This window comes from Mus caroli, unplaced genomic scaffold, assembly GCF_978045245.1.
Source record: "Mus caroli unplaced genomic scaffold, Mus_caroli_1 scaffold_8, whole genome shotgun sequence".
In the NCBI taxonomy this organism is placed as follows: domain Eukaryota; kingdom Metazoa; phylum Chordata; class Mammalia; order Rodentia; family Muridae; genus Mus; species Mus caroli.
The window spans coordinates 53,593-123,842 of NW_028227263.1; the positions used below are offsets into that span (position 1 = coordinate 53,593).

The window sequence follows — 70,250 nt, forward strand, 5'->3', positions numbered from 1 at the left end:
TCTCCTCATGCCTTAGCTATGACCCGGCCTGGGCACTGGCCAGTCTGCTGCTGTCCGGGTTACACAGAAAGCCTGTGTTTCTGCCTAAGACTCAAGCCTCTGCTCACAATTTGACAGAAGACTTTCTCTGAGGGGGAACAGAATTCTCTGGCAAACAGCTTCATGTGAAGCCTACACCAGCACCAGGCCTGGCTGGAGAGGAAGAAGCTGAGACTATCAGTTGTCTTACCTTGTGTTGCTAATCCCCAAATGCCCCCAACAGAGTTGCCCACTGCTGTCCTCATGGCCAGCGGCATCCCTGAGCAATGAGAACCAGAACTCTGCACTTGGACCATCGCCCACTGGGTGTTCCCTTCAAACTCTTCCAGAAACCCGGCTTGGATGTAAGGTTGAAGGAAGGATAGGGAGCCCCCACCCTCAGAAGGACAAGATGGGGGCTGGAATTGGAGGATGTCTTGGGGCTAGGGGTAGAGGTAGGGTGTCACCTGAGTAGGGTATCAGGGGATGCAACACAAGAGGGGGACTCTTAAAGCCTCCTTATCCCTGGGATACTCAGACCTGTGGGAGGAGTGGAACAGGTCTTCTAGATGGGAACAGCTTTACTCTAGGGTTTCATAGCTCTGTTCTCAGAGAGGTGGGACTTCTGCAAGCTGCCTGTCATGGCAGTGGCCATTTCCCTGCCTTGAGGCTGCCAATCTCAATTGCTTGCCCTGTCCAGCCTTCACCCTACAGCCCCTGATCCTGATCCTGCAGCCCCTGTCCCTGGTCTCCCTCCCCTAGTCCCTGGGTCCCAGAGTGCTACCTGTGGCTGTCCTGATCCTCCGAGTTCCCTTCGTAGAGATCTTCTCCTGGGACTCGAGTTTGCTGACCCACGGGCAGCAGGCTAGCCAAGTACTGCCTGGAGCCTCGGAAAATTCAGGCTCAGGGTGGAGGGAGGACGAGCCCTCACCCGCCTTGCCTGTTGGAGATGGCTTTGGAAACAGAACCCGCCCCAAACCCAATTCCAGGCCCGGCAGAAGTGGGAGGGGAGAGCTAGGGGAGGAGAAAAAAGAGGAGGAGGAGGAGGAGGAAGAGGAGGAGGAGGAGCTGAACAGTGATGAGGCTTGGGGAAGGAATGCCCAGTTCAGGAGCCTTCCTCCCAACCCCACTGGGAACTCATCTCTCTGCCTGATGACGTCACTTTGGCCTGAGCACTGAGGCAGGAGTCCAGATGTTAGTATCTAGTATCCTGCAGCTCCAGAGGGCTGCCCCAGTAGAGGGAGCTCCCGGTTGTTCACTTGCTTGGTGCCTTCAGCCTGTTTCCAGTGGGCATTTCAGGGCATGTGGTGATCGTGGGGAGGTGATAGGGGAATGTCTTCTCCGTTATTTGAATTGACTGAGGGACTGGCACAGAGAAGCCAAGAAGCAGCAGGTGAGGGAACCCTATGGAGAGTGGGGGAGAAGTGTCAGAGAGAAGGCCACATGACCCAGATGGCACCAACCCATCCCCCTTGCCACCCCAGAACCTTCCTGGGGGCCCCCTGGGGCCTATGGAACCAGGAATTCCCTTCTCTCTAGCCCTAATAACAATCAGATGTCGCAAATGGAAAATTACAGCCCTTGCTCACTTGGGCTGAGCAGGGAAGTTGGCGAGCAACCATGCCTGGTGCGTGCGCTCCTCAGTGAAGATGAGTCACACACACCCCCCCTCGACGAGAAGGGGTCCTGGAAAAAGTTAGTGGCCAGGGCATGGAGCCCAAGCCTGGGTGGGTATGGAGGGAGCAGAGGGTTGGCCATGAGGGTGGGGTGCTGAGGCCTTTTTCTGCCCTGGGCCAACTTTCTCATGACCCAAGAAGCCTGAGGGAATGCCACACTTTCCTATGGGAGTGAACAGTGCCCAGATTGGAGGAGGTGTGCCTTGTGGGCATCTTACAGGGAGCCCAGAAATAGACCTCTTCCTGCACCTGCGCTGGAGCCTCCTCCTTCTGCCCATGAAGAAACCTCTCTGTCCCTTGCACCAAACTAACCTGAGAGCAGGGAGCCTTGGATGGTTGCCTGTTTGAGGCCAGCTGGCTTCCTGGGACTTGGGGGTGGGGCGGGGGGGTGGGGATAGGGATTTTTCTGAGATTCTAGAGGCTGAGAGAGGCTAGGCAGGCAGGAGGGAAGGATGGTGACCCAGCCTCCTCCACCAGAGCAGTCAGCTGTGTCCCAGCTGGGCCACTTGTTTACACTGGGAGGCCGGGGGAGGCCTAAGCCCAGCACTGGCCAAGTATAATTGCGCTTGGACACTTAAAAGGAATTGTGTGAAGTGGGCAGAGGCTATTGAATCCTCAGCCTTATTTGGTATGGAAATATGTTTCTTTGACAAAACAAGAGAGAGGTGCTTATTAAAGGGAGCTTGTCTTCGGGTCCCTGAGTTTGCAGGGTCTCTGAAGCTGCTGACCTGTCCACTGGGGGTGCTGTGGACCCACAGAAGGCCACGGCCCATGTTCATGAGCACTGGAGATTCTTTCTCTGAGCTCTGCAGACTGGACAGCCTGGCAGAAGCACCATCACCATCCTCTGAATCACAGACACACCTGCTGGCCAAGTCCTCAGGGCAAGGGACCATGAACTCTCTGAGGTCCTTTTCATGAGTACATTCATCCCCCTCAGGAAGGTTCTGTGTCTATAACCTAGTCACTAACCCCTTGAGGTGACCATTTTAGCATGAGTTCTGAGGAAAACACAGATGAGTAGTCTACAGCAATCACTTGTGTCATCCTGCAGAAATGGGTCTGAGGCTGTGTGGGGAGGAGGCCCAGAAGTTAGGTTCCCACAGGGACAGTAGAGAGGATCTTGCCCCATGTGTGTGTGTGTGTGGGGGGGGGGCTGTGTCCTATGGCTGCCTCCAGGCATTAAAGACCCTGGAAAATCACATCTTACTTTGGGAGGTTTCTTTTGGGGGTGGCAACAGGGGCTTGGGTGCCTGGGAGAACTACCCTTACTGGACCTCTAAAATTCATGTCTGGGCTTGAGTGGCATCAAGCCAATCACTGTTGCCAAGTGACTGGCATCATTCATTCACTCAATCAGGACTCTGAGGATAAACTTGAGGTGAACAGATGGGGCCTGGGGGACATGACTTTTGTTCTTTCTAAAAATATATTGTATTTTTATTAATATAATTAATATATTATATTGCTGCAACACACCTGTGGAGGTCAGAAGACAACTTGAGGAAGTCAGCCCTTTCCTTCTACCATATGGGTCCAAGTGACTGAGCTCAGGTCATCAGACTTGGTGGCAAGCACCTTTACCCACTGAGCCTCCTTGTTCTTAATGTTCTGTCCACATGGCTTGGAAAGCTATCTCCTGTCACAGGTGTCTCCTGACCCTTTCCAATGAAGAGGGAAATTTTTTAATCAGCTAATTTTTAGATAGAGTTTTATGTAGTCCAGGCTGTCCTCAACTGTGTGTGTAGTCAAGACTAGCCTTGAATTCTTGATATTTTTATCTATACCACTAGGTGCTTGGATTATAGGTGAGCAACACCACACCTAGTGGGAAATTTATTTTTAATTGTCCTGCTTGGTCAAAGTGTTCATGCAGATGGATTTAGCTGTCTATTTCCCTCTCAAGGGTTAAGGATGGGCCCCTCCTTCGCTGAGGGGTCCTGGGGCAGGAGTCCAGTTCAGGCACAGGCATGTCGCAGTGTGCTTCTGTGGTTATGACTGGCCCTGCTTTCCGGCTGCTAGGATGGGTGTGATCGGCTATCCCAAGCACTTCTGCAGCTGGCAGCCCAGCAGAGCACTCCACACTGCCTTCACACTCTGCGTGCTTATGGAGTACCTCCTGGGTACCAGAACTGGGTGGATGAACAAGATAGCTAAGGCCTCTGTCCTTGGAGTGTGTTGAATGGGCAAGGGGGGCAGCCATAGTCAGGCAGATAGATACCCAGGAACATGAACCTGCTATAAAGAAGCAGGGTTCTTCTTTCCCAGGTCACTGGCTTTCCTGGGTTTGAGAGGGTGTGGCATGTCCTTCTGCAGCAAGGCTGGCTGTGGAGAGTGAAGAGAAGTGCAGCTCAGGAAATCCAGAAGCTTCTCTTCCCTCCTGTTTTCCATGTGGGAGACCATTCTTTTACTTGTTCATTTGTATGTCTGTGTGTCTGTCTGTCTGTCCATCCACCCACCCACCTGTCCATTCATTTATACATCCATTTTCCCATCCATTCATTCACTAACATTTCATTTATCTGTTCTTCTACTCGTCCATCTATCCACCCTGGTATCATGGACTTACCCACCCATCTACCCATACATTTGTCTCTCATCCTTCTGTCTATTTGTATACTACTGCATTTCTTAATTTTCTGTTGTTGTGATAGGACACCACGGCCAAGGCAACTTACAGCAGAGGAGTTTATTTGGCCTTACAGTTCCCAAAGCTAATGCTAGGTCCATCATGGTGGAAAGGGAAGGCATGGTAGCAAGCAGAAGGCATGGTGGTAGGAGCAGGAAGCTTTAAAACAAGCTTTTAATACAATTTAATACCTTTAAATACAAGCACAAAGCAGAAAATGCAACTGGACATGAAAGGAAGCCTTAAACCATGCATCTCCTAACCCTCCCCAAACAGTGCTACCAACTGAGGTCCAAGTGTTCAAATAACTGAGCCTACAGGGGCATTTCTTATTCAACCCACCAAACCTATCATCTGTCCACACACACACATCTCTTTTCAGTCCACCCACCCACTCATCCACTTATCCTCTGTCTATCTACCTATCTATCATCCACCTGTCTACTGACCCATGCATACATCCATGCATCCATCCATCCACACATGAACACACTCACCCCTCACCCGTCCATCTCTTCACAGCCCATCCATGGATAAATCCTCTCATTGATGCATTAATCCACTTACTTGTACACAAATCCATCCATCCATCTTCCCATCCACCTATGAATTCATTATCATTTCCATTTGGCTTAGTAAACCCCAACAGTGTTGGCTCTGGGGACAGAACTGTGGAGAACCCAGAAATGGAGGAATGTAAGTGGAAGGTTGAACAAAAAGCAAATGTATATAATTCTAACCTGGGTCTCTGCTTAATGACTCAAACTAATGCCTGGATTGTGTGTCAGCTACGGGCCAGCTAGAAATTTTAATTCATTTTATACCTTGTGTGAGAATTGGAGTCCAGACAGGTCTACTGGTGGAAACACTCATTTCCACTACAAACTGGGGACTATGTATGTGTGCAAATACCCAAGGGCATAAGGGGACATTTCTCATTCAAGCCACTACAACAGCTGAGCACCAACATTTATATCCCCTTCTTGATCCACCCAGATATGAGCCAACAGCCTCAGGCTCCATACTTTGGCAGCAAGCATTCCACTCACGGAGCCCTCTCTCTAGCACTGTGTTTATCCTCCTAGGACAATTGTTTGAATGACAGACTTGCCCGCTCTCATGCTGTAAGATAAACCAGTCCTCCCCTAAGCTTTGTCTCAGTAGTGTAAATATATGGTGTTAATATATTCATGTCAGATGAAAGGATGGAACCACAGCAGCGTTGGTCCTATATCCCAAGAACATACATGTCTGTCTCCTTCCCAGATTCCCTGGCTCCCTACAGTCTTCCCATGTCAGAGGAGAGCTGGATCTTTCTGTCTGCAGAGCCATGACACCACTGGCCTGCCACCTGCTTCATTTTTTTTTATTGTGACCCTAGACTGGGATGGAACTCAGGGCTTTGGACATGCCAGACAAGCACCTAACCACTGAGCTATATCCCCATCCAAAGGGCGCTAGGGCCTTGTGGCAGCTTTGTGTTTCATGGTCACATTGGGTCCCACATGAGACCCAACAGAAAAGCGAAAGCTGGTCTCAGATTATCATGCTCAGTGTGTAACATGTTTGCTGCCAAGGCTGGCTGCCCGGGTTCAATCCCTGGGACGACATGGTGGAAGGAGAGAATGACTCCCGAAAGCTGTCCTCTGACTTCGCCAAGCACAGGGACATGCATATACCCTGCCCCTAAGCACAGAATTAATGAGTGTAAAAGCATTCATGGTCAGCTATCAAAGACCAGCTCAGGATCCCCAGATACCCAGACCCTCCAAGGCCTGTGGGATCTGTGCGATCAGAGAACCTATACATACATACATACATACATACATACATACATACATACATACATAGCATACAGAGGCTGTGGTCTGGGGCCAAAGAGGGTTTATTATTCTAATACCTGCTCGGCACTGACAGCCTTACAGGTTACCAGAACACGGCTGTGGAAGAGCACCCCCTGTCGAGGTTCATGCAACATTTGGGTCTGAGGAGGCTTGGTGCAGCCCCTGCAGCTTCCTCTTGGGACAGCTGCCTCAGCCTGTTCCTGACCATGGTATCCCTGCATCACTGCACATGTCACTAAGGACCAGGCATGGTGCTCATCCTCTGCCATGCCCACGTCTTAACAAGGTTTCAAAAAGGGTTGCTTTAGCCGGGCGTGGTGGCACACGCCTTTAATCCCAGCACTCGGGAGGCAAAGGCAGGCGGATTTCTGAGTTCAAGGCCAGCCTGGTCTACAGAGTGAGTTCCAGGACATCCAGGGCTATACAGAGAAACCCTGTCTCGAAAAACCTAAAAAACCACCACCACCACCACCACCACCAAGAAAGAAAGAAAGAAAGAAAGAAAGAAAGAAAGAAAGAAAGAAAGAAAGAAAGAAAGAAAGAGGTTGCTTTGGTTATTGCCTTTTAAAATTTAGTGTGTGTGTGTGTGTTTCTGGAGCTTGGACCTAGGCTCTCTGTATTTATTGCTCTCTCCTTGCTGTGAGGGAGGACCTGAGAGAAGAACCTGAGGTTATTTAAGCTCATGAGCAGAGTGTCCAAGCTTCCATGTTGCTATCTGATGTCTAGGAGGTTCACGATGGAGAACCACACAACTGAGTTAGTGTCAACATATTGTAGTGTTGTAGGTAAGTTTACCATTTTGTCCTGGACTGCAGCCATAGCTCTGTGGGTTGCACACCTCTGACAGACGGTACCATTCATCGAAGAAGGGCAGGCATGGCAGCTGGAGCAGTGGCTTTACTTGTAGGGCAGGAGCCTGCAGCAACAGCTTCCATCATGACTGTGGACAGGAAGCAAAGAGTTAGGGCTGAAGGTGGTGACCAAAGGTCTGCCCCTCACAACCCCTATCTCAGATGTTCAAATTACCTCCCCAAACAGCGCCACCTGCTGGAGGCAGAAGGTTGAAACGTGATCATTTTACATTTACACTCAAAACCCACCCCTGCCAACTTTGGAGAAGGATTATCCCAGGCATTTAGTTGGGCAGGAGCGAGTCAACATAGTAATCCACTTCTTTCCCTCTCTTGTGGTCTGTGGGCACCTTTTCCTTCAACTTTCTCTCTTACAGACATCTTTAGTTGCTACAGGTATGAGGGATGATTTCTGTGCTGGGCCATTTTTATAAAGTTGACATAAACAAGAGTCACTGGGGAAGTGCGATCCTCCACCGAGGAACTGCCTCCACTGGGTTGGCCTGTGGTAAGTCTGTGGGGCATTTTCTTGATTAATGATTGATGTGGGAGGACCCAGCCCACTGTGGGTGGCATCATCCCTAGGTAAGTGGGCCTGGGGTGTGTAAGAAAGCTAGCCGAGCAAGCCAGAGGGAGCAAGCTGGTAAGACAGTGTTCCTCCATTGTCTGCTTCAGTTCCTACCTTGACTTCTCTGCACAACAGACTGATTGGGATATGTGAGTTGAGTGAAACCTTTTCTTCCCCAAATTGCTTTTGGTTAGTGTTTATCTCAGCAGAAAGAAAACAAGCTAGGAAGAGGTCCCAGTCTGAAGGGGGAACTGTGTAGGAGCTTCCCTTACATAGTAATATTCTCAAGGTCAGCTGGCTGGTGGTGGCACTTTCCTTTAACTCCAGCGCTCAGGAAGCAGAGGCAGTTGGATTTCTGTAAGTGTGAGACCAATCTGGTCTACAGAGCTAGTTTTAGAACAGTCAGGGTCAGGGCTGCACAGAGAACCCTCTCCTTCTCTATCTATCTATCTATCTATCTATCTATCTATCTATCTATCTCTATCTATCTATCTATCTCTATCTATCTATCTATCTATCTATCATCTATCTATCTATCTATCTATCTATCTATCTATCTATCTATCTATCTATTCTCAAATTCATCCATTTGTCCAGCATGGTCTGACCTTCCCTTCATTCCTGTGTTTGACTCAGTGAGGTGTGCTGTGGGCTTCTGCAGTGTTGATGGGGCCTCAGTACCTTGTGATACCATCCATGTGTGCTTTGGATCTCCTTAGGCCCCAGATGAGATGAGGCCCTCTGAGGGAGGAGTCTGAGCTCTGCATTCCTGACTGCTCCTGGGAAGTGTGATACACATTGCTCACATCAGGAGCTCAGAGAACAAGGAAACTGAGGGGAATACGGGTTTGCCCTGGACCCCTGAAGGCAGAAGCCACTGATTGGTGCCTCTGTGAGCATAGTGCTGTCCATAGCTGGGGGACAAGCTGGTGTAACCATCGTAGCAGGAATAAAGATACCCAACAATTGCTTTTTGTTTTGTTTTGTGTAAACAGGGTCTCACTATGTAGCCATGGATGTCCTGGAACTCACTATGTAGACCAGGCTACCCTCTGTCTTCTGAGTGCTAGGACTTAAGGTATGTGCTGAATGAAGATGTGTTAGAGACATCTGTGCCCCATCCTTTGACCATTAGACTATTGTGACTTCTCGGGGAGTTTCATGCTGGGAAATGGAATGGCTGAGGCCTGGTGCAGCCAGGAGGACAACAGGAAGAGCTTGTACAGTCTGAAGACTTGTTAGTCTCACAACAGAGACTGGAGCAAGATGACGATAATGGTCAGGACCATAGCTCGACCAGGACAGTCCAGCTATGCACTCCTCCTGCCCTCTACGTAAGCCTGAACCTCACACCACAAAGATGGACCACAAGGGGCCGCCGGACTCTCCGTTCCTCTTCCCAGTGTGGCCACATCCAATGAGTTTCCTTTCTCTGCTTTTCACTGGGACTTGCTTGGAGGGGCTGAGCCTGACTGTGAGGCCCAGGCTCTGACTCTAACAAACCCACTAACATTGATGATGCTTCCCCACCTGCTCAGGGATAGCCTGCACTGCATGGCAGTGGTAACAATACCCATAGGTGGGCCACCTCTAAAGCTATTTCCAAGACAATATTCTTCCAATCTGTCCCTCAGCTGGACAGCACACACTCAGACAGATACCAGTGACCTCTCCCTAAGGGACAGTGATTCTCAACCCTCCTTATGCTGCCACCTTTTGATACAGCTCCTCAGGTTGTGGTGACCCCCGACCATACAATTATTTTGTTGCTACTTCATCACTGTGATTTTGCTACTGTTTTGATCTATAATATAAATATCTGATATGCGGGATATCTGATATGCAACCCTGTACAGGTCTCAACTTGCAGATTGAGAGCCACTACTCTAGGAGTTCGTGTTAAGCTCAGACCTTTCTTGGAATCTCTGTCCCCACAGCTTCTGGCACGTTCAGTATCCCTCGGGCACAGAAAGGAATGCACAGCTCTGAGACTGACCCAGCTGCCCATCCTGGCTCCCCTCTGCCCCTAACTACCAGCATTCCTGCTGTGTGAAGCCTTCTGAGCTGGGCATGTCCTTGTGTGGAGGAAGAGGAGACTTGATGATGTTGATCCTCTCCTGTCAGCTTCCATGCCAGCTTCCCACACCCCCTCAGTGTCCCCTCAGTGCTTTCCTGTGATCCTGGCACTCCTGCCCGACCCTTGAGATGCCTGTCCCTTCCTTTTTCCCTTGACTGCTACCACATCAGCTAGTTCCCAATGAAATAAGCCATTTGGGTGTCTCCCCAGATTCCCATTGCTAGTGTCATGGGTAAAAGAACCCAAAAATAGCAAGCACAGCCAAGGCCTGGACTGGGAAGGGTTTAGTTTTCCCAGGGGTCAGTCCCCAGGGGCAAGGGTCAGTCCTTGGGTCAGAGATGTATGAATTTGTTCACCAACTCCAATCTGGGTTCTGTGCCCAGCTTAAGTGCTCTTCCCATAGGCATAGGCTAGACTGAATGCCTGCAGACCCATCACTCTCTATATGAAACACAGGGACATTTGTGTTTCAGTTTCTCCAAATGTGGCAGAGGGTTCATCTCTGACTGATTCTGGGGATAGTTGAAAGGCCAAAGTGAGACAGGGCCTTAGAGAAGGGTATGGATTTTTTTTTTTTCTTGAGGCAGGGTCTCATGTAGTCCAGCCTAGCTTTAGCTCTCTGTGTAGCTGAAGATGACCTAGGACTCCTGATCCCTCTGCCTCCACCTCCTAGCACAGGCAGTACAGGAGTCTGATCCTGTAACTGGTTATAGCCATAGAACCACATCTTGAGATGCCAGGGCATCATGCATGCGAGCCAGGACTCTGCCAAACATATCCCTAGCCCCTGTTGTATTTCTTCGTATAACAAGCCTGGAACTCATGGAAATACTCCCGTTTCAGCCTCCAGAATGCTGGGATTACAGGCATACTCTACAATGCTCGAGATTATGATTTTAGAACTCTGCATTACTGTTTGCCCTGAGATGGGTGTGAAGGGAAGGAGGCCTGGAGAATGGGCTTAGAGACTGCTATCCGAGTAGGTGTGCCTCCTTTCTGTAAAACAGCAGTCCTCCATCACTGTGACCCCTAGTTTATGAATGTGGAGTTCTGGGCCTACAAGCTATCAGGCTGTGGATAATAAAGGCCCACACCTCATCCACATGACAAGGCTGGTGACGTGTGCTTTCTCCTAGGTGATTGTAGAACAACTTGATGCTGTTCTGCTTGAAGCATTATCCAACAGTGTGTAGGATAGTTCCTGGTGTGCAGTAGGTGCTCAATAAATACACGTGTAAATGAGTGAATGAATGTAATGGGTTTCTCCGCTGACATAATAAACCAATTCAAGCCTAATTAAAAGTATAAAAGCAGATTTATTTGGGAACAATTCTCAGGTGAGTTCACCAGTCCCAGGGGACAAGGAGAGAGAGAGAGAGAGAGAGAGAGAGAGAGAGAGAGAGAGAGAGAGAGAGAGAGAGAGAACAGAGAAAGGGGCAGGGGGGATAAGTAATCTAAACCGTCTGGATCAAATAGGGAAGAACCTCCTGAGAAGGGCTGCCAAGTCCCTGGAAAATTCAGAGTCAAGGGCGGGGCATGCCAGCCATATCCTGTAACAGGTAGTGACTGAGGAATGTTGGGAGAACCTGGATGCCAGGCGCACTTTGTTATGTTAAATAGGCACCTCAGCTGCTTGTTTGAAAGTTAACATCATCAACAAAATCCATAAAACTACCTCTTCAAATCCACGTAGGTACAGGCTTGTTATCCAGGCCAAGCATGAAACTGGGCTCCACAGTGTGCAGGAGGCCCTGGTGTGCCTGAGTCAGAAGCACCTGGAGCAGTGCTTTCTTTGGACCTATGCCTGTCAGGCCAGGCCATGAGGATGCTTAGGTCCCGTTGGAAGGTCCCTGCAGAGTCCAGCCTCCCTGGGTCCCTAAAGCTTTCTATCTCCAGGAACACTTGCCAAGCTGGGTGGGGGTGGGCGGGAGTTCAGGGTTTGGTTCTATATTTGGAGGGTTCCTTAAAACCAGGGGCACTGTGGGAGGCACACTCCAAGTGACATCCCAGGCGGTGTCGGGAAGCCGAGGCGGTGTTTCTGACTTCCAGCCACAGTTGGCACAGACTCTTGGGAACTGCAGTGATTCTGAGCAGGTCTGGGTTCAAGCCAGTGTCTCCACCAAGAGGCCGTTACTCTTCACTGCAGGATCCAAGGCCCCAGACCACAGATGCAAGGCTGGGAAATGCAGTGAGTGAGACAGGTTCAGCATGTGGTGCCCACTGGCTCTTGTTGCTTTCTGGGAGGGAGGAGAGGGCTGGATCCCAGAGTGATTCTCCTATTCTCTTTGTGTGCCTGGGGCCAGGGGTAGGAGCTCAGAGAAGGGAGTTTCAGCAAGGCCCCTTTCCTCATCTGTACCCCAAACTCCTAGCGGTTTGAACACCTCTTCTGGCCTAACACACTGGCACACTGCTGTGTCTATGGAGAGCCCTTTCTGTTGAGCTGTGGGTGGCTCACATGTTGGGCCTGCGGCTGTTGACTCAGTGGGTGGTAGGCTGGGGCTGTTGCAGGACACTGTTCCAGTCCATCAGATGATCCAGCCTCTGGAGGAAACCGTGCAGAGCCCCTCCAGCCTGTTTCCTTATTGGCAACTCAGAGGTGGCAGGTTCCTTGGCCCCCAGTGTGGGTGAGCAAACTCAATTCTCCTGCCTCTACCTGCTGAGTGCTGGCATGGTGACACCTCTGTGTCCAGTGAAATTGGTTATTTATTTATTCAGCCTCAATCAGTTATAGAAATACAGACTAAATTACTCCCTAAGGACCCCATGTTAGAAGTATGTTCACAGGCTGGGCATAGCATTTTAGCATTTTGTCTAGGCTCTGCCCTACCAGTTCCCTGGCAACAGCCAGGTATGCCTGACTTACTATAAAAGGGGATGCTTGCCCCCTCCTCTCTCTCTTACCTTCTTGCTCCCACTCTGTCTGATTGTCCCTTCCCCTCTCTCTCCCCATTTACCTCTACCCCCCTCTCCCCGAGTGCTCATAGCCACTCTCTACTCCTCTACTCTCTCTCTCTCTGCCTTTCTCGGTCTCTACTGCCCTCTCAACTCCCCTCCCCATGCCCTGAATAAACTCTATACTATACCATCTCCTATGACTGATCCCTCAGCATGGGCCCACAGAGGCACCCCCTTCCCCTACACCTGACTGCACACCCACCAAACATATTTCCTCTCTCTTTATTTATTTATTTATTTATTTTTAAAGATTTATTTATTTATTTATTTATTTATTTATTTATTTAATGTAAGTACACTGTAGCTGTCTTCAGGCACACCAGAAGAGGGAGTCAGATCTCATTATAGATGGTTGTGAGCCACCATGTGGTTGCTGGGATTTGAACTCTGGACCTTCGGAAGAGCAGTCAGGTGCTCTTACCCACTGAGCCATCTCTCCAGCCCCTCCCCCCCTTTTTTTTCTCTTTATTTTTATAAAACACAGCATAGCAACACACACTTTTGATCCCAGCCGTTGGGATGCAGAGGTAGGTGGATCTCTGAGTTTGAGGCCTACTATATACAGGCCTTTGGGAGACCCATTTGAAGTTTAATAATAAAGACTATAAGGCTGTTGGTCTATTTGCTGGGGCAGTCCCTCAGCTAGCCCATCTAAGCTGAACCCAACTTCATGACACTGTGTCCCAGCTATGTGGGCTTCTCCCTGTTCTCTCTCCCTGCTCTGATCTGTCCTCCTCTGTCCTCTCGGTCCTCCTGCCACACGTGCAGTTGGCATTGAGGGCCACAGGGCCTGGTGAAGCAGCTTGCCCTTCCTTTTTGAGCAGGTGAGGAAGCAACAGACATTGACACACCCTGCCAGCCTGGCTCCTCGCCCAGCAGTTCACAGTAGAGAAACAGACACCTTCTCACGGCCAGTTGATGCTGTACATGTGAGTTATTTGAACAGAGGCCAGCGTGGGTGGACAGCACTGAGTCTCAGGACAGCCAGAGCTACACAGAGAAAACCTGTCTCAACAGAACAAAACAGAAAAAGAAGGGAGGAAGTTTGGGGTCATAAAGAAAAAAGACCAACCACAAAGAAAATAATCCAACTGAAGTGCCCGGACAAGGCAAACTTTGCCTCTTCATCAAGATGGTCCACTTGGGAAGAGGGGACATGCAGAGACAGGAAGTACATCTGGTTTTTATTCTAACTCAGGTGGAGGCTGTGTCTTATCTCTATTGGCTAAAGCCCAACCTCACAGTCTTATTTGATTGGCTAGTCTGAAGAGAACTGGTGTTCAGGAAAGGAAGGAAAGGGACGGCTCATGGTCCCAGACCATCAGATTCCCAGAACTGAGAGGGAAAAGGCTCACTGTTCCAAGCTATCAGATACCCAGAATAGAGCCTTAGATCTTTGTGTAAACAAAGCGGTCAGCAGGTGGGAGGGTTGAAATATTTGCATAAAAGTCTTACAAGCTGGAGTAGATAAAAAGATTTTAACTACTTGTCTTTTGTTTTGTTTTTCTGAGTTTCTGGGTTTGTCTGCATAGCTGCCCTGGCTTTCCTGGAACTCACCCTGTAGACCAGGCTGGCCTTGAACTCACAGAGCCTGAAGACTATAGGCTTCAGTCAACATGACTGACATCTAATCAGGCTTACTTAATGAAACCTTTTAAAAGTCCTGAACAATCAATAGGCATAGACTCCTAGCTTAATCAAGAAACCTTGGAATAATCAGGAAGGGGCATATTCATTCGAGGCAAATGCTACACAGCCGAGCTACAGCACCAGCCTCTTGTCGACTTTTTCTTTTTCCTTCTTTCTTCTTCTTTTTTTTTTTTTTTTAATTTGAGCACTGGTCCACCCTATCTATGGAAAATTTCATCTTTGAACTTTATGTTTTGTATCTGAGTGTTTTGTCCGCATGCGTGTGCATCATGTGCCTAGTGCACCCAGAGATCAGACAGAGGCATTGGACCCTTGGAAGTGGGGTTACAAATCAAATGGTTGCCATAGGTGAGTGCTTGGATACCAGGTCCTCTGGAAGACCAAGTGCTCTTAGCCACAGAGACAACGCTCCAGCCTCCAGAAAATATGATCTCTAAAACGGAATTAGATTTATTTATTATTTTGTATGCGCGTGCGTGTGTGTGTGTGTGTGTGTGTGTCTGTGTGTGTGTCTGTGTGTGTCTGTGTGTGTGTGTGTGTGTGTAGTAGAGGTCAGGTGACCACTTTCAGGAGCTGGTTCTCTCCTTCTTCCACACGGAATATGGGTTCTGGGGGTGGGCTTTAGGTTTTCAGACTGATGGTGAAGAAGTATAGCAAAGTAAAAACAAAATTCGAGGCTTTTAGGCCCAGGCTTGTGAGTGTGGTCTTTGTGGCTCAGCGCTCAGAGGTGTGCTGGTCATAAAACAGATAGCGACATTCCTTCCTCCACCCACCCGCTTCCTGGGTTCAAAGAGTGTTCATTCAAAGAAAGTCACCCTGACCCACCCTGACCATTGCTGGAACATGCAATGCAAATGTGCTATCGTTAGGGGCTCTTAGAAACTGTCTTGAGAAATAACCCTCACAATTACCAGTTATTCCTTGTGACATGTGTGACTTTACACTTCCTTGTGACTCTTAACTGATATTTTTGGTATTTTCCAACAACGCCCTCCCCACCTCCTTGAGTTGTGGTTTCTTCCTTTAAATACCCCCTTACTCAGCTACTCGGGGCGCCATGGTCCTCTACCCCTGCGTGGTGTATGACCATGGGCCTGAGAGCGCTCTTGAATAAAAATCCTCTTGCAGTTTGCAGCAAGACCGTTTCTTGTTGGTGATTTTGGGTTGTCGCCTCTCCTGAGTAAGAACGTGGGGGAGTCCTCACGTTGTGGGTCTTTCAATGGCAAGCACCTTCACCTTCGAACTACCTCACTAGCCTGAGCTACATAAGACTTTTACCCATTGTGACCTTGCTTATATTAAATTAGATAGGTTTTTTTTTTAAAAATTACATACACACACACACACACACACACACACACACGTCAAAATGAACAAATAAAATAAATTTTAAAGAGACAGATATTACCCTGGATCCAGGCAGGAGGATTATAAATTTGAGGCCAGCATGGGCTACTCAAGGGTCCAGTGCCTCTGTCTGATCTCTGGGTGCACTAGGCACATGATGCACACGCATGCCTACAAAACACTCAGACACAGAACAAAGTTTGAAATAAATAAATAGATAGATAAATAAATAAATACTATAGAACTGTAAACTATTGTCAGTTTGAAAACAGCGTACATAGTTTTAGTATCTCCAGATGAATGGGGCGAGAGGTGAGGAGTGACCTCAGTACAGAATTGTGAGTGGCTCCACCCTGCTGTGCTGGCCTTGAACATGGTAAACATTAGGTCTTAGGTAGTAGCTTTTTGTTTGGTTGCTTTTTGTTTTTCCAAACAGGGTTTCTCTGTGTGTAGCCCATGCTGTCCTAGAACTCTAGACAAGGTTCAAATTTAGAGATCTGTCTGCCTCTGCCTCCTGAATGCTGGGATTAAAGGCGCTGAGTCAGCACCGCCCGGCTGAGTGCCTTAACTGCCCTCCCCAGGGGACAAACCTGTAGAGATGGGCAAAGGAGAGTCAGAGAGCAGGAAGTTTGTTTGCCAAATGTGGAGGTGGTGCATTTGGAATCTGAGCATCCAATCTGTGTTTGCCAGCTGTGAAATGGGGGTAGGGTGGGGTGGGGGAGGGGGGATATAGTGATCCCAGGAGCTGGGAACCATCTCAGGCACCCTAGGCACGCCTAGCAAGTGAGGAAGCATGGATCTCAGGCCAAGCTTCAAGAAAATTAACTCAGCCTGTCTCCTTAATGGGTCCAAGGTGGGTTTTTTCCTCCATCTCTGAAGAATATCTCACAATGTGGCTGAAGACAGGGTTCAGTGGTGAAATGTATTTGCCATGTAAGTCTGAAAACCTGAGTTCAGTCCCTGGAACCGACTCCTGAAAGTTGTCCTCTGACCTTCATGTACTATGTGGTATGTCTGAACCTGCCTGCATTTGTATATATACACAGACACGCACATACACATGAACACATACGTATACACACAGAACAACAACAACAACAACAATAATAAAAGAAAAAAATAAAAAGATCCCAGTAGAGTGACCATACTCTGATTTCAGCCTTCTGAGGCCTCAAGAGATAGTCCTATCTTTGGACTTCTGACCTCCAGGCAACAGATTACAGCTCTCTCTCTCTCTCTCTCTCCTTCTCCTGGAATTAACTAGTAGTAGGCTGTTTCCAGACTGGCATCAATCCTCAGGTCTCTGCTACCTGTAGTACTGGGATTCCATGTCTGTGTATCAACATACCCAGTTTCAAGCTTTAGTTTGTTTAATTTCTGGAGAAATTCAAGATTCATTTTTGTGGGGGATGACCTCTGTGGTCACTCCCTTGTTCACAGTACTCACATGCGTCAGAGTCATGCAAAATGCTTGCTTAAACACTTCTGGGTTTTGAGTCACACAAAATGCTTGCTTAAACACTTCTGAGCTTTGGGTGTAGCTAGGGGTTGAGAGCTTGCCTGGCGTCTTGTAAGGCTCTGGAAATAAAAAGCAAGCAAGCAAGCAAGCAAGCAAGCAAGCAAGCAAACTCTGTCAGTCAGTCAGTTACACACTCAGTCACTCAGACAGTCCACTAAGTCAGTCAGTCAGCCACTCATTCACTCACTCAGTCAGTTATTCATTCATTCAGTCACTCAGTCAGTTACTCACTCACTCACTCACTCACTCACTCACTCACTCACTCACTCACCCACTCTCTCACAAGAAGAGATTCCTTTTGACATTCCTAGGGCTGGGACGGAATAGTAGTCATTTGCAAAAAACTTCCTTGATAGCCTAGCTTCTTTGCCTTCTGCCACTTGGCGCTGCAGAGAAGCGGAGCTCCACCCATTGGGGAGGGGCTTGTTGCTTCCGCCTTCCAGAGGGATTTCTCCGTTCTCATTGGCTGTTGCTGGGAGTCATCACAGAACTCCTCCTCCGGAACGCCTGGCTCTCGCTGCTGGGACCTGGTCCGGCCTGTGACATTGGTGGGATGGCGGCAGAAGAGCAGCCCCTTCTGGGCCGGGACCGAGGCAGTGGCCAGGTCCACTCTGGTGAGTGAGGTGTCACTTTCAGTTTTACTTTTCTTTTTTCCTTACTTTTTGAGACAGGGTCTCAAGGAGCCAGGCTGGCCTTGAACTCCAGATCCTCTTGATTTGGCCTTCCAAGTGTTGGGGTTACAGCACCACTCTAGCTTCTTCCTCATTAGGGAGAGAAGCGTGCTCCAGCCCATGGTCCCCAGGCAGTAAGTGGCCGAACATCCTCTGGGAGCGACTTTGGAGCACTGCTTTGGCTGCTAAGGGCTGAAGCTGGTGACCCGAGGCCAGGGAGGCTTCCTTCCTTGTTTTCTTAAGTGCTCCGGGGCCTTCTTTCCTTTTCCCTTCCTTGGTCAGGGACATTGCTGAGCCCAGGGAGAGTGGAGTCAGCCTCCCAGTCATCTCCAGAGGATGCTGGCTGACAGGCAGAAGGATATTCTTCTCATTTTCCAGATGAGCAAACCGAGGCAGAGAGAGGGGAGGGGAAGAGGGAGAGACAGAGTGAGTCGTGCCCTCCTCACCTCTGACCTACCTAAGGTCACAACCCTGCCTTCTGGTGTGGTCACTGCCCTGTGTGTTCTGGTGGCCTGGTCATTCAAACTTCCCTTTCTGAACTTCCTTTCCTCCCTGTTTGGGAGCAGACTGGGTTGGCACACTGGCCCCTGTCAACCCATAGCACGTGCCTTTTCATTGAAGAGTGAGGACACAGGGTCCGTAATAGGAGATGAGGAAGCCAGACACTGAGGTGACCACATGTCCACCCACTCCTCCCTCTCTGCTGAAACCCCTCGTCGGGGACAGGGCATATGGTTCAGGGGACACATACTTGGTGTTAAGCATCTGGGACCTTTCTGGGGCTGTCAGTTGCTGGGTGTGGGTCTTTGTCGGGTTACTTAGCTGGAGTTTCAATACAAGGGGTAGTAACAGACTGGTGGGGTGGGGGACACATTTTGAGGATCCAAAGAGAGATTTTGTAGAGTCTGGTGTGTGGGTCTTGACAGATGTCCATGATAGCAATGCCATGCTGCTTCTAAGCCTGTCCCTGCAGAGTGGACAAGTGACAGGTTTAGCCTTCTCTGTGGAGGCAAGATTCAATGCTCGGCATTGTCACACAAGAGACTCACTCTCTGGGAAGGCTGGGCAGTGTTGGATGAGAAACTCTGGAGGGTCTTTGTCCAAACACTGTGGTTTTTGGGTAGGGCTGTTGAGAACCCAGACAACACTCTCTGTATTTGCATCTCCTGGACTGGGCTGTCTATGAGAATGGACCTTTCAGTCTCCAGGCCAGCATCCAGTGGGTGAGAGAGAGTCTCCTCTCTGAGTTTGGCTGCCCTGTGGTCAAACTCTCACAGGGGGTAGATATTGCTGCAGGCCTGCCTTCCCAAGAATCCCAGGAGTCCCTACAGATGTGTCCTGCTAAACCAGGCCTGACTGGCCCCTGTCAAAGGTTTCACAGAGTGGTTTTTATCCTGTTCCTGACTGCTGTAAAAGAGGGGGAGGCTGCTTATAGGCTTTGTGGGCTAACTGCAAAGCGGAGGACCTTCATCTGTGGGTCCTGCTGGGAAAATCGGGGAAGAACCTGTGCAGAAAGGTGAGGCGCTTGTGCAAGGTCACACAGCATACTGGATAGGGACGAGGAAGCTAGACACTGAGGTGACCATATGTCCACCCATTCCTCCCTCTCTGCTGAAACTAGAATGGCTGTGTGTAGAGAGAGAGAAAGGCAGAGCAGGTCTAGACCTGGCTGACAGGGAATAAAGGGTATCATGGGGGACAGTGTCTGAGTCCCTGTTACTTTCCCTTACTTTGCCTCATTCTGACCCCGTGCGTGCAGCAGAAGTCCCCTGGCTCTGATGGTTGGGGTTATAGGTGTCATTGCCACTTAGAGTGATGAGCTCAGAGGCAGTAGCCCTGGAGGGAGTCTGGACTCTCAAGTTGGAGGAAAGTTTTCAACTTGATCAAGGGCTTACAGGCTTGGGAGAGCTGGGCCTTGCTCGGCTGGGTCAAGTTCAGAATGTGTGGGTGTGGCTGGGGTAGTGTGGCAAAACAGCAGGAGTGGGTGGGCAGAATGAAGTTACCAAGTGGCAGGATGGGGTGTAATGTGGACTCTGAGCATTGGGGACCCCCAGAAACCCACGACATGCTCCCTAGAGGTTGGGACAAGCCCCTTCTGGCTACTGCAGGGTGTGATGGATGCTGAGGTATGAGTGGGAGGGGCCTTCTTCAGAATTTTACACACTAGCAGCCAGAGGCTAGATGGGAGGAGCTTTTGTGTCATGGCTCCACACCCAGTCTGCCTTCTCTAGGGCATGGCTAGGCTTCCAGGCTCTCTCAGGCTGCCCTTAGCAGCCTTTCTCATTGGGCCAGTTGGTTTTCAGTTCTGCCATGCTGGGAAACACAGCAGTATGACTTCCTGTTCATGGCCGTCCCAGGAAACCTTCGGGAGTGCCCACACCTACAACCCTCAGAGACTGTCTTAGAAACATTTAGGGTGTCTTTAGGATAACCCTTATGGGCATACAAGTGGAGAATCTGAGGTCCTGGTTGATAAGGTGTTGTAGCTTGGCTAGGTGCAACTCTGGTCATCCTTTGGGGTGTACTGCCTCTGGTCCATGAACCCCAAGAACTGGAGCAGGTGGCTCTCCAGAGGCAGAGGGCACACTGTGTAGGCAGCCACTGGGGCTCTGCCCATGGTTTTGCCCTGGCCTCAGGGTTTCTTGCTATGACAGCTCTGTTCTTAGCAGGGCATGGTTCCTGTGAGCCCCACGAGGGTAGAGTCTATAAAAACCAGAACTACAAGCTGAGATAAGCTGGGGTTTTTACCTTGATTCCAAGTGTGATGTGAACTTTTGGGGATGAGTAGTCCCCTAGTTCCTCTGCTTACCGGAGGATAGGGGTTGAGGTGGGTGTGGGAGGGAGTTAGAGCTCAGTGGTTGTTAGTATTGGCTGGAGAGTGAGAGTGAGGCCTTTGGGTCCAAGTGTAGATCCCCAGAGTTGGTCTGAAATCTTGTGTTCACTGGAGAGCGGTTACCTCATCTCACAGTGGAGGATTCTGGTTGAACAGGAGGCAGAGGTGGCTCAGGCTGGCAGAGTGGTCAGCAGCCCCTTCTGGGAGCCCACTTGAGAACCAGGGGCCCCTGCACCACATTTACCTCATGACATCTACTTGGAAGCCAAGTAGGTAGCCACTGGTATCTACTTGACAAGAGGGACCATACCTACACGTGCCCTGTTAGTAGATGGGGGCAGGGTCTGAGTCCTGTGTATGAGGCCAGGGTTCTGCAGGACACACTGCCTCTGTGTCCTTGTGCATGCTGTGCCCTGGGCAGTGGTGGCCATGGACTAGCACTGCCTCTACTCAGGGCCTGGTGTCCTCTACCCATGCCATATGCTTCTTACCTGATTGGGACTCTGGCCCGGCCTGGTACCCACTTTGGAGTGGAGGGTCTCTGGCTGCAGACAGCATCAGCTGGCTTCCTTCCCTCATGTGCTCATCCTGGAGACGTGAGGCTGTGCTGTCTGTCCCATTCCTTCACCTGCTGTGTTCTCTCTCCCTGCAGGTGCTGCAGCCGATCAGGAGCTCTGCATAGACCAGGCTGTGGTCTTCATTGAAGATGCCATAAAGGTGTGTGGTGACTGCCCTGCTGACTTGGAGTATTCCCTGTCCCTTTGTTCCTTACTGTCATGGGGGCAGGTGCCTTGAGTTTAGCATAGGCACAATGGCAGACACATGAAGCCAGCTCTCCTCTTGTCCTGTGATGGAGGCCATCTCCTTGGTGTTGGAATCGTGGTCATTGGCTTAGCACATACTGAAGCCTGTCTTGGGCTACCCTGTGCTAGGTCCAAGTCCAGGAGACATCTGCAAGGTGGATATAGATGTCCTGGAGAGTGCAGCTGGCCTTGCCTGGAAGAGAGCCTGGCACACAGGCAGAGAACACAGTCTTAGCCGTGCCAAGGGAGCTCTCTTCACTGGGCAAGGTCTGCAGCTTGTGCTGGTCTAATCCTGAGACCCAGTGAGGGCTTGTGTACTGGCTAGTTTTGTGTCAACTTGACACAGCTGGAGTTATCACAGAGAAAGGAGCTTCAGTTGAGGAAATGCCTCCACGAGATCCAACTGTAAGGCATTTCCTCAATTAGTGATCAAAGGTGAACGGCCCCTTGTGGGTGGGACCATCTCTGGGCTGGTAGTCTTGGGTTCTATAAAAGAGCAGGCTGTGCAAGCCAGGGGAAGCAAGCCAGTAAGGAACATCCCTCCATGGCCTCTGCATCAGCTCCTGCTTTCTGACCTGCTTGAGTTCCAGTCCTCACTTCCTTGGTGATGAACAGCAGTATGGAAGTGTAAGCCGAATAAACCCTTTCCTCCCCAACATGCTTCTTGGTCATGATGTTTGTGCAGGAATAGAAACCCTGACTAAGACAGCTTGTTTTGTCTCTCTGACACAGACTGGCCACCTATAGCTCACCTAGATACGTCCTGCCTCTGGGGAGATTGGAGCACTGCATTGGGCCACATGTAGTATGCTGGTACAGTCAGGGCATACACATATGTGGTGTTAAGGGGACCTCTCCCATACCCATCTGTGTGTGTCACAGAGGGGACCCCACTCAAGCTCCTTGCATGTATCATGGGGAGACACTGTTCATACCCTGTGTGTACAGCATTGGAAGAACTACATACATCGCTTTGTGCGAGATGTGGAGAGACCCAACCTAAACCTCTCTGTGTATAGCTCTTGGGGACCATGCTAAAGTCCATTTGTGTGCAGCACTGGCCCAGGGACCCGACTCACTTTGCGCTATTGTGTGGCCCTGGAGGGACCCTGCTTGTCTTGCTCTGTGTGTGGCTTAGTGTGGGGAGGATCTATCTCATGCTTATATACCTTTTGTTTCCAGTACCGTTCCATCTACCACCGCATGGATGCTGGTTCATTGTGGCTTTACCGCTGGTATTACTCGAACGTCTGCCAACGGTGAGACTGCACCCCGGTAGAACCTGGCTGTGCAGGCCTGCTTGGTGTGGTTGGGCTAATCCTACACTGTCTTGAGCTTACCATGCTCCCAATACTCTCCAGCATAGAGCTGACCCTTGGTCCCTCCTCCAGGGCAGGGAGGAGCCAGCTGTGGCCAGAAAGCTACTGCTGGTAAAGGATTCCTCTTTGGGATGCAGGGTCAGCCTAGCCACTGAGTCTTGGGCAAAGCCATATAATGGTAGCCATAGCCAGGAAGTGCTAGCTTCTGCCTTCCACCCCCTAGACCTAGTGCACCCGACAGGATGCTTCCTGGCTCAACAGGCAGCAGCCGCTCACCTGCTGACTCTTTACCTCTTTCCCAGTGTGCTGGGCTTCATCATTTTCCTGATCCTGGTCTTGGCTTTTGTGGAGGTCCCATCTTCCTTCACAAAGACTGCAGATGTGCGCTACCGTTCCCAGCCCTGGCAGCCGCCCTGTGGCCTGACCGAGACAATCGAGGCGTTCTGCTTGCTCGTCTTCCTGATTGACCTCTCTGTGAAGGTGAGGTGTGTGGTACACAGGTGCTACCCACAGAGCTCTTGGTATCATCTGGATGCCAGAGATTTCGTTGTGTGGTTGCTAGTGAGCTTTGGCACTTTGAACAAAAGCCTGTGTGTGTGTGTGTGTGTGTGCTGTCTTAGTTTGCTTATATCTGTTTGTGTGTGTATGTGTGCAAACATGCACACACTCAGGTGCACTCCTATAAGGACCACTTGGGGGAGTCATTTCTCTCTATTTACCTTGTGGTTTCTGGGGATCAAACTTAGACATTTAGGCTTAGGAACAAGCTCCTGTACTTACTTCCCTGATCTGGGCCCGGGTTCTTTCCCACATCTCGACCCTGTGTGGAAGCTGGGTCTGGACTGTTCCAGCCTGGGGGTTGTTGGAGGTCTGGTCTTCGTGAGAGGAGACTCTAGCTGCATGAGACTGTGGGCTATTTCTCCTCATAGCTCACCTTGCTACCATCCCTAAAGAGTAGAGGGGTTAGATGTACTATGGGTGGTGTGTCTCCCTCACATAGGATTGCTGTGTGTCTGACTGGATTCTATGCGTGGGTAGATTCTTCTGGTGATGGAGGTGACTCTCCTAGTGCAGCTTGTGGGTTACCTGTAGTACTGTAGTGTCTGTAGCCTTGCCAGCCTTTGGCCTGGGTTCTGGATTCCCTTTGCTGCTTCCTATGGCCTGTCTGTTGGGTGGCACTACTGTCTGACATCTGCTCTGTAGCCCCAAGTGAATGTGTGGGCTGAGGCGTATAACTGAATGCTGGTCCTTCCACTCCTCCCTCTCCCTCTCTCTCTGTCTCTTTGTCTCTTTGTCTCTCTGTCTCTCTGTCTCTGTCTCTCTGTGTGTGTGTGTGTGTGTGTGTGTGTGTGTGTGTGTGTGTGTGAGACATCAGCAGGCTCAAGGCAGTTTCTCATCTCTATCTTTGCCCACGGTATGATGGATAGCTCTGGGTTTTAACTGGTGAGAACTTGGTATTCACTGGTCAGAATGGCTGGTGCATGTGTGTATTCTCCAGGTGAAAGAGATCAAATGATTTTATCTACGGGCCTTGACCTCTGGAGGTAGGTGTGATGGTGGGACATCAGAAGAGCAGGATGGGCAGGACCCCATCTCCTGGATTGACTTCCTGGAGTGGCTGCCAAACCCACCAGCACGTGTCCTGTTTATCCTCCTGTCTATCCTCCTGTCTTTTGGAATGCACTCCTGCTTACATGAACTACCCTGGTGGCTTAGATAGACAAAGCTAATGGGAACCCCTGTCACCAAGGAGGAACCAGACCAGAGAGGCCAAGTACCACCCCTGAGGTCCCAAGCTGCCTTGGCATGAATGCATGCTTCCTGACCCCTGCTCCACACTTGGCTCCCCACCAGTAGTGCGTGGGGACCAGAGTGTTGGAACTCCTCACTCTGTGTACACACCCTTGTGTGTGTACTGATGGATGCCCTCTGCCTGGCTGCAGGCCCATGTCTGCCTGGCTTGCCGTTCACCCCTCCCATCTCTTTCAGGGCTACTTGGTTGGGCAGGCCCAGTTGCAGCAGAACCTGTGGCTGCTGGCCTACTTTATGGTGCTGGTTGTGTCTGTGGTAGACTGGATCGTTTCGCTGAGCCTCGCTTGTGAGGAGGTAGGTGGTATGTGGGCTCTGAGATGGAGGCAGCATTGTGGGTGTGACAGGCAGATGCAGCTGAAGCCTTTTCGGCCATAAGTTCATATCCTGGAGGGCTTTGGTTTCCCTTTAGTAGGAATCCTGCCCTCACAGCAGGAAAGCAGCTGTGGCTTGAAGGCCAAGCTTTCCTCTGTGGTGTCCCATTGGTGAGAGGAGCAAGAAGCAGGGTCCAAGTCATTGGGACTCCTGGTCCTTCAGGTTCAGTGAACTCTCCTGGGGCCCCTTAGAAGAGAGGTGTCCTAGGCATACTGTGTGTGTTTCATATCCAGAGCTGTTTGAGCTCAGCAGTAAGCAAGTTTCATCCACTGACAGCTCTGACCACAATGCCATGCTTCCTCAAAAGCACTCAGAACCTTGGGAGGTAGTAATGGGCAGAGAGGCAGGAACAGGTTGGTTTGGCCTTCACAGATCTGCTAGGGTGTGCTGGGAAGGTGGGTGCACTGGTGGGAGTTGAATAGAGGGTCTAACAGTAGTGCAGGGGACTTAGTGGAACCCAGAAGGGTGATGGGAAGTAACACTTGGGGCCCCAGAGGGGCTGCAGAGCTGGCTTGTCCTCTGCCCTCTGGGTTGGTCCTGTCTGGTAAGGACAGCCAGTGATGTATAGCTCTCTCTTATCACCAGCTTGCAGCCTCCCCTAGATCCGACTGGGAGCTGCTGGGGATGCATGGGTGGTGGAACCCAGCAGAGACTGACGGGAGATGGAGGCACCGTTCCATGCTGTTTGATGCCTCTACCTCCTATGTCCACTCAGGACAGTATTTTACCCTCTCGTGTAAGGTGCAGCTCCTCTTCTGATTGAGGAAGAAGTGCCCATGCCTTCTCGGAACAGGAAGGGAATGGTTGTATAGCCATCATTTCTTACTCATGCTTCCTAAGGGTCTCTCGGCTGGCCACCAACCATACCTGCACCAAGCTTGTGTAGTGCAGGGAGAAAGACAAGGGAAAGAGGCTCTCAAGATGCACAAAACAGAGTCTATCCAGTGAATGAGTCACAGCCACAGAGCAGTCCTGGTTGTCTAACTAATTTTTATAATATCCCTTATAGCCTGCTGCTGACCCTGTGCCTTGTTAGCTGGCTAGGTTTGTCATGGTGACCAAGACCTTTACCCCTAGATGTGGGTCCTCTGGTTCTGCATGGTTTTGGTTTGTTTTTGTTGTTGTTATTGTTGTTTGTTCTTTGCTTTTTTAAAATACAAGAATGTTGTGTCATCCCTTGCCAGGGCCTATGGGTCTTGTGCACACTGGTCACATGTTCTACAGCTGAGTCACTCTCCACAGCCAGAGTCTTCCCTAGAGGTCCCTTAGTGCCCTGTCCTGTCTTCTGAACTTGGGTATTCTCCCTTTAGACAAGTTAGGATCCCACTTGGTGGGGCCAGTGTGTGTCCTTGGTGACCTTTGCCTTTGGAAATGTATACTTCCAGACTAATAGAGCTCAGCATGTGGGAACAGTAGAAAAGTGAGACCCTTCCTGCAGGCCTCAGATCTGACGGCCTCCCTACATGAGGGTTCCTCTGCCTTGCAGTGTCACATGTCACTCTGAGGTAGTGGGAATTGCTCACTGAGTCATTTCCAAGCTCCGGAGCAGTGGTGCGTGACGAGACACTGTGGATGGCAGGGCGGAACATGGCTACATGGAGAGGATACGGTGCTGTCTGTCACCAGGAGTCATGTAGGGCCTTGTGCTGGGCTCTGCTTTTGCATGGTGAATGTGTCGTTGGCCCCAGGTAGAGCCTTTACTCCTGTCCTGGTGGCCATGTCGTGTGTAGCTGAGGTCAGAGGCTCGGCATTTGTAGGACCCACTGAGTTGATATGTTGATTAAACACTTCTGGGCCCCAAGCATTCTGTGCCTGTTTGGAGGGGCCTGTCCATGTACATCTTCCAAAACCCTTTTTCTCAATCCTCCACATCTCTGCATAACACTCTCTGCTCTCAGGAATCAGGTCCAGTTAGCAGGACCCCTGCCTGCCACCTCTCTCTGAGGGACTTTTTCACCTAAGGATGTCATGCCACATGAAATCCATCTCTGGTTAGGTTGCTATGTCACCCAGAACTTCTGCAGCTAGCTAGAAGGACCCTCTTGAAGCACTCCACAGGTGCTAGGTGTCTTGATGGGGAAGACCAGACTCCTGGGGTGCAGCTTTGGTTCCTATCCAGTGAAGTCCTCCTGATGGATGGGTCAGATGACATGGGGTCTGCCAGGCTCTGGTGCTTGTGACAGCCCCCCACCCCTGCCTGGGTGCTTACCTCTACTCTGAGATTTGGGCTGTGATTCTCAGTGTGGTATGTGGCCAGCCTTGGAGATAGTCACATGGATGTACCTTCTCTCATCCTTAGTCTGTGCACTGATAGGCCCAAGCAGCCAGCAGGACTGTAAGTAGCTGTTATGTCCCTGTATGTCAGGCAGGAGGTGGTCCAGGTTCCTGGAGGGGTAATGACTGTCAGGAGGGCTGGGGAACCTTGGGATTGTGGGCTACTACTGTAGGTGGTATATGGTGTTCTGGGGAGCTGAGGGCACTGATCTCTCAGTCATGAGAGCCAGGCAGGGCATCTGAAGTTGGGCCAGAGCCCTGAGCACTTTTCTGGTTGTTGCCATTCCTGTTCCCTGCTCAATCTGTTTCTGGCTGTTCTGGGGTTCTTCTGTATGAGCACAGCCTAGGAGGACCAACAAACCCTCAGAAGGGTCCCTTTGGAGCCTGTCATGTGTTGGTGCTGGTATGCCCTTACACCAGGTGCTAGAAAGAGGCTGCCAATAGATAATATCAATCTGACAGGTGCTATGATGGACAGGAAGCAAGGACAGTGAGTAGTGGTTAGGGAGGCATCAGGCCAAGGTACAAGGAAGGCCGTGAGCTGTCAACAGTGTGACCCTTAGGCTCAGGATGGCTGGAGTGGTAGACAGAGACTACTCCCTTCTCCAGGTTCTGGAATTCCTGGAAGAAAGATGTGGATGGTCCTGCCCAGTGCACAGTTTCCTATTGTTGTCTTTAGCCCCTGCGGGTGCGCCGGCTGCTCCGCCCCTTCTTCCTGCTGCAGAATTCCTCCATGATGAAGAAGACCCTGAAGTGTATACGGTGGTCGCTACCAGAAATGGCCAGGTGAGCACGGGGCCTGGAAGTTGCAAGCCAGGCCAGTCCAGAGGATGGTTGGGGCAGCTGAAAAAGTAGCTTTTATTCACTTGATATAATTGTCATCTCAGAGGCTTACCGCTGAATAAGTTCATCCTTTCTAGTTCTTTCTGAATTCAGGCTGGTTCAACTCAGCTGTTCTGACTCAAACTCTTCTCCAAGCTGACTGATTCAACCTTGCTTCTCTCAGCTTCTCACTGAATCACATTGCTTGGCTTCAAACTAACTCTGGTAATTTGTTCTAATCTTCTGGCTCCTTATTATCTGGCTTCAATTGCCCCTGCTGATCTGCACTGAATGGCATGAACTCACGCAGGAACTCAGCTCCACCGCACTGCACTGCACTGCACTGCACTGCACTGCACTGCCCTGACCCCCAGCTAACTGAGTGAGCTCAGCTCCACTGCACTGCACTGCCCCCCACCTGACTGAGTTCAGCTCCACTGCACTGCACTACACTGCCCCCCACCTGACTGAGTTCAGCTCCACTGCACTGCACTGCACTGCCCCCCACCTGACTGAGTGAGTTCAGCTCCACTGCACTGTACTGCACTGCCCCCCACCTGACTGAGTGAGTTCAGCTCCACTGCACTGCACTGCACTGCCTTCCAGCTGACTGAGTGAGCTCAGCTCCACTACACTGCACTCACTGCACTGACTCTATTTTCTCCCTGCTCCGACTTTAATCCACCTCTCCTGTGTCTTCCCATGAGAGTTGGGCATATCCTGACTCATTCTGTCAAATCTTTCTCAGATTTGTCACTTTATCTACCCCTTAATTAATTAGATGTCACTTTCAAACATGACTGCTTCCTTCTATAAACTAAGTTTACCAACATTGTTTAGGATTAAAGGTGTGTATTAAGGGTGTGTCTGCATTCCAGTCAGAGGAGCCATGTTGCTGAATTAAAATTCTTCTCCAGGCAGCCCTCTGGATACTCCCAGCCCAGCATCCTTCAGGGGTCAGTGGGCAGTGTTTGGGATCCTGGTCAGACTGGTTTAGACATTATAGACTCAGACCTCCCATGCCTAATCCAGGCGGCTTGTTTCTGACTTGTTTCTCAATGGTTGTCTGTACAGCTTCAGTTCAGCTTCCTCTTACACTGTGTGAAGCTATGCTGGCCTGGAAGCCCTGCAGCTCTTGGAGCCTTCAGCTCCTCAGATCCCTCCTAAGCCCCCTTGGCTTCGGCCAGTGAAAATGTCACCCATGCCCTCCGTCTGCCTCCAGTCCCTTTCCTGGTAGGCCACTTGGGTGACTTCCTGCTGTCCAGCCCAAAAAGATGGAAGTGACCTCTGTCCTCTGTGTCCTGGTCCATGGCATGTCCCTGGGGTTGTGTCCTACCACAAATAGAGAAGTCAGCAGGGGTAGGCGTGGCTTCAGGTCCCTGTCCCAGGGCTGAAAATCCTCAGGAGAGGATGGGACCCTGTGCCCATGCTTGAGGCCATGGGCAGGATGATGTCCTACCTCTCTGGGGTGTGGCCTGTGCTGTGTTGTGCTGAGCACTGTCTTTCCCCAGTGTCGGGCTGCTGCTGGCCATCCACCTGTGTCTCTTCACCATCATTGGGATGCTGCTGTTCACAATTGGTGAGAAGGTAAGCGTGGCCTTGGCTGGAGGTGGGGCTCACAGGCTTGCCTGCTCTCAAGTAGTCCAAGTAGCCACTTGTAACAGACCAGGAAGTAGTGTGTCATGACCCCGCTTAAGCCCAGGGCCTGTCTTCCCATTGCTGGCGCCTTTGTTCACCCTGTTTTCTGAGCTGGCTGCCTCCTCCATGCAGGAGGGTTCCTTCACTGACGGTGGCTTGAAGGTTCCCCAGCCAGGGCTGCCCTTCCTGGCGCTTGTTCCAAGCCCCAGCAATCCTTGCCTGAATTCCTGGCTGCTGACTCTGGCTGAGACCCTAGAACTTATTGCCATGGGGAGGTGTCCACCTGTCCATTTGTGGGGACATCTTCCTTGATTGTCCCTCTTTAGGTTCTGTCTCTCCTCATGTTTAAGGGCTATGTCCAGGCCAGGTCACTGTCCTCCAGCCTGGGCCATCCTCTATCTCTGCATCTGCTGTGGGGTACAGCAAGTGTGGTCATGGCTGGGTTTCCTGAGAGTGAGGTGACATAATGGAGCTGTGCTGCCAGGATGGGGGAAGAAAAGATAGATAGTCTTTTTTTTTTTTTTTTGGTTTTTCGAGACAGGGTTTCTCTGTATAGCCCTGGCTGTCCTGGAACTCACTTTGTAGACCAGGCTGGCCTCGAACTCAGAAATCCGCCTGCCTCTGCCTCCCGAGTGCTGGGATTAAAGGCGTGCGCCACCACGCCCGGCTTAAGATAGATAGTCTTAGTGTCTGTATATAAGTATACATGTCTATGCATTAGTCTGTGTCTGGATGTGTCTCCATGTATATGTATGTTTTTGTGTGTCTCTCTATATATCTGAGGATGTCTGTCTGTGTGCATGTCTTGGATATGCCTTGATGTCTGTAGATGGGTATATCTCTGTGTGCATGTCTGGATGTGTCTCCATGTCTGTCGCTGAGTCTTTATTTCCATGTCTTTGTGTGGTGTCTCTATGTTTGTGTTTATAGGTGTCTCCATGATGTGTCCAGTGAGTAGTTGGGTCTATGTATGCATATCTGTAGGGGGGTAGGGGCAGTGGCTGAACTGCTTGCCACACCCTTGAGACCTCAGTGTGACTTCCCATGACCATCACTGCTCTTTCTCAGAACCTGGGTTAAGCAGGCGGAGTGGGGCCAGCAGTGGCCATAGCCTCAGCCTCAAGATTAGTGTATAGATCTCTCACAGGAGTGCTATATCCAGAGCTACTGGAAAGTTCCTCCTGCAGACTGGGTTTCTGCCCTTTGAAGGGGAACCAGGCTGAGCAGGATGAGGCTTGTGTAATTGAGGGTGACGTTCTGCCACGATCTTGACAAGGTCTCATCGCCTGACCTCTGTCATCATTGGGAGGCTGTGAGGACTGACCCATGCTGAGTTCCTTGTTCATCTCCAACCTTGCCACCCTGGCCTGGGGAACAGGTTGAGAGCCTGTTGCATGTCTAGGCCCAGCTCGGGGTCTCCAGACTCATGCCCTCTGAGGATGCAGCACCCCACCTTGTCTGAGCCCCTTCTGTAGGTGTTGCCTATAGCTAGCCTGCTTGCTATCCGCATCCTGCTCACCACATTGGAACTGGAGTTTGGCATGTGGTTACACAGTGCTTCATTTCCATCTCACAGGCTGTGTTGACAGTGGGCTGGGTGGGAACCCAGGGCTCCCTCTGCTGTCACAGGCTCATGACTCAAGAGCCTACACAGCTTGTGGAAGCAGTAGATTTTTTTTTTTTTTTTTAGGGTGCTGCAAGAGACCTGCTGGGAGATGGGCCAGGCCTGGGGCTCCTGCCTTGGTGGCCTCTCATCGCCCTTAAGCCTCAGTGTCCTTGTCTGTAAACTGAGGCAGGTGCATGCAGTCTGCTTTCTGTGTGTCACTGTCTGCTGTTTACATTGCTGTCCACATTCTGGCTGGGTAGGCACAGGGTGGCTCCAGGGACAACGCTGAGTTCAGGGTTCTGGAGCTGAGGTTTCTTTTAGGCAGATGCACTGCCCAAGTTTGCTAAGCACCATGTCAGGACTCTGCAGGATGGTCAGAGGGTGGGAGCCCAGGCATGGCTACCCTCCTGTCTGCTATGGTAAGGCACAGCTGTGTGGATAAGGCCTTTGAGTTCCAAGGGCCTCTCCTTCAGGAGAGGTGGGGTCTCCCCCAGGAGTCCCATCCCACATCACTAGAAATACCCAGTGTGGCAGCCTTCTTGAGGCCATACTTTCCAGTCTGGGTCTTTGCCTGTCTTGCCCCTGGCTCTTCCTCACTGTGCACACAGTGCCTGACAGACTCCAAGGAGTCTGGCTGGTCCCTCATATGGTTGCTTGGCTGCTGGGCTGCTGTGCTCCGCTAGGCTAGCTCAGGGTTTTACTGGGTTCTGAATAGGCCATTATGGTGATAAGCCTGCTTAGATGCCTGTAGGCCCTGAGTCCTGACCTGTCTGGTGGTGAGTGCAGCAGAGCCTGCTGGGAAGTAATAGAGGGTGCTGACCCCACCCCTTGCTCTGTGGATGGTCCTGGCTGAGGGACTGAATGGAGCTGCATTAGATTAAGACCTCAGCTGGGAGACATAGGTCCAGATGGCTACCTCATCTGCTCTCAGGATGAAGCACAGGACCAGGAGAGGCTGGCCTACTTCCGGAACCTTCCAGAAGCACTGACCTCACTCCTAGTGCTTCTGACGACTTCCAACAACCCTGATGGTGCGTGTGGGGGTTGGGAGGGGCAGGGAACCTGGCCTGGGATGGCAGGTGGGGAGGCTGAGTTGTGGTTTGGCTTGAGTGTGTGAGCCCTTTTCATTAGTATGGGGATACGATACTAGACTCCACTCCCTGCCTTTCCCCTTACCCCTTGGCAGTTTTGGTCCCTTCCAGTCCCTTCTTTCTTTCTTCGTTCCCTTTATCATGTCACTTTATTCCTTGGAGAAACTGAAAGTGTCTGGTAGTTTGTGGTGATGTGATGTTAGTCAGCAGTTCCTATGGTAACCTCTTTGGGGCTTAGCCACACTCCCCCTCACTGCCTGGGCCTGCTGTGAGGTGCTCGCCATTCAGGAGCATCAAGTGTGAGAGCTACTTAGTCTTAGCAGGTCGTGGTTGGGTGCTACCAGGTCCTCCCAACTCTTCTCACGTGGGCTGTGCCAGGATGGCAAGCCTACAGTCCTTCTGAGCTCTGCTGTAGCCCGGCCACTGTGGCTAGTGCCATTTACCCTGGTCTTAGGTCTTCTCACAACCTTGGTGACCTATCTCTAGGGCAGCTTGGAATTCCCAACCCAGAAGTGCTGTTTAGCCTTATCCCGAGCCAGTCACTATAGGAGAGCTGTGTGGCTTTGGGGTGTGGTTACAGGGAGGCCCACCAGGGAAGGAGCTGGTATCCCAGGCAATACTGTAAAGGGTTTGAGGTTGGACTTTGAACAGGAAGTTCTCAGTTGCTCTGTGAGGTCTGGTGAGGAGGGGTCAGGATGGAACCGGGGTCAGCGGCTGCAGCGTGTGTTTAATCTCAGATTCTTTCTTTGTCTCAGTGATGATCCCTGCGTATACTCAGAACCGGGCCTTTGCTCTCTTCTTCATAGTCTTCACCTTGATAGGTAAGTGCCTGTGGGATTGTGTGGCACTGGGCAGTGCTCACCCATGCATGACAGGATCCCCATGTTCAGGAGTGACTGGCTGTAGCTGGTCCCGGACCCCTTTCTAACTCTCCTAGGCTTGCTTCTGTAACTTTGCCTCAGTCTACCCTCACCCTGGAATTTCCCCTCCCTGACTCCCTTTAACTGGACCTTGGTCTGTTCTCATCTTCTAGCTTTCTCTCATCCCCCAGACCTTCACCTTCACCTGACCTCTCAGTGAGTGTATCCCCATCCTGTAATTTCACCTCAGCCCGTCTCCCTGTAGCTTCACCTCAGCCTGCTCCCAACTTAGGACTTCATCTCAGGTTGAACACCTATGACTTCACCTCAGTGTGCCCTCCCACCCCAGCCTCATCTTAGCATGCCCTCCCCACTCTCCCCTTGGTAGCATGTGACCCTTGATTGACCTGTCTGATCTATCTGTGGCTAGGTACGCTTGATCTCACCCCACCTCACCCCATTGATGGACAAGGATGCAGGAGTCTGGGGGTTATGTGTGTCCCTTGCTGTGAGGCAGAAGGGAACTCTGTGAACTTGACTGTGGTCAGTCATCACGTGCTCCTAGCCATTGTACCCAGGCTTGCTGAGACCGGGGACAGTTGTGGTCCCTGGCTGCTTCAGGCTCTGCTCCACTGTCGTCTTGTCAGTTCTATTGTTTTGTTTTTTTGTTTGTTTTCCTTTCACAGGAAGCTTGTTTCTGATGAACCTGCTGACAGCCATCATCTATAATCAGTTCCGTGGCTACCTAATGGTGAGCCACCCTGTGTCTCTGTGGGGCTATGCCAGAGCTGGCCTCAGAGGCCAGGCCAAGTAGGCCTTGAGTCTACTGACCCTGGTGGGAGGGGAAGCTGGTTGCCATCTTCTGTGGACCAGCTCAGAAACACTGTCTCTGCTATGGGCTGTTTCAGTAGCACAGGTGTTGCCAGGGTTACCCAGGGTTTCCTTCCCTGCCCTTCCATACCCAAGAGGAAAACACCTAGAGACCGCAACTCCTGGGGTGTCTGTTATACCCCCTAAATACACAGAGGAAATGTAGACCTTATAGCACTGGTTCTTAACCTATGGGTCACAACCCCTTGGGGTGATGAACGACCTTTTCGAAGGGAGCGCATATCAGATTTCCTGATATTATATATTTACATTAAAGTTCCTACATTTTATGGTTGGGGGTCATCACAACATGAGAAACTGTATTAAAGGGCCGCTGGGTTCCCTCCTTTGAGAACTGTCCCCTCTAGTGGTGTGACTGTCCTTTGATGCCTAAGGAGTGAGGGGCTGATTCACAGCCTCTCTTGGAGCCTCCCAGGCTCCCCCTTAGCCCACTCCTCGGGGCAGTGTGGGTAGGGATCAAGACATGTGTGAGGAATGCCAGAGTTGGTTGTTCAGAGCTATCCTCTCTATAGAAATCTCTACAGACCTCACTGTTCCGGCGGCGACTGGGGGCCCGTGCAGCCTACGAAGTCCTCGCCTCCAGGGCCGGGCCAGCTGGAACCACCCCTGAGTTGTGAGTGTCGGGTGGAGTCCTCTCCCATGACAATATGGTCTTTTGCTTCTGGGAAGGGGAGCAAGGTGCTCATTAGGGGTTTCCTAAGCAGTCCCTGCTGGCTGGCGCCAGACTGGATATTCCACCGAGAGCTATATGGGCTACCAAGCCCTCAGTGCTTCCATTATCCTGTTTGCTCTTGTCTGTTAGCCCACTTGTGTCTCAGGCAGGCATCCACCCCACCAGGTGGGCAGAGAAAGAAGGGCAGACAGCTCTGGTGTGCTTCTGAGAAGGTTCTGGCCTTGGCTGTTCAATGGTCGCTGTCCCTCTTTAAGGGAGCATCTCTGGGGGACCTTAGATGGGGCCTATAAGGCACTTCAGCTCATGGTGGAAGCTCACGGAGGCTCCTTTTCCATGCAGCAGGGTAGATACATAGCCGAGCTCAGGCAGGAGGAACTGGCATTAGATGTTGCTCACCAGACTAGGATTTCTTTGCCACAGAGTTGGGGTGAATCCTGAGACCTTCCTGCCAGTGCTTCAGAAAACGCAGCTGAACAAAACCCACAAACAAGCCATTATGCAGGTTGCTGCTCTCCCTGGGCCTTCCCCAGCTCTGGTCGGTCGGGTGGGTCGGGTGGGTCGTCAGTCTAGTGCTTGACGCTGATGGTTGGGAGGGGCTCAGACATCCCTTCCCCATTGCCAGTGGCCAACCTGGCCTTCCTTCAACAGAAGGTGCAGTCCTATGAAGGCCGCCCAATGCTGACTGATGAGTTCCAGAAACTCTTCGATGAGGTTGACAAAGGTGTGGCCAAAGAGGTAAGTAGGTCTGGCCTGTGCCATCTGCCTAGCCTGGGGCCACAAAGGCTAGTGGTTGTTTCTAAATACCTCTGCCAGGACTTGCTTGCCCTGAATCCCCAGTCCCTGGGATTGGCAATGGGAATCCTTTGGCTGGAGAATTTGTTAGATGAAGACATTTACTATTCGGAGAAATGGCTTGGGCAAGCTTGACCCAGAACATTCCACAGCATTTCTCTGTCTCAGACAAACTCCTCTGACCATTCCCCTGGGAGGTCTAAGGCTGGCTTTCTCCAAGGTCTTTGCCTCTCATTCTGGACGGTCCCCTTGGGGTCTTAGCTTCCATTTCAGGCCCAGCCAGAGGACAAGAATGCCTGCATGTTCCAATGTGGGTTTCTGGAGTGAGTAGCCTTGCCAGTCATGACTCAGTATCTCAGGCAGGCAGAGGGACTGCTATTCCCGCCAGCCAGCCCTGAGAGGACCAAGCAGGGTCCTGAGTGGGGACAGATGGAGATGGGGTCAGATGTGTCCTACTGCTTGAAGCCTTGACAGTTTCACAGCTGTGTGACCCAGATGCTCATCCTACCGTAGAGGATGAGCCACATAGCCACAGCAATTGACATTTAATGTCTCGTGTCCTAGGCCAGAAATCTAAGATCTGGAGATGTCACAGCCCCAGCCCCTCCCAACGCCTCTCCTTTGGCTGGCCCACTGTAGCTTCTCCCTGCGTTTGCATATAGTAGTTATCTGTGTGTATGTCCCCATACCTTCTTACAAGGACATAGGCATGGGGAAGAAGACACCCCCCACCCCCCACCTTCACACAGCCATCACCTCTGGAAAAGACAGTCTACAAATGCCAAATGCATCTCATTCTGAAGGGGTGGGGTTGAGTGTGGGAATTCTGTGGACAGTGATCAGATCACCATGTCAGCTGCTCTGGGAGAGTTGTCAGCTTATGTGGCCTCAGTTCCCCATCACAGGTCTTAAAACCATGTTTTTCTCAGACCTCCTAAGGCCTTCTGGAGGCATGCATTTGTTGCTGTTGTCTTTGGGAGTGTCACTTCTACCCCCACGTTGGGCACAGGAGTCTGATGACAGTGATACGTTAGCAGGGGACTCTATCTGTTCTGCCATCAGCCCTGTGCTTGGACTAGGTGGACTTTGAGGTGTCAGAGGGTCCCCCGACTTGGGGCAGATGTTGCTGTTGGTCACAGGCTGCAGTGATTACAGATGAGCCTCACAGGACTGGGGAGGCTCTGCTGTGGGTTGATGGTTCCCAGCCTGGGTAGGAGGTCTGCTGCCTCAGGAGGCTGCTCTTGGAGGCCACATGGGCTAGGTGTGCCTTTCCCAGGTACAGTCAGACCTAGGTAAGAGAGCAGTTACCCAGTAGTGCCTGCTGGACTGCCAAGGTTCTCCCTGGGCTGCTGCTTGCCAGCCTTTGGGGAAGAGAAAGAGGGAGACGGAGACAGGGAGGGAGGGAGGGGTGCACACATCCTGCCATGCTGCAGCAGAGGAAGGACATATGGACTGTATCTGTCAATCAAAGCCCATTAGAGTAAGCTCAGGCTGGGAATAGTCTAGCCCCTGAGCCATATCCCTTCTTTGCCCCCCTTTCCCAGCTACTTTTTGGATTCTTTGAGACAGGGTCTTTCTATGTAGCCATAGCTGTCCATGAACTCAATCTGTAGCCCTGGTTGGCTTCAAACACTCATGGTGTTTGCCTGTGAGAGTTGGAGTTAAAGACATGCGTGACCATGTTTGGCTTCCCCAGCTACTTATCTATTCTGCAGGGCGTGCTCTTTCTGGTGGTCCAAGTTCTGAAACTTAAAAATGGGTTTTGAGCTAAGTACATGCTGATAAGTGCAGGGAAGATAGTGTAAAGCTTCCAAAAGGTCCTTCAGCAAGGGTAGCAACTTCTGTAGCTCTGAGAGAAGAGTGCAGACATTCCCTCTCTGCCTTCCCCAGAAGCATCCTCTGTTACGTGGAGCCCGATGGATTCATCTCAGTTCCACGGGCGTGTGTGGCTACATTCGGCTAAGTCTGAACATGATGGGGATGCTGAACCTCTCTCAGCCAAGGTGTTAGTGAGCTTCCAGTCAGGCAGAAACCACAAAGGAAATGTAAACAGGGCCCCCTCCCTACAAGGAAGTCTAGGGTGTGACGAAAGACTTGCTGTAGAGAAGGAAGAAGAGCTCTGGGGCTGAGGGACAGTGTCCTAGCAAGGATGACCTTAGGAGACCAGCCAGACTCAGGCCTCTGTGGAGAAGTGTTGCTCACACTCCTGTGAAGAAGGTGTGACCCAGACCTCTGGCAAGAGACCGACACTGGTCTGCCTGACAGTGCTGGTCTGTGGGCCATTGGCAAGTGAGAGCAACCATAGCACACGCTGTCTGCAGCAGAGGCCAGGGTGTGCAGAGCCCCTAGGGACCTCTGGGCAGGCTGCCCCTGCACACTAGCTCACATGTCAGCAGGTCAGGCTGCCACTCTAGGTACCAGGAGGACTGCATGGCTGCATGCTGACAGGAACTGTATTCACAGTGGGCTGGTGTTGCTGGTACATCAAGTGAGAAGTAGTGACTGCTTGTGGAGGACCCTTCCCAGAGGATTTACTCCATCCAGCGTGTCCCACATTTTCTCCGGGACATTACCTCATGTAGCTGTAGGCATTGGCTTACACCTGACATGGAGTTCATGAAGCTTGGGATTTTCCCATATAAACCATTCTTGAACTCTCTTCCCTGGTGGCCATTCTTCACTGTGAGCTGTCACCAGAAGTGTGGCCTTTGCCAGTCACTGAGAGAAGTCAGTGGTTCAGCTTTCTCATTGGAACATACTGTTATGTGTGAGGACAGTCTCTCTGCTGGGGGCAGTAGGAATGGTCTCTCTGTCACCTCAGGGAGGACTCACAGGGATCTCAGGCTTCCCTCGTGGTTCACTGCATAAGTCTGTTGCAGCCATGTTCCATGCTGGTGTCAAATGTGCCTCAGAAAATGCTGGGTCTCGTGAGGCTGCATGATCCCCCTCTCCCCTGCACTGTCCACTCTGGCTGGCCACAGGGCACCTGTGTTTGCTGTTGAGTTGCCCTAGCACTTGGTGAGCCAGCTCTAGGAACATTTTTAAGATTTTTGATTTTTAATATTAAGATTTATCCTTAATTAATGTATGTATGTGCATCTGACATTAGATCTCTCTGAGCTCTAGTTACCAATGGTTGAGACCCACTCTGTCAGATGTGGTTGCTGGGAACTGAACTTGGGTCCTCTGCAAGAGCAGTATGTGCTCTTAATCACGGAGCCATTTCTCTAGCCTCTAAAGTGTTTTAAGTGTTTTGCCTGCATGTATATCTATGTACCATATGTATACAGTACCTGCAGAGGCCAGGAGAGGGCATCAGATGCCCTACAACTGGTGTTGCAGAATTTGTGAGCTGTCATGTAGGTGCTGGGTATTGAACAGGGGTCCTCTGAAAGAGCAGCAAATATTCTTAATTGATGAGCTGTCTCTCCAGCTCAAGATTTATTTTTTATTTTAAGTATATGAGTGATTTGTCTACATATATGTATGTATACCACTTGCATGCATGCTCCCTGTGGAGGTCAGAAGAGGGCACTGGGTCTCCTGGAACTGGAGCTAGAGATGGCTGTGGAATCCCATGTGGGTGCTGGGAACTGAACCCCGACCCTCTGCAGAAGCAGCAAGTATTCTTAACTACTGAGCCATCTCTCTGGCTCTCTGGCTCCCAAGCACGCAGGTATGGGTATTTCTTCCATGTACCACATGTGTGCCTGGTGCCTGCAGAGGCCATAGAGAGTGTTGTATTGCCTGGGACTAGACGTATAGATAGTTGTGAGCCACTGTGCGTGTATACTGGGAATGTGAGCCACTGTGTGTGAACCTGGGTCCTCTAGAAGCAGCCTGTCCTCTTAACCATGAATCTTTCCAGCCCCTCAAGCATACATCTCAAATGACTGACGTGTGACATGGTTTACGCCCGGGTCAGTAGGCATTCAGATTATTATAGTGATATGCTATAAAGGTCATGGTGACCAGCCTCTCACGTATAAAACTGCTTCTGTGTATAGGATTATTTCTGAGGCTAGATGGGGCAGGGCAGGAACATGTCATCCCAGAACAAAAGGCAGGGCATGTGCCTTGCCATGGCTCTAAGAGTGTGGGTTCTCTTTGCAGCGCCCGCCGAAGCCCCGATACCAGTCTCCATTTCTGCAGACTGCCCAGTTCATCTTTAGCCACCACTACTTCGACTACCTGGGGAACCTCGTTGCTCTGGGAAACCTCTTGTCTATTTGTGTGAGTTGGGGCTCACCCTGCAGGGCTGAGAGAGGCCCTCTCCTATATCCCTCCTTCCAGCTTAGTGAAGATGTGTCCTGTAGCCAGCCTCCCCTATTATCCCTCGCACTGTAGCTGGCCACCATGGTTAAGCTGTCCTCTACTCTGGCTTGCAGGTGTTCCTGGTGCTGGACTCAGACCTGCTGCCTGGGGAACGTGATGACTTTGTCCTGGGGGTGAGCTCAGGGGCTGCTGGCCTGTGGAGCTATCAGCTCTGCCCGGGGCTGAGCAATGAGGAGTAGTAGGATAGAGGCAGGGTGGCTGGCCAGAGCAGTGATCCCTCCTGGGGGTGGAGTCTCTGGTTATACAGGCAGAAAGTGGCTGATGGGGACACAGTGACTTCCATGGGCCCCTGTGTAGTGGGGTGTGAGGATGAGGGTCCTGTAGAGAGAAGAGACTGACTGGGTCTTGTGGGCTGTCTGGCTTCAGGCTCTGAGCTTTGACTCTAAGAAGAAAACGATCTCTTCTCCAATATCAACATGTTCTGTCAAGTTCCTTGGGAATTGAGGCTTTTCACTTGGAATTTTGAGCATTCTGTCAGTCCTCAGGTTAGATTCTGTCAGCGTTTTAGCAGAGGCTGTCTGTCATCTCAGAATAGAACAGTGTTATAGCTGGGGAGTTGAATGAGCCTCCCTATGCTCTGGGGTATGTGTGTGTGTCCCCATCCACTTGACCTCCTTTAAAGGAAGAGTTACTTGTGTTTCCTTCCTGGGAGAGGCCATCTTCCTTGATGAGCTCCCACCCCAAGCCCTCTGTCCTCTTGGGGAGAAGCTTCTGTAAGCTCAGGTTCCCCTGGGAAGAGCTGCCTGGACTGTGCTTTTTCTTTGTTGGCCTGGGAGGCCTAGGTCAGGTGCAGATGTGCATCCTTGGGGTCTGTGTGGACCTCAGAGATAGGACAGAACAAGAAGCAGAAATGCTGGCAATGCCCTAGATGGGGGTTGGGGTGGTGTGTGAGGGGAGCGGAAGGGCAGCAGGGAGGTTGTTGTTGTTGTTGGTGGTGGTGGTGGTGGGGCACAAGATACTCTGATCATAAGCCTTGGTGTCCTGGGGCCAGGGTGGGGATGCAGCAAGTGAAGCTGGCTCTGGGCTTTTCTGCCTCTTCAGATTCTTGACTACATCTTCATCTTGTACTACCTGCTGGAGCTGCTGTTCAAGGTGTTCGCGCTAGGCCTGCTGGGCTACCTGTCCTACCATAGCAATGTGTTTGATGGCCTCCTCACCATCATCCTGCTGGTAAAGTCCATGCAAGCTGGGGAACTGCTTCCGGCAGCTCTGTGAGCCTGGCTGGCAGCTCTGCCTGGGTCCTTTGGCTGTATAGTGTAGCATAGACAGATCAGACAGTATAATGGACTACCCAGGAGTAAGTGGGGCTCCTGGCTCGAGGGACCTGCGGTGAATTACATGATGGGATACAGGAACTTGGTCCCCGTTGTCTATGACTGTTATAGGGGCTGGACTGCCACTTTTCATCCTGAGGGAGGTTCAGCAGAACCCAGAGCTATCAGTACTAACCAGCCCTTGGCACCACCATCCAATGCCACTGGTTCACAGTGCAACCTTGGTGTGGGCAACTGAGTCTTAGCAGTCTCAGCCACCCAAGATGCCCTTGGGAATCCCCACTTGCTTGGAGTGAGAGGTTCACACTTGGTGTAGATGTGACAGCAGTGACCTCAAGTGACATTGTGAGAGCCAATAAGCCCCTGGGGACATGCACAAAGAGAGTTATTTGAGTCAGACCTTTTGGTCCATCTATGATGAAGTCCTGAATCCTGAAACCAGAGTATTGTGGCTGGCAGAAGTCTAACATCTGGATGTATGAGGTCAGGCCTGAGCTCAGAGTTCTACTGCATGCCTAAATGATGGACCCAAGTCTTAGGATTCTGTAGCAAGCTGCCTGGGCTGGCACTGCTGGAGGTGCCACTTGGGCTGGCACTGCTGGACGATGCCCCCTCTCTCTCTGGTTCAGGTTTCAGAGATTTGCACCCTGGCTGTATACCGATTGCCGCACTCAGGATGGTATGTGATTGCAGAGAACCTGGGCACCCAACCTGGGCAGTGACCTGCCTCACTGTGCCCAGGTGACAGATTTTGAGGCCCACATGGGCTTCCTGGCCACTGGCATGGCCCACTCTACCAGTAAGGCTGTTGGACTGTGGGCTGAGTCTGCCCAGCATGAGGGGGGACATGCAGAAATGGACACCATTCCTCCTTCAGACAGTCCCTTTTGCAGTGGCTTGGTGGGCAGTGGTTATGTTCCCTGAAAGGGAGTCTAACAGGTGGCTGAGTCTCCTCTTCCCCATTATCTCCACTGTGGGACATGAGGCCCAACTCAGGTCTGCAGTAGGGGGCAATCTCCTTGCTAGTACCTGCCTAGTGTGTGGCCTTGGCTCATCCCTTGCACTCTGTGCCTGTTCACTTTTTGTAAAATGGTGTCACTGGGGCTCTGGCTTCCTGAGGTGTTAGGGCAGGTTGAGCCCATGGGCCTCCATTCTCACTGTATGGAGAGACTCCTGGGTAAGGCCCCAGGACTCTTGGCACTGCCAGTGGTGCTGGGCTTGTGCCTGTGCCTTTGTTGGTGAGGCTGCCCGTAGCAGGATGGCACATAAGGTTGCTGTGAGAGATTCCTGTGAGCTTGCCTAGCACAGGCCCAGGACCACTGATGGCCACTTCAGATCCCTGCACTGCTTCATGACGCAGGCTTCAGAGGGCTGGAGGTCCAGCATTGTCCTGCAGAGTTGTCTCTGAGGCTTGCTGGGATGGCATGGAGATGGGCAAGGACAGATTGCCCCTGTGCCAGGCAGGAGCCAGGTGACAGCGGCGACCTTGTTTCTGATGTGAGTCAAGCCCCTCTCAAGCTTTGTCCCATCACCTCAGGAATTGAGGGGGTGACATTTGGGGTGAGGAAGGCTTATGTTTAGATAGGAATGAGGGTGAGGGTGCAGAGAAGCCGTGGGGATGCTGGAGTGGAGTGGCATCTGTAGGACTGGGGGACGGGACTGGACTATGGGATAGGGGGTGGGGTCAGGAGATAGGTCAGGAGTCATAGGTTTCAGATGAGACAGGGTCAGTGAAGGGACAGGGCCAAAGGTCAGGGAATAGATTGGGGTTAGGATCAGCTTCCCATCAGTTCTTCAGGAACTGAGCTCAACAGGCCATGGTCCTGGGCAGTGAATACCATCTCTGCCTTCAGGTTATGGGGCTATTCCAGGAGGTATGGCCCTGGCTGAGGGAGATGTGGCTGTGGGAGATGTGGCTGTGGCTGTGGTCGTGGCTGTGCTGGGAAGTATGATGGACGGTAGCTGTGACAATGGCTGCCTGGGACGGGGGTGTGAGTAAGATATGGCTGGGCTCAGCCTCCCCTTCTCCTGGGAGCTTTTTCTGCCTGGTGTCCATACAGTGATTATTGCTGTCTGTTCACCCCTGCTGCCTCATCTCCTCACCCCTCTGCTCCCCCGGACCCCCTGATGTGGCTCCTGTGTCTTCCTAGGAAGCCAGAGCAGTATGGCCCACTGTCACTCTGGGACATGACACGATTGATGAACACACTGATTGTGTTTCGCTTCCTGCGCATCATCCCCAACATAAAGGTGTGTCTCCCCACCATGGTCTGGGGCCAGGACACTCATCATTAGGGCCCCTTCAGAGCATACTCTCCACCCTCACCCCCTTGGCATTCTTAAGCTGCTGGGGTGGGGCCACTGGATCAAGAACCCAGACATCCGTTTCTTTTTAACCTCCAAGTCACAGAGGTGCAAACCAGGTCTTAGTGGGCTAGCAGGCAGAGGGTGGTCACAGGGTGTGGATGCTGGGCTCTGTCAAAGGGACCTGTGATACAGCACCCACAGGAAGCTGGGGATATTCGGGGAATATGTGAGCATGTGTGTGGGTCTTGTGTATGTGCACTTGTGTGTGTGTGTGTGTGTGTGTGTGTAGGGCTTTGTACATTTGGTGAGTGTAGATGTGTACAGGATAGATGTGTATGAGTGGCTACAGGGAGTAATGTGTATAGGTGTATAGATAGATGGCTTTGAGGTGAGTATCTAAGAATGTCCAAATGTGGGTGGATGGCTATAGAGCACTTTGCTGGTCCATTCTGCCCTACTGGTCAGGGTAAGGTGTGTGTGTGTGTGTGTGTGTGTGTGTGTGTGTGTGTGTAGAGAGAGCATGGAACACTGTTGTCCTGCGGCAGGAAGAGTCAGTCTGAATCTTCTCACCCACAGCCAATGGCTGAGGTAGCCAACACTATCCTGGGCCTAATCCCGAACTTGAGGGCATTTGGTGGGATCCTGGTGGTAAGTCCTGGGGCTCTAGTGGTGGCCTGGGTGGCCTGGCTCTGGGGAGTCCAACTTGGGTATGGTTGGCCTGCTTCTGCTCTGGCAAGGAGGCCCACAGCAATGTTAGGATGCCAGACGTTGTTGGCTCTTTCCTTCTACAGAGGACCTGGGGTTACTGTCTCCACTCTGTTCCAGGTCCTTGTGGTAACTCTCATGACCCCTGGGTCATGTACCATAGTGAGAAACAGAGAGGAACTTGGGCCCCCATGGGCCCAAGCTTGAGAGTTTGGGGAAAACTCTATTGTAGACATACTTTAGGGCTTGTAATCATGTGTGTCAGACAGAAGCTGAGATGTGCCTGGGCTTCCATTGGGGTAGCAGGCCTACAGCTGGAGAACCGGGGAGCTGCCCAGTGCTTCTGGCCTCTTCAGATTCCATGTTTAAGGCATAGGTGTCCCTAAACCCCACTGCCTCACCCCCTTTGGCCCCAACCCGGCCCCGTGGCTGCACTGACATCGCCTCCTCCTCTCCTCCCCCATAGGTGGCATACTATGTGTTTGCCATGATCGGGATTAGCCTGTTCCGAGGTGTCATCGTGCCTCCCGGAAACAGCAGGTGAGGGGCTGTCTGTGCCTGAGGGCATTAACCTTAGCACTGAGGGCATGCCAGGGGGCCCTCCCTGCTAAACGTTTCTTGTAGGTGTCTTGATTTGGGTGTCCTGAGCACAGCCTCCCACCCAGGGTCTATGCTGACACGTCGCTGGGGTGGGATTGGAGCCCAGGGTTCTGGGGATGGGAGCCCCTTGGGTCACACATATACCCTCCCCCCCCACCCCCACCCCCCCCGTGGTCTGAGTTGACTCTGGGCTGGAAAATGGGGCAGTGCTCAGCTGTGCAAACCCCTGGCTACAGCCATTAACCAAGGGCCACCGTGTCTTCAGCCTGGTTCCCAACAACTCAGCTGTATGTGGAAGCTTTGAGCAGCTAGGTTACTGGCCCAACAACTTTGACGACTTTGCTGTAAGTTCTCTGCCTTGTCTCAAGGTCTAGCTTACCTGGGACTCCCCCTCTGCCTTGTCCCAGTCCCTGTTCTCTGGTTCCCCCTCTCCCTTGTCTCGGGGCCCTCCTGGACCCTACCTCTGCTGCCCCGTAGGCTGCTTTGATCACACTGTGGAACGTGATGGTGGTGAACAATTGGCAGGTGATCCTGGAAGCCTATAAGCGCTACGCAGGCCCGTAAGTCTCTGCCCCAGTACTGGCTGTGAGATGAGCCTTACACCAGAGACCCAGGGCTTGGACTGAGAAGCAACCCAGTTGCTGACCTGGGAAGGCTGTCCAAGCTATCTCCTGGCAGGCTTCGCTTTTATCCATGCTACACTGGGAGATAGCCAGGGCCCCAGGCTTCTGCACCCTGGTGTGCAAGTGTGGTTTGAAATAGATGATTGATTGCCTGGGTTGTGGGGATTTCTATGGGGTAGAGTCCTGGGGAACAGTCAGGTGGCTCATTTGCTCAGAGCTCAGAGAACATAGCGCAGCAGGGGGACCTGAGTTTGAGTCCAACTTGTACCTCATGCCAGGCTTTCTCTGTGGCTCTGGCTTATTTCCAACCCTGGTGTCATGGGGCGTTACTGCACTATATACTGTATAGCACTATATACTTTAGCAACAGGGTCTGAGGAGGCCCCACAGATGTTTATGGTAGCTGTTTGTCTTGCTGGAGTGATCTCACCCCACTCATAGTGGGTCCCGGCCCCTTGCCCTTCACAGGTGGTCAATGGTGTATTTTGTGCTATGGTGGCTGGTGTCCTCTGTCATCTGGATCAACCTGTTTCTGGCTCTGCTTCTGGAGGTACCAGCCACCCCTGTCCTGTCCAGGCCTGGGATTGCCTACTGAGTTGTTGAGAGTTTTGGTGGGTGAGCCCTGCTAGCCAAGACTACAGGCTAAAGGGAGCCTGATTGGGGACCTCTGAGCTGCTTGCTCTGCTGGTCTATGGGGCTCTTAGGACCCCAAGCTGGCTTAAGGGTGAAGCTGGGCATCTTGCTGTTTCAGGGGTGTGGTCTCACAGGCTCTGCATCCAGATGTCTGGGTTGGGCTGCCCCCCACAGTGACTGTACTGTGACTGCAGACTTGGAAATGGGGGCTCAGAAGCTGGTATCACATGGGTACTTACACCCTTTCTCCCTCCTGCTCCAGAACTTTCTCCACAGATGGGACCCTCAAGGCCATAAACAGCTCCTTGTTGGGACCAAGCAGATGTCTGTGGAGCTCATGTTCAGGTGTGGGCTTGGGCGTGTCTCCAGTCCATGGGACTGATGGAGAGGGGTATGGGTGGAGGAAGGCTTTCTGGCCGGGCTCCTCTTCCATCCAGTCATCCGGACTGCTGCTGAGCTGGCAAGAGATGCTCACAGCATGATGGTGAGCACTTCTGTTTCTACCAGGGCCTTGTATCATGTGCTCTGCTTAGGATCCAGCACATGGAAAGGACCATCTATCTTCCATTGTCTTGTAGCTTCTGGCTGGTACCATGGGACACAGCCAGGTGGCTTGAAGGAGCCACACCTTCTCCTCTTGTGACACCATGGAGTGTGTCCTCTGCTTGTATAGGAGAGTGGCTGTCATCCCAGGGTCATCTGTCCTGAGCCCCATTTTCTTTCACTATAGTGTTGGCTGTGTGCAGTCAGCTGTATTCGCACCAGTTGGTGTGAAAGGGACTTTCTAGGCTTCCAGGATTCTCAATTCTCTTTGATGTGAGGGTGGAATCCGGGCTGGGTACGTGCTACACATATACACTACATAGAATCCGTCCTTAGCCCTCTATAGTGTGCTTATCAGTGCAAACAAAGGTTGTTAGCATCTGTCTTCCTGAGGCAGAATCTACGTGTCCGTGCCCGAAATCCTGTCTCTGCTTGTTTTGAAAGTACCTCCTGGTTGGGAACTCTGAGACTGGCCACTTGCTGACTTTGCTTGTAGTCTCTGAGAGGCCTGCCCCTCTGAAGCTTTTGTGTGACTGTCCCCCACCCTGCAGGGATATCCTAGAAGAGCCCAAGGAGGAGGAACTGATGGAGAAGCTACACAAACACCCACACTTGCATCTGTGCAGGTGACATCAGAGTGGCTTCCTTGCTGGGGTGACAGGACAGAGATGCTGGCCTGGGCCCATGCTGTGGAGGAAGCAACTGGTTGAGGCGGAGCAAGAAAAGATGGTGCCTGGGTCAGACCACTCAGAGACAGACGGAGGCTGAGACAAGGACTCATCCTCTGTGGTTGCTCAGCAGTAGCCACGGTGTAGCCTTGGCAGACCATTGGTTGGCACCACAGGGCCTCGTTCCTTGATTTGCTGCTCCCCCAAGCTGTCTTGGTGAGACTTGCTAAGGAGAGAGAGTGACTTCCAAGGGTCCTTCCTCAAAGCCAGGAAGCAAGAAGGCCTCAGCTCTCCTTGATACCCACAAACTTATCTGTGCCTTCAGCCTCAGTGGCATTTGTGAACCCAAGCCTGCACAGAACAGTAAATGGCAGGTCTCCAGGACATTGGGGTTGGTGTCATGTGTAGAGAATGTCACCTCTTTGTTTCAGTGCTATGGATGTGATGGGGGTGTCCCAGGGGTGGGGAGGGTGAGGTCACAATGTCAATCATTTTCTGTTTTATAAAAAATGAGATCATTCTTACTCTGACCTCTTTCTACTTCAGGGTGGTTGGTTGTGGGTTATATAGGTTGTGGGCTACACAAGAGCTCCAGGTTGTGAGGTATGAGCTCCCACTTGTGATGAAAAACATCCCTTAGTAACATGCACTTGTGAGCCCAAGGTGGCCCTGTGTTGTTTGTCCTCAAGGTTTGTAGGACAGCAGAGGGAGCTGGGGGAGGAAGGTGGGAGAGGGATCAACTCAGAGTACAAGGAGAAGGGATCGACTCGGCTCTGAGGCGGACCGACCTCTGGATTTCTCGTTTCAGATGCAACTCTGGGGGTTGGTGGTGGAGTTTCTTGGGGACCTTTCAAGCTGTGGGCTGGCTCCAAGTGACGTCTGCCTTGGGCACTGACACAGGATGGGGGCCTGGGGCTTACTCGTTTGTAGGCTACGGGTCCCTGGGTGTCTCCATGGTCTGGGAGAGGAACCCGAGGGAGTGTGACTAAAGGAGCTTAGGGAAGCACAGTGCTTAGGCTGGAGTGCAGGAGAGGTGCCTGCTCCCTCCTTGGGAGTCTTAGGCTCCCAGCACCCCAGGAGTGGCTTAGGAGACCTAGTCATTTCCCTGACACCCTCAGTGTGGAGCCTTTAGGACTCTTGAAAACAGTCTGGGACCTGCCCCTCAGTAAGCTGCCTTCCTGGAGGGTGAATTGAAGCCCACACTACTGGAGCCCAGTCATGAGCTGGGCCAGTTTCTTGTGTGATGGCTGGACCTGGCATGGAAAAGCGCTGTCTCTGGTCCCTGACCCCAACTGCTAAGCCTTGAGTGCCACCTACTGGTGAGACGGGCTCTGTTGAGCTATCCATGCTTGGAGGCCTCTGAACCACCCCAGAAGCGGCCCCTGGGTTTTCCAGGCCTGCTCACAGTCCCCGGTTCTCGCCTCAGAGTGAGCCTGACCTGGTACCTGTTAGGTGGATGTCAGTGACCTGGTTCTGCCTCTGCTGTCCAGGGGCTGCCCACTCCACCCAGAATCACCCACCCTAGCTTTTGTGCAGAAATGCACCCTGCAGGTCATTTTGATAAGAGCGAGGTGGGTGGAGGGAGTTGATTTCCACTCAGATGGCCCTGCTCTCAGTAAGGATACGTGGGGTGCTAATCACTGGAGGGAGTGGAGGGACCAGAGCAGTGTTCTAGGGACCACCACAGCTCACCCACCCTGTCCATTTCAAATGCTGTGAGTCACTAGTGGCCCTGGTGGGACAACCTATTCGAGGAGTGTGGGCTTGTGCTTCTCAGGGGCCTTCATGGCTGCTCTGAGGGTTTCCCCTGTTTTCTTAGTACCGGGTACTTGGTACTGGGTACAAAAGCTGGGTAGCCTGCAGCGCCCAGTGTAGAATGGAGCTAGTGTCGCACACAACCCTGCTGGCTGTCAGAAGAGAAGGTGGGTGTGGGAGACCACTGAGGCTGAGGAGTCTGGTGCTGGGGTCAGCAGGAGGCATGTACAAAGACAGCTGGTGTTGTTGGAGGGGGAGGCTGGGCCTGCCAGAGTAAAAGTGAGCTCTTGGTGAAGTGAGGCACCCTTGGCCTGAACCCTGAGCTTGGGCTGCCCACACATCAGCGGAGTACTGGGCTTGAGTTGTTAGACGTGTTGAGAGTGCACACTGGGAGCCGACGAGGGGACCTGAGACATGGAGCTTGCATCTTCCTGGAGATCTTAGCCTGCCCCACGAGTGCTTACAACCTGAACACTGAAAATGGTTATTTTCTATACCAGACACCTTGAACAGAAGCTGCCACCGGGTTCTCCTGCAAGTCCCTGATACCCAATCCCAGGCCATATTGGAAGCATTGCCTAGACTTGTGTGGCTCTGCCTCCCTGTCTTTCGGGACCCATCCAGGCCAGACCTGGGACTTGCTAGGTCCTTTGAAGAGCAGCCAGTGTTCTTAACTGGCAACCATCTCTCCAGCCTACTTCTTCCAGGTTCAATCCTACACAGTGGACTTTCTGGCTTCCTCTTTCTCCCAGTGGTTGCCAGTCTCCTTAATGTATGTCTTTGAGCAATTTCAAGGACAGTTATCCAGTGACCACCAGCTACTGGTTCCTGTTACTGCCCACCCCACTGGCAGAGCTATCCCACACTGCCCTTGGCTCAAGTCTCACCCTGAGGGCTCACAGTAGCCTCCAACAGCCTTGAGAGCCCTTACTTGTCTAGGTCAGCAGTCTTCATCCTTGGAGTTGCATATCAGATATCCTGCATATCAGATATTTACATTATGATTAATAATAGTAGCAAAAATAGTTATGAGGTAGCAACAAAATTAATTTTGTGGTGTGTGTGTGTGGGGGGGGGTGTTACCACAATGTGAGGAATGTCATTAGGGAGGTTGACATTTCAGCTCTTTGTCTGGCCAGAAACACCAACACTCTGACAGCGAGGCTCCGGATGCTTTGTTGCTGTAAGAGTACATGTAAATCACAGATGGGTGCAGGACACACACCTTTAATCCCAGTGTTCAGGAGGCAGAGATAGCTGGACCTCTGTGTGTTGCCATCCTGGTCTACATACTAAGTTCTAGGACATCCTGGGCTACAGAGTGCGACTCCATCTCAATCAGAACAAGCCCCACCTTGGGAGAAGAGCTAGACTTGTATGTTTTCTCACTTTGTTCTTAAATCTTTGCTGTTGTGTCATTTGATATGGGCTCTCTTTGGAGCTCCTGGTAGCCCTCTTCCTGAGTACCCCACCACAGAGATCAAGGGTGAGCCTCCCTCCACCTCTGGTCTGAGTTCCCAGAGAGCTACTGGTCATCCATCATAACTGTGTAAACAGTGCAGTTGCCCTCTGACTCCTGATCATAACTATTTGATCATAACTATTTGAAGACTGGGAATGTGCCCAGGTCTTGTTGCAGCTCTGTGATGTGTGGAAGTAGCACTATGGTAATCTGCAGTTGTCATCCAGATGTGGTCTAAAGTGTCTCTTCATGTGGCTGATGGTGTCTTTGGGTGGGGCCATCCTGGAGCCATACCCTAGGGCTACTGAGATGCCTGTAACTCTGGGGCCCACAAGAGAACCCCTGTCCAGGTGCCACAGGAGGTGACCAAAAGGGGTAATCATTTCGTGGGGAGACAAGGATGGAGAGAAAGGGGTGTGGGTGCCTCGTGTTCTGGGCCTGGTGCATGTTCATGTTTGACTTTCTTACATGTGCTGTATTATGTGGAACATTAACATGACAGAAGGGGGGCCACAGAGGTGCTGGGCGGAACTGAGTCCACTGTTGAGGCAGAGGTGAAGACTCAGTCATCATGGGCAGGGGTGGTGGAGTGTGGGTGAACAGGGCCTGGAATGGAGGTGCTGGCAGGGGAGAGTGTTGGGGTAGCAGCTGGGTGGGGTCAGGGTGGCCAGGTGGGGTTGGGGTAGGTATGTGATCCACTCTGTGTGTGTGTGTGTGTGTGTGTGTGTGTGTGTGTGTGTGTGAGAGAGAGAGAGAGAGAGAGAGGGGGGGGGGGGGAGAGAAAGAAAGAGAGAGCAGTGGTGGCTGCAGCAAGAATCCCACTGTTCTCTTTTACACTGTCACCTGCAAGAGCAGATGGTAGCCACCGGGCCATCTTCCCGTTGCTTCCTGATGGCCTCCTCCTGTAGGTGGCTGGCTGGAATCCAGGACTGATGCCTGCTCTGTTGCTGGGGCCAGGAGCCGGGCGTTTGATGTGGTCTTAGTCTGCTCCTCCTAGGAGTAGGCTCTTGTCCCTAACACAGCCCAGATTGAGTTTCCAGCCTTGGAGATAATTGGTGGTTTTTATTCACAGGTTAGAACAGCACCTTGCTTCAGAAAGAAATCCCATGGAGCCTGGGCACACCACTGCTCTTAAACGTTAGAGGAGGCGTGGGGCTCAGGTGACACGCCTCACATCAAAGTGGCCAGCAGAAGCTGGGGGCAGCAGGCGGGCATCACCCTGCCCTCTAATCACACTTTGGGGGCCTAGGCTTTTCTTCTAGGTCATTCAGTCAGAGCCTCACCAGGCAGGAGTGCGGCACACACCTGTGGGGCACCTGGCTGCCTCCTGCCCTACAGCAGTTGGCTAATCCAGGTAGGGACTGGGGCCTCAGCAGCACCTGTCTCTAGGTGAGCCGGGCCTTCCTCCCTGCCTCCTTGGCCCTGATCCTTTGGCCTTTAATGGGAGGTGGGGTTCTCACATAACCTGGGGCTGGTCTTGTACTCACCCTTTTTCTGAGGGTGACCTTGAACTTCCGACCTTTCTTCTTTTGCCTCCCTAACATTGGTATTGCAATCCTGTGCCACCAGGCCCAGCTCGTGTAGTGCTCGGACCAAATCCAGGCATCATGCACACTAGACAAACATACCACCAACAGAACCACACTCACAGCTGTGGACTCTTCTTTTCGCCACAGCTGAGGGGTGCATTGCCTTCTACGGTGGACAGGTGAAGAACACTACCTCACTGAACCCAGAGTTCAAGGCCTGGCACTTACCAGGAGGACTCTATGGACATAGTTCTGGCCCCTGTCTCAAAGCTTCTGATTGTGAGGGTAGATGAGGGGCTGTTCCTAGAGCTGAACTGGGCCCCCTCCTTCCCCCTCTTTGCCTTTCCTTGTTTTTAGCCAACAGGAGGAACATCCACAGTTGTGGTTGCTTTTATTCTCAAAAGCAGCCCTGGAGGAGCACAGTTAACTCAGGCGCTTCACCACAGCTCAGATGACACAAATGGTCCCCTTGGGTGGTGGATTCAGGGAAGAGCAGTACCCTGGTGCTGTTGTCACCCCATCCCCATGGAGTTGGGATGTGATCCTTGGCCAGCAGGGTTCTAGCAGGAAACCCTCTTCTCCATGGAGAACCTGGTTGGAGCATGTCATGTGCAGGGGCAGAGAAGGACTCCTAAGAGCTGCTGGGCAGAACTTGAATCCCACAGCTAAGCCACCACCTGAAGCTCCATGCATGAGGTGGTCAAGGTCTGGGCCCACTTGCTTCCTGCCTTGGTCTTAGATATGCAGACCATGTCTCCTGTCTGTCCCTCTTCTGGAGGAAGTGGTAGGTGGTGAGAAGCCCAACCTCGACCAGGGACTTCCTGCAGGGCAGCTCCCAGGTTTCAAGGCTTTGGTAACTAGTAGACTGTTAGCTTCCCTGATATTGGTGGGGGAGGGGCGCCAAGAGACTGGATAGGGGTGGGTGAAAAGGCTCTGGAGTGGCTAAACCTTCTTCTGGGGTCCACTGTCTCCTTACTCCCTACCCAGGGCTGGGAGCCATTAGTGACCAACTGTTGTACTTAGAGCTCAGGACCGGCCAGGCTGATGGGCTCTGCTGCAGGGGAGACCCCACTCTGCCTGGTGGTCTTGCATGAGTTCTGCTTGCCACAGAAGAGAACAAGGGCCAGTCTTGGACTGGGTTGAGGGAGGCACCTCTTGCACTTAGGGATGGCAATTCTTGACCAATAGTTTCCTCAGGCCTAGCGCATCCTTCACGTTGGAGACCCCTGAGAAACCAAAACCACTGTTTTTCAGATAGGGAAACTGAAGCCAGAGAGAAGAGGGACTGCTGCGGCTGCGGCTGCGGCTGCGGCTGCTGTGTGGCCTAGATGGGGTGGGCCCTGGGCATTTGTTAGGGCTAATCCATGGTGGTTTCACCAAACTCAGGCTGACTGCAGGATGCAAGAGGCTCCCCTTTCCCCTGGTGACAAGCATGTTGGCTCATAATGGTTGTCAGCCTGCCCCTAAGGGCCTCAGCTCTGTGTGAGGCATCCATTTTTAATCCCACTACACCATTTTTAAAAAATCATATCTAGTGCTTGAGATTAAATCCAGGCTTCATGCATGCCCAAGCACATGGTCAGCGTGAACTCCAGCCATTTGTGATTACTAAAAGAATAGGACTCTAGTGTCTTGATAATGAGCACTGTAATACTTTGTGTGTGTGTGTTCTTCCCATGTATGAGTACATGTGTGTACATGTGTATGTGTGTACATGCATATGGAGGCCAGAGAATAACCTCAGATGTCTGCTCCTCAGGAGCCATCTACCTTGTTTGTGAGGCAGGGTCTCCCACTAGCCTGGAACTCACCAGCAGGCTTTCCTTTCCCTGCGCTGGGGCTACAAGCATGAGCTTGTCATTCCTTATTTTAACATGGATTCTGGGGTTGGACTCAAGTCCTCAAGCTTGCCGGCAAGTACTGCACCATCTAAGCGATTACCCCAGCTCTGTAAGGCTCTTGGCAGGACCTGAAGCTGTTGCCCTTCTCCTCTGCACCTCCTGGAAACCCCCACCTCCCAGGGCACCTGCATTGGTGAGAGGTGGTTTGGGGCAGAGGCCTTGCTTCCCAGGGGATGAAGATGACAGGTGTTGACAAGCTGCCTTTGGGACCTTGGGCTTCTCCCCATGCCTGATCAGACACTGATGTAGTGCCTGTCTGTCCCCAGACCTACCGGACACCCATATACTGTCCTGGTGCCTTTGTTGGGTCCTAGGATAATTCATCTCTATGTCCTTGCTCTCCCCTTCTCCAAATCTGGGAAGCCAAGGGTGTTCTCATCATTGGATGGCAAAATAACTCAACCTAGCCTAGCCCACACTCAATTCTGCTGCTGTGGCGTCCCTTGGGCTTAGTATTGGAGGACATCCCTCCCCTGTCCCTTAACATTCTTTGGTGGATTGAGGGCATGAGAACCAGGATCTGGTGCTGATCTGTTTACTCTCTTCAGTCTTTTTTTAAGACAGAGTGTATAGTTGTTTAGCCTGGATGTATGTCTGTACCACATGCATGCAGTGTTCTTGGAGACCAGAAGATGACACTGGATTCCCTGGAACTGAAATACAAGACAACTGTGAGGCACCATGTAGCTGTTGGATCTCTAAGCCAGGTTCACTGGATCAAAACCAGTGCTGGCTCTTAACTGCTGATCTAGCTCCAGATCTTTAGATGTCAAAAGGGATTCCTGAAGGAGCCGTGTCTCATGTTCTCATGAAAATAATCTGATAAAATACATTTATAATGTGTGTGTGTATGTGCATGCGTGCATTCGTGTATGGGTTGGGGGCAGGCGGTAGGAGCATGTGCTTGTCACAGTATGTGTGTGGAAATCCAAGACAACCTTTTGGTAGTCAGTCCTCAAGCTGAGGCCAGGTCCCTTGTTTGGGGCACTGTGCAGCATCCTCTAGGCTGGCCAGCCTACACACTTCCTGCTGGTTCTCTTGGCCGCCTATCTCTCATCAGGAGTGCTGGTACCATATATGCACACCACCACTTCAGGCTTGCTTTCTTTTTTATTATTTTTAGCATAGGTTCCTGGGATGGAACTCAGACCATCAGAGTTACAGTGGCAAGTAGTTTCACCCACTGAGCCCTCTTGCCTGTTGCAGGGATCTGCTCATGTGAGCTGCAGAGGTGAGCCTGCTAGGCTTCCCCTGACAGTGGATCTGCAGGCCCCTGGGCCTGGCCTTATGCTTCTCGGTGTTCTAAAGCACTCCACAGTGCACTCCAAGTACCCAGAAAGATGAGATGTTGGAAGATATAACTACCTTCCCCAAATCCTACCCTAACAGTGATAATGTATGAGCTATTAGAGTCAGAACACTTTGGGTAGGGCAGAGATGAGGGTCAAAGCTTGGATACTTACTTAGACTTGGGCACTTTCCTGTGCTCCAGGCCTTTGCACATCCACAGGATCTCAGGCTCTGTCTTGGAACTGTTTTCAGATTAGCCTGAACCACCACAGAAGTGTGTGTACTAGAGAGCAGTTCAGAGTGATGGGATCACCTGGCAACTTAATACACTGTCATGTGTGTGATTTCTAAGGGACAGGTATACTCACATCTGTCATCTCAGCACTCAGGAGGTGGAAGTAGAAAGGTGGGGGTCACAAGGGTGAGTTCCAAGCCAGTCTGGGCAACACGAGACCTTTACTTAATAATAATATAAATATAATGAATAATTATTGTTTTATAAAAAATAAAGAGGATTAGATACAAGTTACAAAACACATGAAACTCAAGAAGAACGAGTACCAAAGTGTGGACACTTTGCCCCTTCTTAGAATTGGGAACAAAACACCCATGGAAGGAGTTACAGAGACAAAGTTTAGAGCTGAGACGAAAGGATGGACCATCTAGAGACTGCCACACCCGGGGATCCATCCCATAATCAGCCTCCAGACGCTGACACCATTGCATACACCAGCAAGATTTTGCTGAAAGGACCCTGATATAGCTGTCTCTTGTGAGGCTATGTCCATGCCTGGCAAACACAGAAGTGGATGCTCACAGTCAGCTATTGGATGGAACACAGGGCCCCCAATGGAGGAGCTAGAGAAAGTACCCAAGGAGCTAAAGGGGTCTGCAACCCTATAGGTGGAACAGCAATATGAATTAACCAGTACCCCCGGAGCTTGTGTCTCTAACTGCATATGTAGCAGAAGATGGCCTAGTCTGTCATCATTGGAAAGAGAGGCCCCTTGGTCTTGCAAACTTTATATGCCTCAGTACAGGGCCAGGGCCAAGAAGTGGGAGTGGGTGGGTAGGGGAGTGGTGGTGGGGAGAGTATGGAGGACTTTTAGGATAGCATTTGAAATGTAAATGAAGAAAATACCTAATTATAAAAATTGGAAATGGAAAAAAAAGAAATTACAAAAAAAAAGTAAAGATACTTTTAAGAGTAGATAGTGGTAGTCATATGTTATCTCAGTGGGCTCAGAGCTACCACGGAACTGTGGTTACTATGTGCATTTAGGGGTGTTGGTGATACCATTTGGTTTTCTTGTCCAGGATTCCTGGCCCCTAGGGACCCTCCATGACTGTTGCAGCGGGGTCTTAGTCTGTCTGCTGGCCTGTGGTGTTGGAAAAGCTTCTGTCTGGCTCTTAGCTTAGCTAGGGCTTAGCCCACTTGCTTGATTGTGCGCATGAGGTGATCCAGTTGCTCCATGAGCCCCACACTCTTAACTTTTAGATGCCCCCTGGGCAGCTGCTTCTCCTAACAGAGTTGGGTGTGGCAGGCATGGTTATGCATGTCACCTGTCCCAGGTACTTCAACCCCAGGGAAGAAACCCATGGCACAAGACAACCTCCCCACTACCAGGCTCTCTCTGCAGCAGCTGGGAACATGGGAGCTGTCCTGGTTCCTAGGCTTTAATGTCCATCAGAACTTGTCAACCGATTGCTGAGCCCCACCCTCAATTTCTGGCTGGGTGGGGAGTCTATGCTAAACTGCTTCCTGTGATGTACAAGTCTGGGGATGCACTCTGAGAACGGTTATGTCTCTCCTTCTTCACCCCCAGTGACCTCCAAAGGTGTCTCTGAGTCCTAGTCCCTAAGCACTGTGTGACTTTGCCTGGGGATAGAATCTGCAGAAGTCTCTAGAGATCTTGAGGTGGAGTCACAGTGGGTAAAGGGTCAGCCTCACAGAATGACTGGTGTCTGTGTGAGGGGAGACAGAAGAGCCCTGTGGTGATGGAGGTGGACATCGAGTGATACAGGTATGTCTTGAGGGAGGCCTGGGAATCAGGAAGCCAGAGCTAAGGAAGGCTCCTCCCTGGGCCCTTTGGAGGGGTGGGGCCCAGATGCCAGCAAACTTGGATGCCTGGCTTTGCAAGCTGTGAAGGGAGACAGTCTGGTCTGTGTACCCCAGTTGGTGGTGACCTGTCACAGAGGCTTGAGGCAGCTCAGCCCTCTGTGGGTGCTTCTTACCAGCATCTCATGCTGATGATGGACCCTTGGCCACCAGACTCCTGGGGTGGGACTGGAAGTCAGTAAGGACAGAGTGGCTTAAGAGACAGTTTCTGACTGTCTCTATGTAGTGATCCAGGGAAGCAGGTTCTGTCCATGTCAGCTTGTCACTTTGTTCTGAAGTGATAGCATTGGAAGATATCTGAGCTGGGCTAGGGCTACCAGTGGGACAGAGTGCTGTCCTCTGCTGAAAACACACTGTCCTGAGCTGGAGGGGTCCATAAGCAGGCACATGCTGGCTGGTACTCACCGCCGCCTGCTTAGATGGGGATTGTTCTAGACATTGTGGATTGATCATCCCCTCTGGGATTTGTGGACCTCAGATAGATGATAGATAGATAGATAGATAGATAGATAGATAGATAGATAGATCGACCTACTTAATGGTGATTCTTAGGAGATAGTATCTGGGGATTTCTCCAGGCCAGGGCACTATTCTGGACCCTTCTCCCACTGCTTCTGTTTCCTTGTGTATAATTTAGGAATGACTTCACTGACCCCTGGACCTGTAGGCACTCTGGAGAGCACAGCTCCTAAGAAAGGCTTTGGATGGTATGTATCATCACTGAAAAATGGCTGTCAGAAGCCTGGTGTGACAGGGCAGCAGGGAAGGGGTTGCATTTCTCACGGGCTCTCTACTTGTCACGTAGTTTGGGGACTCTTTGACAGCACCTCCTTCACCTCTGCATCTATACAAAGGTGCTCCGTCCTGTGTTCACCTGTCTCAATGGGCATTCTAAGCAGTGTCCCTCCCCCAGGTGAGGTGTACACTGGGACAGCTGGCACCTGTATGCAGACCCAGATGCCACTGATGTCTGAGGCCCCAGTGGGGCCTGCGGTCGGCTGGTGTCACCGGTACCTTGTAAACCCACAGGGTGCCCAGAATTGGCTTGGGTAACGGGATGTGTGTCCTTCATAGGGTCCAGCTGGTAGTATGAACTGGCACCCAGAGGTGTTTTGCATACAGGTGAGGGCCTGGGGCAGGCGCAGATTATCCAGGAGATAGGAGTCCCAGACCAGTGTACCTGAAATCCCTGATTTGTCCAGCAGAGGACAGCAGAGCTCCAGTGGTAGTGGGTGGATCCTATCCCAGTCCGCTCACCTCCCCACTCTAAGGCTAGACTGGTGGTTACCTAAATGATCTTCCTTCCTATTTTCATAAAGGCTTCCTTCTCGGCTGGGCAGCTTTCCTTGACTGCAAGGCCCACGTGTATTGTCCTCTCTACTGTCCCCCCTTGCCCATCTGAATGTATGTGTAGATCTTCTGGCCTAAGGGACCCAGAAGACTGTAGGGCAGGAGTGTGTCCCAGGACTGTCTCCTCTCCCGGCCTGGCTTGTCCCTTGGTGTTCCTCTTGTCTGATGTGGTGTGTATTTTAGGGGTTCCCTATCATGGGCTTTCTCTGGCTAGAATGTTAGCCTCACCAGGATAGAGATGTAGTTTGCTTTTGGCCAAGTCCCAAGTGCTCAGGGAGGAACTGGTATATAGAAAGATGCCCAGGAGGTATCTGATGGGCAGACTGATAGGTGGAGAAATGTGTGGGTGTCCACTTCTGGGTCAACCACATGGTTTCCACTGTGCCTGTGAGCTGCCAAATGGGTCCAGTTTGGGATGCAAATCTGGCCATGTTCTGACATATCCTCTGTCCTCTATGGACATTGAAAAGTGTAGAAGGCACTGAACCCTGAATGGGGAAATGGTTGACCTTGGGCTGGGCCGGTGTTGGAGCATACTCTGGGGTGACAGTGACCACCATGGGGACTCTGACATGTGCAGTTTAATGTGCACACATGATTATCCTTATTTCCGTTTGACAGGAAGGAACTGGAGCTCAGACCTTAATAGACACCTTCCCCACATTAACATCCCCCTCCCTTTTCTGTGTGTATCAAAGCTGATGCCTCAAGAAAACAGCTTGACACTGGCCATGTGTGTGGACAGAGAAACTGTGATGGTGTCACTGATGTGGTAGGCAGCTCAGACTTGGCAGGGAGGGGGTAGGAGAGGGGGAGGTGTGAAGTCACTGCCTCCCTAGGGCTCAGAGTTCATGGCCCATAGAGCCCAAAGCATTTCTCTAATCAGGTACCTTCAGCATTTTTGTGAGATGCCAAGAATGTGTTTGGGGGCACCAGGGACCGGTTGGCCTTGCTTTCCCCTGGCACATAAACTACCACATAACTAAAGAGCAGGAACTCCTCGTGACCACAGCATGCAGAGCGGTGATCTCTGCTCCAGCCAGTGGTGGTGGCTAGTGGCCAATGGAGGGGAACTCCAGGCCAGGCAGAAGTCCGGGTGGTAAAATTGCCAAGGGGTAGGAGACAAAAGCCCTCCTCTGAATACACTGAGGTGGACTACTGGCTTCTATTTTGTTTCCCCTCATGCCTGAGTTCTCAGTAAAGTGACAGGGATGGATTCCACATGTTGAGAGCAGTTGATCTGCCCAAACTCAGGGTGATGGGTGTGGTCCTGACCTCCTGGAGTAGCCTTGGCTTTGAAGCCAAGCTGGCTGTATGCTTTACACTGCAAAAAACCCCACCTTCCCATTCTGAGTCCAAGGTCAAGGTGGGCTGGTGTCCGTGGCCTTTGAATGTTCAGGGAAGATTCTCCCTAGCTTTTGGGGTTGCTGATGTCACTTATGTTGTTGCTATGACCTGACAAAAGTGACTTAAGGGAGGAGGACATCACTGTGGCGCACAGTTTGAAGGGATACAGTCGTTGTCACCCCCACCCCACCCTGCCAGCTCTCCTCCCACCCCGTGAGGAAGCAGAGAGGGGAGTGATGGTGTTCAGTTAATTTTCTTCTTTTCATTCACTCCAGGACCCTCAGTCATGCAATGGTGCCACCCACATTCAGGGTGGGTCCCCCTCAGTTAAACCTCTCTGAAAGCTCCTTCACAGATATACGGATAGGTGTGTCTCCTCGGCGAGTTTGAATCCAGTCAGGCTGCTGCTGAAGGATGGATCCTCACACTGAGTCACTCCTGCCCCACCCCCATGTACTGTTGTCTGGCCTCCCCTTCTTCCCAGTGTGCCTACCTCCTTTTACAAGGATGCTAGAGCTGGCCTTAGGACACGTATTCCAGTGTGAGTCCAGCTTATCTGTTCACACCTGCAAAACCCTGACTAACCAAACCTATGAGGTAGGCTGTGCGTGGGGTTTTGGGACACACTTGGCTTAGCACGGGCATTTTCTCCGACAAGCAGTGTTTTCTTGCTGGCAGGTCCTCTGGCCTCACACAGGGACTGCCTGCTCCCAGTACTGTTATGAGTGGACAAGTACTAGATGTGGCAGATGGAGGTGGAGAGGAGGGGAGAGGAGAATGTAGGACAGGGTAGCTGTGGCATTCCTTCTCAGCCCCAGACTACTCTGTACCTTGTGGCAGTTGGACCTCTATGAAGTTTGTCATATATGATGATGGGAACAGATCTCTCTATGAACCCAGCCACTCGCTGGTTCACAAAGGTGATTGCAATAACAGAGACTGTTCCTGGGAGAACAGGGTTAGCATCTTCAGAGGAGACCCAAGGGTCAGTCTTGGGTCCTCCCTCTGCCAGGTGGTTCACATGCATTTTGTACTTTTGTACAGTCCTCTTTAGATGGCAAATAGGGACTATTCCTCCATCGAGTGTCTACAGGGCCTCCTGAAGAAAACCTTCTTTTCTCTGGAGACTGCTCTACTTCATGATGCCTCAGTAGTACCCAAGATGAAGCTGGTCACTGCCTCAGTTTCCTGATATATATTTGGGGCTTGTCCTGGCTGCCATGCGCAGGGTCATCATGCCAACAACACAGAGCCATTCTCCCTGCTGTTGGCCAGCAAGCCAGGGGACCCAGGAATGATAATTCCAAGAGGTTATTCCAGTTTGCTTATGGTGGGGAGACCACCCTGGATGAGTTTAAGACCATGATACCCAGCCCTTAGGTTATGCCATTAACAGCAGACATTTCCTTGCATTGAGCTCTCTTCTGCCCGTGGGATGTATGGGATTCCCATCCCTCTGCTTGGACTCCCTGTGCTTGAATGAACAGTGCTGTGTCAGCTGGCAGGGCTGTGAACTTTGTAGCTTCCCTGTTTCCTTAGTCTGAGCTCCTTTGTCACAGAGCTAATGATCCCCAAACAAGTGGGACAGTATCCTTAGGGAGTGCCCATTTGAGGGGGCCCTACTGTGGGTCTTTGTAACATGAGCCACAGCCCCTTGAGCCAGGGTTCCCATGGATCAGAGGGGCACACCTGTGCTCAGCACCCCCTCCAGCCCAGAAAGACAACCCTGGTGTTGCCTAGCCCACAGTGTATGGCCCCACTTCACCTGGCTCTCAAGCCAGTGGGAACACAGAGAAGGACTTTTGATCTTGGGAGGGTAGCACTTTTGCCAAGAGCCCCAGACACCGCTGCCTGGCCTTGTCCCAAACCTGCTTCCTTCCAGAGCTCCTGGGAAACACCTTTGAAAAATGGCTCTAGGCGGCGGGCTGTGGGGCAGCAGACCTCGCCCTGGGCTCTTCCTTGGCTACTAGCCTGGGTCCCAGGACGCAGGGCCATATGGCAGGTTCATAAATTAAGCCAGAGTCTAACATTCTTGTGCAAGGGCCCTGGAGGCCAAAGTGCCTCCCACACGAAGCCCACTCTGCTTCTGCCAGCCTGGGGCCTCATGAACTCACCCTGTCCTAGGGCTTTGGGGTGGGGGTGGGGTGCAAAGGCCTCCAGATTTCCCTCTGGAAACTTCCATGAGTGGTCCAAGCAAACAAGGGGTCTCTCCTTACTGTCTGTACCCTCATAGGGGTGATCCTCTGAGGCTAGTTAGCCAGATCTGAGCCTGGATGGGGACTTGATTTTAGTCATGTGCGGTCAGGGTAGTTATCTTTAATGAGGGCATCACGGACATTTCCTTGTAAGTTCATTCTGAGGATATGTTTGTACAGTACGCATTTTCCCACAGCTGGGAGACAATGCCCTATCCCTTGCCAAAGATCACATTTGCCACCCTCGGCCTTTCCAAAGCTGGAAGGTGAGTCTGGACCCTGGCCAGGCAGGAGCTGCCAAGGGCTCTCATTGATCACTATCAGGGCCCATTTGATTAATATATCACGTGGATGCAGGCCGTGCTTGGCTGGCCCCCTAGCATCCTGCTGTGGAGGGGCTCTGTGTTCAGGGCTGGGCTGGGGATGGCTGGTGCCCACACCGGCTCCAATGACCGTGTGCTGGCCTTGGCCTGGGCCTGCTCTCGGCTCTCTGAAGCCCTTCCCATGCCCCGCTCTGCTTGCCCAGTGCAGACCTTTGCATTTCCAGTTTATCCAGATCCACAGTGCAAAACCACATCACCTAAGCCCAGAGCCCTGCTGGCCCTGTCTCCCAGGCCTCCGTGGGAAGATGCCTCTGGGCTATTCTCTAAGCCTGTGGGCATTGAGAAGGGAGCAGGTCCCAGATCCCTGTCCTCTATGAACTGGCCTGGTGGGGACAGAACCAGGTGCTTCCAGGGTACAGTATTAAACCTACTGAGCGATTCCAGGCAGGGAAGAGCCGGGCTGTCTGCTCTAAGGGAGGCACGAAGAACAGGATGGGGCATCAAGGGGAAGTGTGGAGGATTGTTGGTGATCCCAGCTCCTGACTGGGAGAAAGAGGGTCCTGACTCAAGGGAGCCATGGGCAGAGAGCAGAGGGAGCACTTGAGGTCTGCCATGGTGGCTGAGGAAGGAGGGAGGAACATCTGTGGTAGACTGTGAAGATCGGAGATATGCTAGCTGTACTGAGAGGGTAGGTAACCAAGGTTGCCTCGTGGGTGAGCTGTGACCACTGGGCCACACTGGCAAGCATTTGTGTTCTCCAAATAGTCAAGGCGCTGCTTTCTAGGGTGGGAGAAGTCTGAAGGGGGAAGGGCCTGCAGAGACCATGGTATGAGGCTGTTGTAGCAAGAAGGCCTAACCCTAGCATAACAGAAGCATGGCCATGCTTCTGGAAGGAGGCCTGGACAGCCCCACAGTGATAGCTTATGTTGGGCAGATGTAGAAAGCCCTTGCATGGCCTGGGATGTACTCTAGGGAGTGAACATGCCATGTTAGGAAGACCCTAATGCCCAGGTACCTATGCTAGGAATACCTGCTAGACACCATGGTTTGTTGAGCATATGCCCTGGTTTCTACCTCTTGGATCTTCTTCTGTGAGAAGAGAACTCCATGGCCCTCCCCAGGGCTGTCACACATGCCGTGCCTACTCCTCTATTTAAGGAGAAGGCTCTTCTATGCCGGCTCCTGTGTCAGGCTCTGGTGCCAGTGTTGTAGCTCTCTTCTTATCCCTGCCTGGGCCCCTTGGTTAGAAGACCCCCTCAGTCACAGCCCCTGTGTCCTGCTGGCATGGCTTCCTCCCCTCCCCTCCCCTCTCCTCTCCCCTTCCTCCCTCCCCCACCCCCACCCATGGCAGTGGGTTACATCCTTCTCCAGTTCAGACCCAGTCATGGACTTCTGCCAGCTATAGCCCTGGGTCCCATGAGAAGAAGTGTCACTCACCGTTCAAATGCTTCAGCTGTGGTCCTGTCACTGTCCCATAGGAAGCCTGCCTGCCTTAAGGGCAGTGCCCAGGACAGATAATCTTGTGTAAAATGGGGTCTGAAAAAGATACAAACTCATAGTCACACACCTCTGTGAATCTAGCACTCAAGAGGTAGAGGAAAATGATGGAGAGTTAAGAGCAACCTTAACTAGGGGTATGTAGTGGGACCCTGTCTCTAATAGAAGGGAATGATTTATTCACTCCCAGGGCCTGTGGTCATGACTTGCTTTGGCCATGTGGGGAAGGTAATACAGTGTTTGGGTTATTCCCATTGTATGGTGTTAGGAGCTGGAGTTAATCCTCCCTGGTGCTTTATGAAACCACCTCCAGGGAGTGGTTAGGGTCAGATGAAGTCAGGGTAGGAACCTGAGAATTTTAATGGCTTTACCAAAGAGACAGACAGACAGACAGACAGCTACGCCTGAGCACATGTATACACCCCATGTCTCTGTAGGATGCTCTGTGCTACCAGGGACACCACTAGCAAGAGAACTAATGCCAAGTGCAGCCTGTAGTCCTTTATCAGATCCATGAGCCAAAATCAACCAAATAAACCTCACCCAGCCTGGGCTACTCTGTCTGACAACAGAAAGCAGACCAACAGGGATTGCAGGCCAATATTCTGCACCATCCTTCTTAGCCAGAGATCCAATGGTAAGGGTCCTGTAAGAGACGTAGGAAAAGACTTGGGAAAGACAAGTGAGGCACAAGTGTAGACTGGGGATGCAACCATAGTCACAGAGCACAAGCAGCCACCAGAGGCTGGCAAGGCAGGTGGTGGGATCCTTCCTCTGGAGGGAGCATTGCTCTGCCATGGCTTGGTTTCAGAACTGGTTGTCTCTGAGGAGGTAGAAGATTTAGTTGCTTTTAGACTATTAGGCATGGGATCATTTGTTGAGCATCTTTGATGTCTCAGCTGATACCCACTTCCTGGTGCCCCTCGGGGGAGCCTTGTCATAATTAACTTGAATGCTCTGTCATGGCCTCTGGCCACTTCTAATCACATAAGAGGAGCGTGAGCTGAGGTGGTGCCATCCCCTGCTTGGTGCACACGGTCTCTGCATTGTCCTGACATGAAGGAGAGTGTGAGGCACATGGGTACCCACCGGTGGATGGAGTGAAACCAGGGCCCTTGAACAGGGGACATAAGCTAGATGAAGAGCTCGGATGCAGGCTGTGGAGGTGTCCTGGGAGGGGACTCTGTGAATGCTGCTTAAAGGACAAACACAGGCTGAGGAGAAACCTGGCCTTGTCCATTGACTGAGATCCTTGTCCAGTTCTAAGGAGACAAAGAAGGAAAAGGAAATTGTTCTACCGAGACAACGAGGTTTGTAGGGGGATGATTAGTTTTCTCTACCCACCCATCCATCTGCTCCTTTACCACCCATCTACCCAACATTCATCCATGTTGTATGTATGTATGTATGTATGTATATGTATGTCCCCAACCTTCATTTATTCAATACTCATTTATCATCCATACACACACCCATCTATCCATCCACCCACCCACCCATCCATCCACCCATCTATCCATCCATCTGTCCATTTCCCCCAACATTCATCTAACACTCCTCCAATTATTCATGTCCCCAACATCCATCTATTCAGCATCCATCCATCCACCCAGCCACTGATTTACGCCTTCACTCATCTATTCACCTACTCTCTCCACGTATTATCTATCTCCCTGTTCCACATTCATTCCCCGCTACCGACTCACCTCACCACTCTCCTGGTTATCCATCTACCTGTCCATTCAATATCTATCAACTTAGCCATCTCTCCATTCAATATTTACTAACTCATTCATATGTGCATTTACCCATCCACCCACCCATCCATTCACCAGCCAAAATAGTTCTTTTCTTCTCCCTTCCCCTTCCTCCCTTCTTCCTGCCTCCTCCTATCCTCCTATCTAGCTATTCATCAGCCAAATTAATTCTTCTTCCCCTTTCTTCCTCTTCTCTCCTCTCCTCCAGCCATCCTTCTTCCCTGTCTCTCCCTTGGTGACCCCTGTTCTGTTGGGAAATGGGATCTCACGGTCAGGATGGGCACCTCCAGACTTTCAGCGCCCAAGCACTTTGCTCTGGCCAAGTCAGCTGAGGGAACATGTGGACCTAAATTAGGCAGGTGTGAACACCCCCTGGAACTCCCGTGGGCAATTTTGCACATCTTTCCCTGTCTGTTCATGAGTACAGTCTGTTCGGACCTTTGGAACATTCCTCAGCTTTGATTGAATGTGGGAAGAATCATTTATGGAATTAGCATATAAATTGGCAGAGGTCAGCAGCTCTTACACTAGCCGGTGCTGTCAGGCGGGGCAGCTGTAAGATGAACCCTGTCTGGTCCCCACACTGCTCTATTGCTTCCAAGACACTAGAGACACACTTTGCTCCTTTCCCAGACTAGCAGCTCAAGGAAGGGTACATGTCCTCCTGATGATGGCCACAGGGAGAGTGGATCCTGGCCAGGGAGGAGGAGAGTGTGTGGGAAACTCCTCCAGTGCACTGGCTTGTGGTGGGAAGAGCTTCTCACAGAAAATCTCATGGCCTGCAGGCAAGGACAAAGTTATGCAGAGGGGAAACCAAGGAATAATCATCACCCTAGTTGTCATGTCTGGCATCTTCAGGGGCAGGCATTTTACAGGTTTTATAGCCCTATGACTTCCAGGACTTCTGGACAGAGGTGGCCAGTTGATCATTAACTGTTTGCTACGTGTGGCATTTCAAATTCTAGCTCAAGATAGCTCAGTCCAGACTCTTGATTCCGTCTAACCATTGGGCCATGGCTGGGCCATAGGGGTGGTGCAAATTCCCCTGATGCCAGGGACAGGGCCCTTGTGGTGGTCCATGGGCTCCCCCATGCTCTGTGTATATGATTATCCCTCTCTTTAGGAAGCCTGGTGGCCTTTGACCCTGGAGTGTCTACCCTAGAGGGTGTGGCAGCTAGATTCTTGCCATCCTCATGTCTGCGTAGGCAGGCACTGGTGTCTGAGCATCCCTCTGGGGCTGGGGTCCTTACACCTCTAATGGGTCTCTAGGCCTGGCCAGGAACTTGCTTGGTCTTCTTCAGCCACTTCGTTTCTTACTGCTGTCAGGGAAGAGAAATGGATAATACTTTTGGTGCACAGTTTCGGGTGTGTGTGTTACAGTCCATCACAGTGGGGAAAGCACGGTAGCTGGAGGCTCTGAGGATGTGGGAGCATGCCGCTGCTTGCTCTTGCCTCAGCAGATCAGGAAGTAGAGAGTGATGAACTCGGGTGCTTAGCTCACTGTCTCCTTATTTGGTCTAGAAGCCAAACACAGGGAATGGTGCTGCCCACATGCAGGGTGAGTCTTCCCTCTTCTGTCAGACCTCTCTGGAAACATTGTCATGGAGATGCATGGGAGGAATATCTCCTAGGTGATTTCAATTCCAGTTGAGTACATGGTGCAGCCTGACCATCACATTCAGCACCTGTGATCTCCAGCTATTAAAGATTCCTGGCAGAGTTGGGCTGTTGGTCAGCCGGAAGCCTTCTATACTGACTTCATGGATACCAGAGCCAGGCCAGTCAGCTGCCATGGGAGCTGGAAGTGTGTGTGTGTGTGTGTGTGTGTGTGTGTGTGTGTGTGTGGTCTAGAACTCATAGGATCAAGCAGTCTTTATACTTCAGCTTTCCAAGTAACTGGGACTAGAGACACAGCCCACCATACCTCATATGAGTAGGGTTTTATTTTCATATTTATACTTTTTATCAGGCTTACAAAGCATTTTTGGTAGAATCATAAGAAAGAAAAAGAAACCCAATATGCATGCACCTATGACAAGCAGGCTTCTGGTACCACCTCAGTCCTGCCAACAGCCCCAAAGACAAACTCTTGTGGAGTACGCTGCTCCTTGCCCCCCACCCCCACCCCCAAGCACTCAGCTTGCCTCTCTTTAATTCTCCCTCTCTACTGTCTCCTCTCCTGTGGCTGGCAGCTTCAAGTGAACACTTCCAAATGGCACATTTCAGCCTGGGGCTGTAGCTCAGTTGGTAGAGCGCTTGCCCGGCATGCACAGATCTCTGGGTTCCACACCCAGAACCACATCAACTAGACATGGTGATGCTTGCCTGTAATTTCAGCACTTGGGACACGTGTTCAGAGGGTCAAGGTCATCCTCAGCTACACGAAGAGTTTGAAGCCAGCCTGGGTTACATGAGACCATATTTCAAAATAACACTAGGCATGTTTTGTCACTTTCCCTGGGCTCAGCACCTCCATGGTGTTGATAGATACCATATTAGCGACCTCTTTCCTGGATGTGTGGGAGGCTTTGGGGAATCTGCCCTCCTTTTACGGCTTAGCTGAAAGGAAAGGGTCAGTGAAAGCGCACAGACCTGGACTAGACCCCACCCCAGCTGCTGCGTGGCCTTGAGCAAGCTCTCTGACCTCTCTGAGGCTGGCTTTCCTTACTCAATAAAACAAGCAGTCTGGGAGCACCTTGGAGGATCATCAGGGAGCCTGGGCACTGGCTTGAGTCTGGGACTACATCATGGATGGATTCTGAGTGTTATCCAGGGCCAGGGTAAAGGCTGGGAGATGGTTTCTGGCTGCTTTAAAGTGTCACGGGCAGGAGGGGACTCTGAAGTGTTGTGGAAAGATGGCTTCCATCTCACCAAGGACAGAGATTCAGGTTCAGAGCATCTTGCTGCTGGGAGGGCTGGGGACAGGTCTAGGCTCTGCCCTCACTTGCCCTGGGGACCCCACACTCTTGCGGTTCCCTATATGTTTTGTGTAGTGATGCCAACCCTCCTGCAGCTGTTCAGAATCTTAAAGAAATGGCTTTTGAGGACCTTGGGTCCTACACTGACCAGACACTGGCCTTCATCCAGAGTCCTGTGTGCACACACTGTGATTAGAAAAGGAAATACCAGAAGAGAAAAGGCCCATATCTGAAGGAGAGGTCCACCTTGGCCCTCAGATAGGAAAGGTCTCCCACCAGTGGAAAAATCTCCTCTTCACTCAATCTGTGAAGTGTGGCCTTTAAGGTGTACTGGGGGAGGGACTTGGAGTAGCTTTATTGGAGCAGAAGGTGACCGGCCCATGTACCATTGCCCCATGTTTGAGAAAACAGTATTCATCTGACATTGGTGTTTATCTGATCTCCTAATCAGAAACCACCACTGTACAAGTTAGTGCTCGGCTCTCACCTAACCTGCCAGGCTCTCCACTCTGTCACAAAGCCTGTGGTGACACCTGTCACTCTCACATCATCCCTGACACACACACACACACACACACACACACACACACACACACACACCAGAAGTGGAAACTCTATTTATTTATTTATTTATTTTTAATTTCCCTTTCATTTTTTGAGACAGGGTTTCTCTGTAAAGCCCTGGCTGTCCTGGAACTCTGTAGACCAGGCTTGCCTCAACTCAGAAATCCACCTGCCTCTGCCTCCCAAGTGCTGGGATTAAAGACGTGCACCACCACTGCCAGCTTAGAAGTGGAAACTCTTATACTATGGTGTGGATGATAATAGTCTAGGTCCTCTCTGAAGAGTCCATGGACACCCTGAGCACTACAGTGCGGTGTTCAGACAAGACCAGGGTTTGCTCAAGGTCACTAGGGAGAAAACGTCTTGGCTTCTTGGCCCTGAAGTCTTGGTGGTAAATAAAAAAGGCTCTCCCTCACAGCCTTCCCTAGCAAGGGGGCATGGCTGAGGGCACTTGAGGGTTCAGGGCGTGCCATGGGAAGGTGGGCTAGGGACCCTGTGGAGGCCTGACCTTCCCAGGACTCCTCACCACCAGCCTACAGCCAGGGTCCCTGGAGGAATTCTGCAAAGAGAGCTGTTTCCCCTTCAAGGAATAAAAAGCACACACACACATTCCTTCGAATCAAAGGTGTGTCCCGGGGAGGGCGGGCAGGCCCCTCGGCCGGTGGCCCTAGCACGTGACAGCCTTGGAAGCTGCTGGCACTAACTCCAGCCAGGCATTTGCAGTAGATGGTGGTGCCAGGAGAGGGATGGTGGCCTTTTACCAGCCTGGCACCTCTGCCAGGTGACGACCTCCTCCCCTGGGGAGGGCCTGCTTTGTTCCATGCTGGCTAGACAATCCTGAAGGGCACTGGTGTTCACTGAGCCTTCTGGGTCTGGCTCCCTGCTCTAGCCTCGGTAACCACACTGAATACCTGCCCTCTTAGCCAAGGGTCAGGGGCGGGGTGGGTGAGAAGTTCTTGGCTAC

General features: G+C 51.6%; 2 protein-coding genes across 2 annotated transcripts in view; one reads left to right on the forward strand and one right to left on the reverse strand.

The window, feature by feature from the left end:
- Mrgprf (MAS related GPR family member F) overlaps nt 1–991 on the reverse strand; it is an 8,599-nt gene extending 7,608 nt beyond the window's left edge. Inside the window, exon 1 of the mRNA XM_021169015.3 lies at nt 803–991. The gene's annotated coding sequence lies outside the window, so the exon portion shown is untranslated. The remainder of the gene's footprint in view (nt 1–802) is intronic.
- A 16,635-nt stretch (nt 992–17,626) lies between these two features.
- Tpcn2 (two pore segment channel 2) lies at nt 17,627–47,797 on the forward strand. Its single transcript, XM_021167410.2, has 25 exons — nt 17,627–17,748; nt 21,291–21,355; nt 22,624–22,700; nt 23,063–23,240; nt 24,750–24,866; nt 27,898–28,004; nt 29,552–29,627; nt 32,216–32,315; nt 33,131–33,196; nt 33,922–33,986; nt 34,639–34,739; nt 35,220–35,301; nt 35,448–35,534; nt 39,705–39,824; nt 39,980–40,039; nt 40,968–41,096; nt 41,830–41,879; nt 43,351–43,450; nt 44,084–44,155; nt 44,679–44,752; nt 45,078–45,156; nt 45,290–45,372; nt 45,904–45,985; nt 46,331–46,413; nt 47,163–47,797. The coding sequence occupies exons 1-25, from the start codon at nt 17,688–17,690 to the stop codon at nt 47,239–47,241; spliced, it is 2,193 nt and encodes a 730-aa protein (XP_021023069.1). The 5' UTR covers nt 17,627–17,687; the 3' UTR covers nt 47,242–47,797.
- The last annotated feature ends 22,453 nt before the right edge of the window (nt 47,798–70,250 follow it).

What these genes read in the sequence shown, in the direction of transcription:
- Tpcn2 (XM_021167410.2), top strand. Translation starts at nt 17,688, where the DNA reads ATGGCGGCAGAAGAGCAGCCCCTTCTGGGCCGGGACCGAGGCAGTGGC. An exon ending in GACTTCCAACAACCCTGATG is followed by an intron (nt 32,316 to 33,130) that starts GTGCGTGTGGGG and finishes TCTTTGTCTCAG; the next exon opens with TGATGATCCCTGCGTATACT. An exon ending in CATAGTCTTCACCTTGATAG is followed by an intron (nt 33,197 to 33,921) that starts GTAAGTGCCTGT and finishes TTCCTTTCACAG; the next exon opens with GAAGCTTGTTTCTGATGAAC.